The 70,528-nt window shown below is 46.8% G+C and overlaps 2 protein-coding genes and 1 pseudogene across 6 annotated transcripts; 1 reads left to right on the top strand and 2 right to left on the bottom strand.

Annotated features, from left to right (window-relative positions):
• Positions 1–1,384: 1,384 nt before the first annotated feature.
• On the bottom strand, positions 1,385–2,819 carry LOC109495791 (annotated as a pseudogene).
• A 4,980-nt stretch (positions 2,820–7,799) lies between these two features.
• Positions 7,800–35,624, top strand: LY9 (lymphocyte antigen 9). 4 transcript variants are annotated; one of them, XM_006943032.3, is made up of 10 exons: positions 7,800–7,964; positions 11,532–11,858; positions 24,482–24,757; positions 25,251–25,556; positions 26,671–26,940; positions 28,199–28,366; positions 29,195–29,248; positions 31,511–31,764; positions 32,139–32,210; positions 35,189–35,624. In XM_006943032.3, exons 1-10 carry the CDS (start codon positions 7,841–7,843, stop codon positions 35,252–35,254), a joined length of 1,917 nt encoding a protein of 638 aa, XP_006943094.2. In that variant the 5' UTR covers positions 7,800–7,840; the 3' UTR covers positions 35,255–35,624. The 4 variants fall into 4 exon arrangements, with proteins under 4 accessions (XP_006943094.2, XP_006943095.2, XP_044904776.1 ...); XM_006943033.3 differs by having other exon boundaries at positions 7,801–7,964; positions 28,199–28,306; XM_045048841.1 differs by lacking the exon at positions 26,671–26,940 and having other exon boundaries at positions 7,801–7,964.
• Positions 35,625–38,379: 2,755 nt separating this feature from the next.
• CD244 (CD244 molecule) lies at positions 38,380–69,396 on the bottom strand. Of its 2 annotated transcripts, XM_006943031.5 has the most exons (9): positions 68,481–69,390; positions 49,749–50,081; positions 49,390–49,659; positions 47,427–47,534; positions 46,897–46,964; positions 44,190–44,249; positions 41,937–41,999; positions 40,654–40,710; positions 38,380–39,574 (listed from the first exon to the last, which is right to left on the bottom strand). In XM_006943031.5, exons 1-9 carry the CDS (start codon positions 68,536–68,538, stop codon positions 39,494–39,496), a joined length of 1,098 nt encoding a protein of 365 aa, XP_006943093.1. In that variant the 5' UTR covers positions 68,539–69,390; the 3' UTR covers positions 38,380–39,493. The 2 variants fall into 2 exon arrangements, with proteins under 2 accessions (XP_006943093.1, XP_019677868.1); XM_019822309.3 differs by lacking the exon at positions 47,427–47,534 and having other exon boundaries at positions 68,481–69,396.
• Between the last annotated feature and the right edge of the window lie 1,132 nt (positions 69,397–70,528).

The raw sequence follows: 70,528 nt of genomic DNA, 5'->3' as shown, positions 1-70,528 counted from the left end.
GAGTTGCAGGAAAGTCCTGATCCGCGGGGAGAGGGGTGAGGGGAGAGCTGGCAGAGGCATGGGCCCCCCTTCCCCCCACCTCTCTACACCAAATAGTCCCGAAGGCTTTGCTGGGCTAGGCAGACCGCTGGCGTCTCCGTGAGGACATAACCGTGACCGGTGTCTCCTGTCGGGCCCCGTACTCCTCAGACTTTGACCAGTGTCTCCTTGGCCTTCAGGGCCTAGAGGTCAGGTGCCCCGGCAAGACTTGAAGAGGATCCGCATTGCTTTTAACAAGGTACGACTGACCTCTCCTCGGCCACGGCCTGCAGACCCTTTGGTCCTCATCTTGTATGACCACCAGTTAAATTTGACAGTGGGACCCTCCTCTCTCCTCTCTTGGACTTCTGGATGCTACTGTCACTGGGTTCTCTTCACTCATTTCTTTGCCATACACATGAGCTCCTGCCGGGCGCCACCAAGGCGCCGTGCAGGGGTCTGGGCGTCCAAAGACGAAAGGAAGTCTCTGCAAGCACATTGTTCACAGGCTAGGGGAAAGAAAATCACGTTGATAGAAAAACTAAGTAATGCGGAATGGTTTAGCCTCAGGGCTGGGTACTGTGGTGTGGAGGCGAAGCTTTCTGATTTGAATCGCACCTCTGCTGCCTACTGATGACCTTAGGAAACGACTTCGCAGGCAATAATACTTCCCCATTATCGTTTATTTCCTAAGACATGGGTTTTGTGCATTAAAAAATTATCCATAGGCAAGGCGCCTGGGTGGCTCAGTCAGTCAGGGGTCCAACTTCGGCTCAGGTCAGGATCTCGCGGTTCGTGAGTTCAAGCCCGGCATCAGGCTCTGTGCTGACCGCTCAGAGCCTGGAGCCTGCTTCGGATTCTGTGTCTCCCTCTCTCTCTGCCCCACCCCTGCATGCGCTCTAGCTCTCTCTGTCTCTCAAAAATGAATAAATGTTAAAAAAAAATTTTTTTAATTATCCATAGGCTATATTGCTTTAAAGAATTCATATTCAGAGCGCCTGGGTGGCTCAGTTGGTTAAGGGTCCCACTTCAGCTCAGGTTGTGATCTCATGGTTTGTGGGTTCAAGCCCCGCATCGGGCTCAGTGCTGACAGCTCAGAGCCTGGAGCCTGCTTCGGATTCTGTGTCTTCCTCCCTCTCTACCCCCTCCCCTGCTCGTGCTCTGTCTCTGTCTCTCAAAAGTAAACTTAAAAAAAATTTTTTTAAAAGAATTCATATTCAATTTACTAAAAAACGAAATTCAATTTACTAAAAAAAAGACCAGTCTTAAGGGCAGTTCAGCTCACAAATCATATTCTATTTACAAATCTGGCAACCCTTAACCCCCTTCTTGGGGGCTATTGATAATATTTGACTCACTTTACAAATGTAGGAATCGATTCCTTTAAAGACTTTAAATCCCACTGTTGAATGTAATATGTTTAGTTTCCTTTTAAAGTGTTTTCTTTTTTTTTCAAGGTTGAAAACTGATTTTATGATATAGATCTTCTGCTTGCTTTTCCTTGCTTAAGACACAAGATATAAATATTTTTTATTTTTTTATTCCAGTAGAGTTACCCTACAGGGTTATGATGCTGTGCACGGCAGGGGCACACCTTCATCCGCACCACCGGTGTCCCCCATCCCCCCAGCACCTTGGATGAAATATTTGAACCAACAAATAAGATTCCCCAAATACTTAAAGAAGGCTTGTAAATCGGGGCACCCGGGTGGCTCAGTGGGTTAAGCGTCTCAGGTCATGATCTCACAGTTCTTGAGATCCAGCTCCGAGTCAAGCCCTGCACTAACAGCACTGTCTGCTTAGGATTCTCTCTCTTTCTCTCTCTCTCTCTCTCTGAAAATAAATAAATAAACTTAAAAAGAAAAAGAAGGCTTGTAAATCTAGTACATTGAGCTTCTAAGTACGGTCATTCTTAAATTGCCTTAAAGTATTGCAAGCTTCATGTAAACTTACTCATACGTTTTTGGTTTTGTTTCTAGGTTCTGTTTTTTTTATTCTCCCACTCGTCATATTTTCAGAGGACACGATGCAAAACAGGCCTTTCAACTCTAAGACACACACACATGCTAGTGACAAATATTCTCGCTTTATAGATGAAAATGTTCAAGGTACGTCGTGGGCCAAGGCCTCTAAGTGCTGGTGCTGTCTCTTGCACGCTTTCTGAGGTGAGTTGGCAGGGGAGCCTGGGCCCTCATACCCTTACTCCTGGAAGCTGTTAGGTGGCTTTCCAATGCACAGAGAGAGAGAGAGAGGTAGGGGTGCAAGAGAGCTCGTGCTCAGACCGGAAGAGAAAAGCATTAGGTAGTATTTAATGGACCTCCCTCCACGTGGCTTCAAGCCAACAGGACACAGGCTCCGCCCACACCCTTGATCTTCTCCTCGGCTCTTCTCCTGAAGAACATGGCCTTCACGATGACAGGCTCTGCCAAGGTTGACAGTTGGGCAGAAGCTCTGGTTCCTCCTTAAGTGCTAATGCCTCGTGCCAACTTTTCCGAAGTAACCTGGATGATTCTCGTCAGAGTTGATCCCGTGGTGATGCATGCCACCAGCATTACCCCAGTCTCTTGGGCGCTTCTGGTGCTTGTCGATGTGGCCATGGCCATGGCTCACGTGGCCCGGAAGTTTCCTGCATGTCGGCAGCCCAGAGGAAAGAGCTGGTTTTTGGGTTTTTTCATATAATTTATTGTCAAATGGGCTAAACATACACTGGGGAGAGTGTGCTCCTGCTTTGGGGGGTAGATTCCCGTGGTTCATCACTTACATTCAACACCCAGTGCTCATCCCAACAAGTGCCCTCCTCAATGCCCATCACCCATTTTCCCCTCTCCCGCCCCCCGCCCCGCCCCATCGACCCTCAGTTTTTTCTCTGTATTTAAGAGTCTCTTATCATTTGCCTCCCTCCTTCCCTCTCTGTTTGTAACTATTTTTTCCCCTTTCCCTCCCCCATGGTCTTCTGTGAAGTTTCTCAAGTTCCACATATGAGTGAAAACATGATATCTGTCCTTCTCTGACTGACTTATTTCACTCAGCCTAATACCTTCCAGTTCCGGGGCACCTGGGTGGCTCAGTTGGTTGAACGTCTGACTTTGGCTCAGGTCATGATCTCGAGGTCTGGTCCAGGAGTTCGAGCCCCATGTCAGGCTCTGTGCTGACAGCTCAGAGCCTGGAGCCTACTTTGGATTCTGTGTCCCCCTCTCCCTCTGCTTCAACTCCGCTCACACTATCTCTGTCTCTCAAAAATGAATAAACGTTAAAAAAAAATTAAAAATACTACCTTCCAGTTCCATCCGTGTTGTTGCAAATGGCATGATTTCATTCTTTCTCACTGCCAAGTAGTGTTCCATTGTATATATAAACCAGATCCTCTTTATCCATTCATCAGTTGATAGACATTTGAGCTCTTTCCATAATTTGGCTATTTGTTGATAGTGCTGCTATAAACATTGGGGCACACGTGCCCCTATGCATCAGCACTCCTGTATCCTTTGGATAAATTCCTAGTAGTGTCATTCCTGGGTTGTAGGGGAGTTCTATTTTTAATTTTTCGAGGAACCTCCACCAGTTTGCAGAGCGGCTGCCCCTGTTTGCATTCCCACCAACAGTGCAAGAGGGTTCCCATTTCTCCGCATCCTCGCCAACATCTGCAGTTTCCCGAGTGTTAATTTTAGCCACTCTGACCTGTGCGAGGTGGTATCTCAGTGTGGTTTTGACTTGTAAACTTGCTCACAAGGTTAAGGCATTATACTTCATATAAACTTGGGTTCAACTGTAACACCGCTAAGTGGTGACAGATGTCAGCCACACGTGTGGTGAGCACAGCATGCTGTATAGACTTGTCAAGTCACCATGTTGTACGCCTGAAACTCATGTAACATTGTGTGTCGACCCTACTTCAATAAAAATTAATTAATTAAAAAAAACAAAATCGCAAATGCAAATCAATTACTCAGTTACATAGTTCAGATCAGAACCACAAAGTTACCCATTACTTTAAAAGGCTAGATGTCTCAAATAATACATATGTGTGAGCAAAAAATACTGATACCTTGAGCACGCCTACTCTGAATTCCTTCTCTCTCCAGGATTGAAAACGTAGCCACCAAGGACCCAGTTACGTCATCTCAATTCCAGCTGTTTTCTAGGGCACCTTCTCCACCAGCTAAGGTTGTTTAGGGACCAGAAACATCACTGAGACGTTAACTGCTTGTCCCTACCCAGGTCCCTTCACCTGCTTTTGTCGACGTCCTCTAAAAGGCTGGTCTCATAGCCCATGTCCCTAGATTCGACTTGCCTAAGTGATATCGCCTAAGTCTTCCCTTTACTGTAACCCTAACACTTGCTTTGATGTTGCGTTGCTTTTCGCTCTTAAGACCTTTAAGTGTCTTTCTGTTTGGGTGTAAAGAGTTTTAGCCTTATTGAAATTCTGTATTCTTTTCATATTCTTCGAATTTGCAGGAGTAAAAACATGTTAAAACCCCATATAATATCCAAAGTGAAGTCAAAAAATATAATCATGTAAAACGCAGGGTCACCTTCGTTGCACAGTTAATGAAGGGTTGGTTGGGGGCTGGCAGTGAGCCTGTGCAGCAGAACGTGGGACAGTGGCTACAGGATCCAAATTGCAGCCCACACTGGGGTTTGATGCTCTCTGGGGGCAATGCCCAGGAGATGGGCAATTCCGGCACCCATGGCCAGCTGGACTCTTGGGACAGGAGCAGGGATTCCAGAAATGTTCCAGTCTCTTGTCCACATTTGCTGGCCTGGCCCAAGGACACTGAGAAACTGGAGGTACCAAAGCCAACCTGCCTCTTCCCTGATTCCCAACACGAGGTGCCTTTGTGTCCACAGCTCAGGGAGAAGATTCGCCTTCCCTCTGTGCAGATAGGGACTGGGTGAGTACAGGACCTTTGTCAACTGCATTATATCAAAATTCACATTCTTTTAGGTTTTACGGTTCTTAAATGCTAACACTTCAGTTGGATTCTACGTGTCACAAGACCGTGTCCACCTGTGTCCACACTACAAAGAAGGTTATTCCAGTGACCTTTCCCTTGCTAAACCTCAGTTTTTTCAACTCTAAAGTGAGGATAATAAGAGTACCAAGTAAGGGCGCCTGGGTGCCTCAGTCGGTTAAGTGTCCTACTCTTGATTTCAGCTCAGGTCATGATCTCACAGTTCATGGGATTGAGCCTCCAAGTCAGGCTCTGGGCTGACAGCACAACCACATAGGGTTGATTTGAGGAGCAAAAAAAATATATGTAAAGCACAAAGCGTCACTCATCGTTGCTATTCAATACAGGTTAGTGATGAGTCTTATTATTATCAGTATCTTGGAACCCTCTCCCACCTTTGCCCTCTCCTCTGCCCTCCCCTCCCACTCAGACTGGATGCCCTCTTGCTCATACCCAGGCTCCTTACTAGCCCCCTACCTGTGCTTTCACTGCAGTCCCTCCCTTCCATGCCCTCCCCCCGCTGCTGGAGCAAGTTTCCAAAAGGTCTTTGAATAACCCTGCACACCTGCTTAAAAATACCTGTTGGATGCTCTTTGCCTTTAGTCTGACGTCCTGCTCCATTCAGGCTGCTCTTAACAATAACACCATAGACTGTGTGGCTTATAAACAGCTGAACTTTTCTTCCGACAGTTCCCAGAGGCTGGGAAGTTGAGGGACCAAGGCACCAGCAGATTCGGTATCTGGTGAGGACCCACTTCCTGCTTCAGAGACGGCCATCTTTCCCATTGCCACGTCGCATGGAGGGAGGGGTGAGGGCGAGCTCTGGGGCCACTTCCACAAGGACACTAATTCTGTTCACTAGGGTTCTACCCTCATGACCTAGTCACCTCCCAAAGGTCCTGCCTCCTAATATCATTTCGTTGAGATAAGACTTCAACATATAAATTTGGGGGGGAGGAGGGGACACAAACATTGAGTCCATGACACCTGGGTTATAAGACCCTTTATCCGGGCTTCTTGTGGAAACATCTGGCCACATGCCCTGCAGTTCTCTCTGGACAATCATGCTGTAGCCACAGGGCCAGGACTAGAGTGAGGCAAGAGAGGTGCCTGCTACACAGAATTAAGGAGGCCCTGACTCTCAGGCTTGTGCAGCATGAAATTCTGAAGACGCCCTCTGATAGGAGATGCCTGCCATCCGACTTGTCCCCTCTCTCCCCCCTTCCTCCCAGACTTCCTGGGTTCAAGCTCTTACTTAACTATAAAACTCAAAGTAAGCTACTTACCCTCGTTGTACCTCAGTCTCCTCATCTATAAAACGGGGGTGACAAAAAATACCTGTCTCATAAAGCGGTCGTGAGGGCTAAACGGATCCATGCATGTCAAGTCTTACGAGAGGGTCTCACACCTGACAGGTACTCACTGGATGTCACCGGAAACGACCCGTGCCCGCTTCCTGAAGTTTTCTTTCCAGGTCCTCTCATGCTACGGCCTTGTGGCAGCTGTCAGCGCAGAGCCTGCTGGGGATTCTCTCGTTCTCTCTCTGCCCCTCCCCGACCCGCTCTTTCTGTCTCTCTTTCAACATAAATAAATGAATAAACAAACTTGAAAGAGGACATGTTTTAAAAATCAACAGGGATATAAGGGAACTCAAAACAGAATACAAACAGTAAAAAAATCAAATTTCAGGGGCGTCTGGGTGGCTCAGTCGGTTAAGCCACCAACTCTTGATTTCAGCTCAGGTCTCGAGCTCCCAGTCTGTGAGCTGGAGCCCTGCATCGACAGTGCCGTGCCCGCCCTGGATTCTCTTCTGTCTCCAGTTTCCCTCCAGTCTCTCCCCCCCCCCGCCCCTCCCTCTCCATCAATGTACTTAAAAAAATTAAAAGTCTCTCCGTTGTATGTGACTTGAAGCCAATGCAAACTGGCTTACGCAAAACCGTGAATTCATTGGACCATATTTGTTATCGACTGTTGTGTAACAAACTACAGAACTCAGCAGCTGAAAATAAGCATCTTGTATCTCACAATTTCTGTGGATCGGTAATCCGGGCACGGCTTAGCTGGTGCCTCCGGCTCGGGATCCCTCACTGGTCAAGGTGTCCTCCTGGGGCCAGTACCACCCGCCTCACCCCTGTAGCTCTCGGCAGCCTCGAGTCCCCATGATCTGTTCGCAAAGACATCACTTCCTCGTTGGGTTTTGGCTGGTGGTCTCCCTGGCTCCTTGTCTCGAAGTCTTTCGCTCACAGCATAGTACCCGGCTCCTCATAAAGAGCTGGGAGTGGGAAAGAGAGAGGGAGACGGAGGGAGAGAAAGACCGAGATGAAAACGCAACCTTCCAGAACCTAATCTCAGAAATGACAGCTGATTACTGCTCACGAGCAGTAAGCCACTCCACCCAGCCCACGCTCAAGAAGACGTGATTACAGGGCACCTGGCTGGCTCAGTCAGTAGAACATGCGACCCTTGATCTCGTGGTTATGAGTCGAGCCCCACAGTGGGTGTAGAGATGACTTAAAATCTTAAAATAAAAAAAGAAAGAGGTGATTACACACGGGCACGAATACCAGGAGGTGGAGATATTGAGGGGCCACCTTTAGGGCCGAGTTTAGAACCCAAGTTTCCTGATGCTGAAGAAGGTGATTGCCCCCATGGATTTGCAAATCCTATGAAGGCCCTGAAAAGACGTGGGACCCCCTACCCCAGCCTGAGCATGTGGGAGGAGTCTGTGGTACCAGATATAAACAACCCTCCCTGGGACACACACACACACACACACACACGTGCGCGCGCGCGCGCGCGCACGAGTGCACAAGCAGGAAAGCTGTGGTAAGCACTTCCTCTTTCAGCCTGAGGTCTGAGAGAAGATCATCATGGCGGGTCCAAAGAAACACCCAGATGACTGGGTGCTACGGTCCTTCTCCAGGAAACCACAGAAGAGTCAGCCGCACGTATTCTCTCCCTTACTGTGGACACATCTCCTCTTCCTGCTCGTGGGTAAGTCCACATTGCGGCCACCGCCGCTTGCTCGTGGTGTCCCTCTGGGGCCGGTCACATTCTTTGCTGGTAAACTCAGGAAACTCTTCTCTTCGTGGTCATTCTGCGGGTTCCACCTCATTCCCAGCTGTGTCTCCGTGTGTGAGTGCGTGCACAGTCACTCACCATGAGTAGACGGCATCCTAGCCCCAGTCTCAAACAAGTCTGGGCTCAGACTGTGTTCCTCTCGCCCTCACATTTTCCTGCTGAGAAATGCTGAGTGGTGAGTTTGCTCCCCACACAGTGTGGACAGAATGCACAGAGAGATACGGAAGTTTCCCCTGATGACTAGCCACCCCCCTTTCTTCGGGACACATAGAACTCCTGGAACTTCTTTCTACGTCCTGCTATGTTTATCTTCTATCCCAAACTTCAGGCTTCCCTGGGGATCTGGAGATGGTCTGGTGGCACTGGGCTAGGTGGCTGCTCTCTGAGTGTCCTTTTCTCCTCACATCCTACCTCCCCATCAAGGCCCAAGTCCTGCAAGTTTCTGGGAAACGTCTTTCAGCAGCATGGCCAGCAGGCAGAGCTGACCCACTACCCCAGGGAAAGTCTCAGCCACCCGGTGTGGTGGCATCTACTGTCCCCTGGTAATCCTACTTTCCCCAGGGCCTTGGAGCACGGTACAGTAGCATAGGGACCTGAAAAGTAGTGGGAGTAGGAGGGGAAGGCAGTGAGGGGAGTTCTAGAAGAATTCCCAGATGCATATATGGAGGAGAAGGGCCTAGATTCCAGGGCTGGGGTCAAGTCTGAACTCTCCTCATCTTCCATTTTCATCATTGCTCACCATAAAAATATTAGAAGCATCACGGCTCTTTATATCCACACCCAACTCTTGGGGTGCTCCTTGGTTGTGTTGGATAAACCCGAAATTAGCCAATGCAATGTCACCCAAGCCTCAGGTGACCAACAGGTCAATTTCCAGGCAGAGAGGCATCTCCCTCTGTCTAGCTCCACCAGACGGGATAACCTCAAACTTCCCTGTTTTGGTCTAGCAGGGAGTTACCTTGATGCTTCTGTGGATCCAAGGAGTGGTTTCAGGAACTTAGGAGACAGTAGGGTGAAAAGTCCTTCCGTTTTAGTGTGTCAGGGAGCAGAACGTCCTGTCCCCTGTTTGGAGAGTAAGGATTCCTGTCCCCTTCAAGGTCCTTCCAGCTGGACTAAGAATCCAATTGACATGAGACAGATTAACAGGAGAAAATACAACTTAATAGTGTATGTATGGGGAATCCACACAGACACGGAATTTCAAAGACAGGCAAAATGAGGTCTGTATGTCATCCCAAACTAAGGAGAAGGGGGCAGGGGTCTGGGACTTCCGAGGGGAGGCGAGTAGTTCACAAAGTAGTAGGCGACAAAGAGAACAGATGTTTGGTAATCAGATGTTCGCCGTGCCCTACAGATGGGTCACGCAGATCTGATTTATCTCTGCTCATAGCCCTTATCCTGGGAAAGACCCCAACTTAGAGTCTTCTATGTAGTGAAGGGAGGGGCAAAGTTTCTCTTGAGCCCACACGGTCTCGATCGCCTTCAGCTCAGAATAACCTTCATGCCAAGGTGGCTTACCTTGGGCCAGTCGGAAACATTTGAAATTAAATCCTTGTTCTGTTACTTCCTAGCTGTGTGAGTCTCTGCGTCTTAAGTAGAGAATGTGATTCATAAATTGAATCATGCAAGACTCTCTTAATAGATTAAAAATGATACATGTCAGGGCTCGGTGCCTAGTTGGTAGAAGCTAATTGTTATAATGATCACTAAGTGGCTTATTTGGAAACTAGTAAAGGCAGAGAAGCCAAATTCAGTTATCACGACCGTTGAATGCCGTTTGACGATTTGCCACAATAGTTCAAATAGTTCGAAATAAGGTGGCTGATAACTGTTATGTAGCATTGTTTGCTTCACCAGGTAACAGGGTTTGACCGACACGAACCGCCTCCCGTTCCCCTTGCTGACAGTCTGGGACCTTTGCTGATCTTTGATGTGAAGAGAGAGCTGACCGACCCTGTTGTCTCAAGCAAATAGTTAAAACGCTTGAAATTTTAGCTCCTCACCTGTGAACAAAAAGGTGGGGGGGGGGTGGCTAGTCACCAGGTAATTTTGAGGATTGAATGAGGTGATTTCTCCATGACGTAGCAATCGCCAGCATCTTCCAGATGAGAAGAGCTCTCTGTAAGGCAACTTCAAGCCAGCATCGAAACCAACCAAGTTTCTCCCTTCTGACTACCCCCCAGAATTCACCTGAAGTGACCTAGCCTAGCTTGTCCAAGGTCCCTAGCTCTGCGTCCTTCCTAGCTGCCTCTCCACAAGGTCCAAGTGCTTGGATGATGATGGATAGAGACCCCTCCACACACACACCTGATCTACACCAGTCTGGGTGTCTCTTCTCGATATCTGCATAATTCTGTACCCTCTGGGTATTCAGAGCATGCCTCAGCCTTTTTCCATCAGTCCAGGCTGTACCTGGGCCTTTCCCCTCTCTCTCTCTCTTTCTCTAACATTTTTTACTTATTTTTCCGCCCAGATTCCTGGAGTAATCTGGGTCCTGAACCCATCTGATCTAGTCCGGAGTTTTCAGAGGACTCTCCAGAGCCTCAGAAGTCCTTGAATCTGGGGATCCAGGTTGGGGTCACCCAGCCGACATTCCCAGGGCCCCTACAAGGAAATGAGCTACCTCGGACAGATGCCAGGCCTCTGGAAGCCGTGGTAACAATGTTTACCGGGGATCTTAGTCTCTCCTGAGATGAGGCAATTAGGAGAGGATTCGACGCTACTTACTATCCCGAACCCCAAACCTTGTTCCTAAGGACAGACCAGATTTCTCTGGCCAAGGCAAAGCCAGTCTGAGATCCCCTGGGCCATGAGGGAAAGGAAGAGTGAGACAGATGCTCTGTTTGTTGCTAACATCTTATGAAAATTCTTGAGCCCAGAGAAAGCTTGAAAGAATTTTACACTAACACTCAGATGCTTCCCACCCTGGATCTGCCATCACTTGGATTTCATTCGCCTTCTCACACACCTGTCCATCTATCCACGCTGTTAGGCATCCATCTCGCCATCGAATTTTTAAAAAGGTGCTCCTTTTTTTTTTTTTTTTTACCTCTTTTGTTCTTTATGATTTACAGCAACGTGATTTTATTCCAACCCTACCATCTCTGTTCATTCACACCCATAACGAACATTTCTGTCCTATAGATGAATAAACTGATTCTCAAAGAAATTCAAAAATTCACCCAAAGTCACAAGGCTAGTTTCCCTGCTGGGACAGAAACCTAGAATGTCTGTTTCACTCATTATTGTAGATGCATTCATGGGAGAAAGTGAATGAAAGTTAATTTGGGGAATGAATGAATGATTTTGTTAGGCAACAAGCCTAGAGGAAGGAGGACTGGCATTTTATTTCATTTCTCATCATCTGGGATTTATTCCCACTATGTTTTTATTGAATGAGTGAACGAATGAATGAATGAATGAATGAAGGCTGACTTGAAGAGTCCAGCTGCTCCTCCACTCCCTCTTCTGTCGTTGTAGGACTAGAAGCCTCTGGAAAGGACTCACCCCCAACAGTGGTGCCAGGGATTCTAGGGGGTTCAGTGACTTTCTCCCTGAACATTTCAGTGGACACAGAGATTGAGCACGTCACCTGGAATGGTCCCCAAAAGGCTCTTGCTTTAGCAGTCACAGAAACACAAGTTATCATTATGGACAAAAGCTACCAGAACCGACTGAACATCAGCTGGAACTACTCCTTGTCTATCAGCAACCTGACTTTGAAAGACGCAGGATCCTACAAAGCCCAGATAAACCGCAAGAATTCTGAAGTCACCATTGATGAGGAATTCATCCTGCGTGTCTATGGTGAGTTCTAGAGGGCTTCTGTGGGTTTTGATCTTTTGGGATTTTTTTTTATGTTTATTTCTTTATTTTTGACAGAGAGGGTAGCAGAGAGAGAGAGGGAGAGGGAGAGAGAATCCCAAGCAGGCTCCACGCTGTCAGCACAGAGCCTGACGCTGGGCTCGAACTCACAAACTGCGAGTGAGATCATGAACTGAGCCAAAATCAAGAGTCAGGCACTCAACCGACTGAGCCACTCAGGTGCCCCTAATCTTTTATTTTTGAAAGCAGATTTTTTTTTTCTCTCCAGCAGTTTATCCCTCAAGGACAGATAGGACTATCTTGTTGGTCACTTTCATCCGGTTCCATAAATATAGATGTCAGAGTGAAAACACAGACAAAATAGGTTTAAAAGCCGTTTGTATTCTCTTTTCTGTAACCCTGTTATAATACCCTTTACCCATCTATACTAGTTTGCTAGGGCTGACATAACCAAATACCACAGACGGGGTGGTTTGTTTTTTTTTTTTTTTTCAACGTTTATTTATTTTTGGGACGGAGAGAGACAGAGCATGAACGGGGGAGGGGCAGAGAGAGAGGGAGACACAGAATCGGAAACAGGCTCCAGGCTCCGAGCCATCAGCCCAGAGCCCGACGAGGGGCTCGAACTCACGGACCGCGAGATCGTGACCTGGCTGAAGTCGGACGCTTAACCGACTGCGCCACCCAGGCGCCCCAAGGGAGGGGGGGTGGTTTAAACAAGGGAAACTTATTTTCTCACGGTTCTGGAGGCTGGAAGTTCAAACTCAAGATATCAGCAGGTTGGGTTTCTCCTGCGGCCTGGCTTCCAGGCTTGCCAATAACTACCCTCTCGACACGTCCTCACACGGTCCTATCAAGAAAAGAGAAGTTAAAAAGTGTCCTTTTAAATAAATTGTTTACTGGTTAATGTATAATCCATGTAAGTCATTCTTTATTTTTAGGTTTTTTATTTTAATTCCAGTATAGTTAACATACAGTGTTCTATTAGTTTCAGGGTACAATATAGTGATTCAACACTTCTGTACGTTACTCAGTGTTCACCAATATGAGTGTCACCTGTTCCCTTTGTCCCCTTCACCTGTTTCACCCATTCCCCCACCACGCCTCCCTTCTGGTGACTAGCAATTTGTCCTGGAGGGCTGAGAGTCTGTTCCTTGGTTCCTAATTTCAACTTAATTCCCTCTTTATATTTTTTTAAGTCTGTTTATGTATTTTGAGAGAGAGCGCGCGCTAGATGGGTGGGGGAGGGGCAGACAGAGGAAGAGAGAGGGGAGAGAGAGAGGGAGAGAGAGGAAATCCCAAGCAGGCTCCACCCTGTCAGTGCAGAGCTCAGTCCCACGAACTATCAGATCATGACCCGAGCAGAAATGAAGGGTAGGACACCCAACTGACTGAGCCACCCAGGCGCCCCCCCCCCTTAATTATCTCTTGAAAGGCTCTGTCTCCGAATTCAGTCACATTCTGAGGTACCGGGGATCAGGACTTCAACATACGAATTTTGAAGGGACACGATTCAGTTCATAACAGTCTGCCCTCTGGTCCCCCCAAAACTCACTTCCTTCTCATATGCGAAATACATTCATTCCATCTCAGCAGACACCCCACTATCAATTCTAAGTCGAAAGCTTATCTAGATATCATCTAAAGCATTATGGGTGAGACTTGAGATGTAATTTGTCTTGAGGCAAAATTCCCCCCCCCCCCCCCCGGGCTGTGAAGCTGTAAAACCAGACAAGTTATCTGTCTCCATACTGGGATGGTAGGATAGACATTCCTATTCCAAAAGGGAGCAATAGAAAAGAAGAGAGCGGCCATGGATCCCAAGGAAGTCTGCGATCTAGCAGGTCAAATTCCATTAAATTTTAACCTTTAAGAACAATCTTATTTGGCCCTATGCTCTATCCTCTGGGCCCCCTGGGTGGCCGCGCCCCCCCCCCCCTCCTTGGCCCTGGGCAGCAACCCTGACCCCTGGAACCAAGAAGGAAATCACCCCACCAACTGCCCCTGGGCCTGGGCCCTCTAGGCCAGGGGGGGCAAAGGCAGTGGCAGCCCTATCCACCTCTGAACTGCTCTTGGGCATATTCTTCCCTCTTCTCGAAGGATAAGGCATGATCTCAACTGTGTAGCTCTATTGGCCCATCCTGTAGAATCCCACAAGTGTGACAGCGTTTCTTAATTTTGTCCCACCTCTGTCCCTTCAGTGCAGGCTGGAAACACTTCTGCTGATAGAGTTGACTAAATCCATGAGTTACACTGTAATCTCTTCAGCAAATGTTGTCTAGCTACACCTTATAGGCTGAGAATTTTCTAAATCTTCAAGTTCTGGTTCCTTCTTTCTCAACACTTCCTCCTTCAATTTATGGCCCTCCTCTAAAATTTTACGACAAGCAGAAAGGAAAAACCACATAGTGCCCTCAATACTTTGCTTAGAGATCTCTTTAGCGAAATACTCAAATTTATCATTTAAATGTGCCACTTTCCTTTTTTAAAGTTTGTTTCTTAAATTTTTTTTAAGTTTATTTCTTTCGAGAGAGAGAGAGAGTGTGCATGTGTGAGCAGGGGAGGGGCAGAGAGAGAGAAAGGGAGAGAGAGAATCCCAAGCAGGCTCTGCACCGTCAACGCAGAGCCCGACCCAGGGCTCAAACCCACAAATCATGACATCATGACCTGAGCTGAAATCAAGAGTTGGACGCTCAACCAACGGAGCCACCCAGGCACCCCTGAATCTGCTACTTTCTACAAAACACTGGAACGCAATTTTTCTAAATTCTTCACCACTCTGTGACGAGTGGGTCACTTCCTCTAGTGTCCAATAACATGTTCCTCAGTTACATCTCATACCTCGCCAGAAACACCTGTAGGGTTCATATTTCTACCAATATTCTGCTCATGATAATACCCTGTGTGACTCTAGGATAATGGAAGCTTCCTCTTCAGCTCTCCTCTCTTCTTTCTGAGCCCTTACCAGAACCAACTTTAACATCCACATTTCTACAGTCTCTTGAGGACAGTCTAGGCTTTTTCTAACACATGCTTCAAAACCCTCTAGACCTGTATCCATTAGCCGAGTCCAAAGCCACTTCCACATTTTTCGGTGTTTGTTACAGCAGCAACCCATTTCTGGTACCAAAATCCATACTGGTTTGCTAAGGCTGCCATAACCAAGTACCACAGACAGTAACTTTAACAATAGAAGTTTACTTTCTTGCAGCTCTGGAGACCAGTCAAGATGTCGGCAGGTTGGGTTTCCTTCAAAGCCTCTCCCTTTGGCTTGCAAATAGCCACCTTCTCTCTCTGGGTTCTCACACAGTTGTCATTCTGTCCGTGTTGTCTGTGTCCCAGTCTCCTCTTCTTAAAAATTTGTTAATGTTTTTATTTTATTTCTGAGAGAGAGAGAGAGAGAGAGAGAGAGACAGAGAGCGAGCGGGGGAGGGGCAGAGAGAGAGGGGGACACAGAATCGGAAGCAGGCTCCAGGCTCTGAGCCATCAGCACAGAGCCTGACGCGGGGCTCGAACTCACGGACCATGAGATGGTGACCTGAGCCGAAGTCAGACGCTTAAGTGACTGAGCCACTCAGGTGCCCCCTCTTCATGTAAGGACACCAGTCATATTGGGTTAGGGACCATTCTAATGACCTCATTTTAATTTAATGACTTCTCTCTCCAAACACAGTCCTATATCCAAATAAAAACATATTCTTAGGTACTTGGAGTCAGGGCTTTAACATCTGAACTTTGGGAAGACACAATTCAGCCTATGACACCATCTTTCTATCAGGTACGTTTTTTTAATTGATTTCTAGAGGGCTCCGCATATTAAGAAATAGAATTCTATGCTGCGAATAGAAATAGACTGAATCAACTCTATCGAATCAATGATCGATTCTATAATGAATCAATGTGCACCGACATACAATCCCCAAGATATAGTGTTAATTTTTTTTTTAAATTCCAGCATAGTTAGCATCCACTGTTATATTAGTTTCAGGCATACAGTATAGTGATTCAGCAGTGATTCAACACTTCATACAGCACCCAGTGCTCATCACACGTGTAGTCTTTTTTAAATGTTCGTTTATTTACTTATTTTTGAGAGAGAGAGCACACATGAGTGGAGGAATGGACGGGAGAAAGGGGGTCAGAGGTTCTGAAGGGGGCTCTGCACTGAGAGCGGTGAGCCTGATGTGCGCTCGAACTCACAAACCATGAGATCATGACCTGAGCCAGTCAGATGATCAACTGACTGAGCCACCCAGACACCCTCATCATAAGTGTACTCTTAATCCCCTTCACTTAGTTCATCCATCTCCTACCCACCTCCCCTCTGGCCAGCCATCAGTGTGTTCTCTGTAGTTAAGCATCTTTTATTTTTTTTTTTGTTGGTTTTTCTTCTTTGTTCATTCTGTTTCTTAATTTCCACATATGAGTGAGATCATATAGTATTTGTTTTTCTCTGACTGACTTATTTCACTTAGCTAAATACTCTCTAGAGCCATCTATTGTTACAAATGGCAAGATTTCATCTGTTCTTATGGCTGAATAATACTCACTTATATATACCATATCTTCTTTATCCATTCATCTACCGATGGACACTTGGGCTGTTTCTGTAATTTGGCTACTGTAGATAATGCTGCAACAAACGTAGAGGTGCATATATCTTTTCAAATTAGTGTTTTCATATTCTTTGGGTAAATACCCAGTTGTGGAATTACTGGATCATATGTTAGTTCTATTTTTAATTTTCTGAGGAACCTCCATACTGTTTTCCGCAGTGGCTGCACAAGTCTGCATTCCCACCAACAGTGCACAAGGTTCCTTTTTCTCCACATCCTTACCAACACTTGTTGTTTCTTGTGTTTTTTTGTTTTAGCTATTCTGGCAAGTATGATATGATGTCTCATTGTAGTTTTGATTTGCATTTCCCTGATGATTAGTGTGATGACCAACTTTTCTTTTCTGAGAAAGACAGAGAGAGAGACAGAGAAAGAGAGAATGAGCAGGGGAGGGGAAGAGGAGGAAGAGAGAGAATCCCAAACAGGCTCTGCATGGTCAGCAGAGCCATAAGATCATGAGGGTCAAAATCAAGAGTCGGTCGCTTAAACAGCTGAGCCACCCAGACGCCCCAAACATCTTTTCATGTGTCTGTTGGTATCTGGATGTCTTCTTTGGAGAAATGTCCGTTCATGTCTTCTGTCCATTTTTTAATTGGATTATTTGTTTTTTGGGTGTTTAGTTGTATAAATTCTTTATATATTTTGGACACTAATCCTTTATCGAATACGTCATTTGCAAATATCTTCTCCCGTTCAATAGGTTGTCTTTTCGTTTCGTTGATTGTTTCTTTTGATGTGCAGAAGCTTTTTATTTTGATGTAGTCCCAATAGTTGATGTTTGCTTTTGTTGCCCTTGCCTCAGAAAACATATCTACAAAAATGTTGGTATGGCCAATGTTAGAGAAATCACTACCTGGGCTCTCTTCTAGGATCTTTATGACTTAAAGTGTCACATTTAGGTCCTTAATCCGTTTTGAGTTTACATTTGTATATGGTATAAGCAGGTGGCTCAGTTTCTTTCTTTTGTATGTAGCTGTTCAGTTTTCCCAACACTATTTATTGAAGAGATCGTCTTTTTCCCATTGAATATTCTTGCCTCCTTTGTCGAAGGCTAATTGATATATAATCATGGGTTTATTTCTGGGCTCTCTATTCTGTTCCATGCATCTCTGTGTCCATTTCTGTGCCAGTGCCATACTGCTTTGATTACTAAAGTTCTGTAGTATATCTTGAAATCTCGTATCATGATACTTCCAAGTTTGTTCTTCTTTTTCAAGATGGCTTTGGCTATTCGGGTTCTTGTGTGATTCCATACAAATTTTAGCATTGTTTGTTCTAGTTCTGTGAAAAATGCTGTTGGTATTTTGGCAGGGATTGCATTAAATCTGTATATTGCTTTGACTAACCTGGAAATTTAGTAATATTTGTTCTTCCAATCCATGAGCACGGAATATCTTTCCATTTATTTGTGTCTTCTTCAGTTTCTTTCATCAGTGTTTTACAGTTTTCAGAGTACAGATCTTTCACCTCCTTGGTAAAGTTTATTCCTGAGTATTTTATTAATTTTGGTGCAATTGTAAATGAGATTGTTTTCTTAATTTCTCTTTCTGCTGCTTCATTATTAGTGTATAGAAATGCGATGGACTTCTGTATATTGATTTTGTACCCTGCAGCCTTACTGAATTCATTTATCAGTTCTAGTGGCTTTTTTTTTTTTTTTGGTGGAATCTTTAGGGTTTTCTATACATAGTATCATGTCATCTGCAAATAGTGAAAGTCTTACTTTTTTGTTACCAATTCAGATACATTTTATTTCTTTTTGTTGTCTAATTGCTATGGCTAGCACATACAGTACTAGTTTGAATAAAAGTGGTGAGAGTAGACATCCTTTCTTGTTCCTGACCTTAGCAGAAAAGCTCTCAGTTTTTCACTATTAAGTATAACGTTAGCTGTGGGATTTTTTATATATGGGCTTTATTTTGTTGAGGTGTGTTGCCTCTAAACCTACCTTGTTGAGGATTTTTATCATGAATGGATGTTGTTCTTTGTCAAATGCCTTTTTTGTATCTATTGAAATGATCAGATGCTTTTTTATCCTTTCTGTGTTTATGGGATGTATCATGTCATTTGATTTGTGAATATTGAACCACCCTTGCATTCCAGGAACAAATCCCACTTGATCATGGTGAGTGATTTTTTTTAATGTATTGCTGGATTTGGTTTGCTAATTTTTTGTTGAGGATTTTGGTATCTATGTTCATCAGAAATATTGACCTGTAGTTCTCTCTCTCTCTCTCTCTCTCTCTCTCTCTCTCTTTGGTAGTGTCTTTATCTGGTTTGGAATCAGGGTAATGCTAGCCTCATAGAATGAATTTAGAAGTTTCCTTCCTCTTCTATTTTTTAGAATGGTTTGAGAATAATAGGCATTAACTCTTCTTTAAATGTTTGGTAGAATTCATCTATAAATATGTCAAGTCCTGGATTTTTGTGTTTTGCGAGTTTTTTGATTATTGATTCAATTTCATGGATGGTAATCAGTCTGTTCAAATTTTCTGTTTCTTCCTGATTCCGTTTTGGGAGGTTATATTTTCTAGGCATTTATCCATTTCTTCTAGATTGTGCAATTTATTGACATATAATTTTTCATAATATTCTCTTATAATCCTTTGTACTTTTGTGTGTCAGTTATTTATCCTCTTTCATTTCGGATTTTGTTTACTTGAGTTTTCTCTCTCTCTCTCTCTCTCTCTCTCTCTATCTGTCTGAGTCTAGCTAAAGGCCTATCAATTTTATCGATCTTTTCAAAGAAACAGCTCCTGGTTTCATTGATCTGTTCTATTGTTTGTTTGTCTGTTTTTTTTTTGTTTTTTTTTTTTAATTTTTTTTTTCAATGTTTATTTATTTTTGAGACAGAGAGAGACAGAGCATGAACGGGCGAGGGGCAGAGAGAGAGGGAGACACAGAATCGGAAACAGGCTCCAGGCTCTGAGCCATCAGCCCAGAGCCCGACGCGGGGCTCGAACTCACGGACCGCGAGATCGTGACCTGGCTGAAGTCGGACGCTTAACCGACTGCGCCACCCAGGCGCCCCTTGTTTGTCTGTTTTGAAGTTTTGATTTCATTTATTTCTGCTCTCATCTTGATTATTTCTTTCCTTCGACTGGTTTGGGGTTTTGTTTGTTCTTCTTTTGTAGCTCCTTTAGGTGTAAAATTAGGTTGTTTATGTCAGATTTTTCTTGCTCCTTGATGTAGGCCTATATTGCTATAAACTTCCTTCTTAGAACAACTTTTGCTGCATCCCAAAGATTTTGGACTGTTGTGTTTTCATTTTCATTTTCTACGTGTATTTTTTTTTATTTCCTCTGATTTCTTGGTTGACTCATTCATTGTTTAATAGCGTGTTATTTAACCTCCATGTGTGTGTATTTTTTCCAAATTTTTTCTTGTCATTCATTTCTAGTTTCATAGTGTTGTGGTCAGAAAAGATGCAGATATGACTTTGATTTTTTTAAGTTTGTTGAGACTGGTTTGGTGGCCAAGTATGTGACCTATTGTGGAGAATGCTGATGAGCACTTGAAAAGAATGTGTATTCTGCTGTTTTAGGATGAAATGTTGTGAATATATCTATAGATCCATCTGTCCCAATATGTCATTCAAAGCCATTTGTTTCCTTGTTGATTTTCTGTTTGGATGGTCTATCTATTGATGTAAGTGGGGTGTTAAAGGCCCCTACTAGTATTGTATTACTATCGATTACTTCCTTTTCTTTATGTTTGTTATTAGCTGCTTTATGTATTTGGGTACTTCTATGTTGGGTTCATTAATATTTACAATTGTTATATATTCTCATTGGATTGTACCCTTTATGATTACACAGTGTCTTTTTTCTCTTGTCACACTCTTTGTTTTAAAGCCCATTTTGTCAATTATGTAAGTATTGCTTTGCCAGCTTTTTTTTTCATTTCCATTCACATAATCAATGATTTTCCATCACTTCACTTTTAATCTGCATGTGTCTTTAGGTTTGAAATGAGTCTCTCATAGGCAGCATATAAATAGATCTTGCTTTTTTTTATCCATTCTGCCATGCTATGTCTTTTGACTGGAGCTTTCAGTCCACTCACATTCAAAATAATTATTGACAGGTATGTACTTACTGCCATTTTGTTGTTTGTTTTACGGTTGTTTTTGTAGTTCTCTTTCTTCTCTGGCTCTCTTCTCTCACCATTTGTTGGCTTTCTTAGTGATATACTTGGATTCTTTTCTGTTTATTTCTTTGCATATCTATCACTGATTTTTGATTTGTGGTTACCATTAGGTCTATACACAACATCTGTTTCATATAGCAGCCTATATTAATTTAATGGTCATTTAATTTTGAACCTATTCTCTACTCATCTCCCTCCCACATGTTAGGCATATGGTGCCATACTTTACATCTTTTTATTTTGTGAATCCTTTGACTAATTTCTACAGATAAATTTATTTTTATTGCTTTTGTGCTTCCTACTTCTCTCACTCCTACTTATGATCTGTCCTTTCCAAAGAGTCTCCTTTAACATTTCTTGTGGGGCTGGTTTAGTAGTCATGGATTCCCTTAACACTTGTCTGGGAAACTCCTTGTGTCTCCTTCTATTCTGAATAATAGCTTTGCCTGATAGAGTATTCTTGGTTGCAGGTTTTTTCCTTTCAGCACTTTGAATATATCACGCCACTCCCTTTTGTCCTGCAAAGTTTCTACTGAAAAATTAGCTCATAGCCTTATGAGATTCTCCCTTGCACGTAACTGTTTTCTTTTCTCTTGGTGTTCTTAAATTATTCTCTTTATCACTACTTTTTGCCATTTTAATTCCTATGTGTTTTGGTGTGGACGTCCACGGGACATTTTGGGGGGCTCTCTGTGTCTCCTGGATCTGGATTTCTGTTTCAGAAATCAGATTCAGCAAGTTTTTGCTATTATTTCTTCAAATTCTCTTCTCCTTCTGGGATCCTTATAATGCTATTATTACACTTGATGGTGTTGCTGAGCTCCTGGTCTATTTTCTTTTTTTCTAATTATTTTTTTCCTCTGTTCAGCTTGATTGTTTTCCATTACTTTATCTTCCATGTCACTGATCTGTTCTGCTTTCTCTGGTCTTTTTATTCCATCTGTGTATTTTTAATTTCAGTTGTTGGGTTCTTCTTCTCTGTGTGGTTCTTTTTATGTTTTCTATCTCTTTTTTAAAGAGAGGACTTCCACTCCACTGAGGTCCTCCACTCCTCTCAAGTCCAGTGAGTATGTTTATGACCATTACTCTAAATTCTTTATCAGACATACTACTTATCTCCATTTCTTTTATTTCTGTTGCCATGATTTTGTCTTGTTCTCTCATTTGGGACATAGTCTTCTGTTTCCTCATTTTATCTAACTCTCTGTATCTGTTTATATGTGGTAGGAAAGTCAGTTTCATCTCCTGCTCTTCAAAGTAGTGGCTTGGGGTGCCTGGGTGGCTCAGTCAGTTAAGCATCCACCTTCAGCTCAGGTCATGATCTTACAGCTCATGAGTTCAAGCCCCATGTCAGGCTCTGTGCTGACAGCTCAGAGCCTGGAGACTGCTTCAGATTCTGTCTCCCTCTCTCCCTGCCCCTCCCCTGCTTGTGCTCTGTCTCTCTGTACATAAAATACAAATAAACATTTGGAAAAAGTAGTGGCTTTATGAAGAAGAGGACCTAGAGTGCCCTGCAGTGCAGTGTCTCTTGTTCACCAGAACTTGGAGCTTCAGGGGTGTCTCCTACGTGTGTTGTGTATGCCCTGCTGTTGTGGCTGAGCCACTTTTGCCTTCAGTCCAGTCATCTGCAATGGCTGTCCTTTCCTGTTGTGGGCAGGGTTTGGTCCTTGTGTTGTTAGTGGGCCAATCTGGGGCCCTGGCCTTGAGTCAATTCAGACCAAGCATTTGCCAGAGATGCAGTAGCACTGAACTGCAGGGTGCTTTCCTTGTTTTGTTTCCAGAAAAGCTTTCATTGGTGGGCCAGGCCTGTAGTCAGACCAGATGTCTGTCCCCGGCCCATTGCTGGCCCCTGCTGGCACTGCTTGCACACTGCCAGGCTTGTGGCCTCACTTTGGATGGGCTCCACCCAAGAGTGCACTGGAGGGGGCAGGGCCACAAGAGAAAGCAGGGGCAGCTTGGCAGCATTATCAAGGTTTGCGCTGGTTGGTTGCAGAACGGGACCTGTAGCCAATGGGAACCAGGCAGGCTGGGTTGGAGGGGACAGATCTGCAAAAGCGGTGGGGCCGGAGGAGGAGGGATTAGTGTGGAGGACAAGGTGTCTGATGTTAGCAAGGTTTGTTCAGGTCTGCCGTGGGAGGGAACCTAGAACAGAGGCATAACTGGAGAGGGCATATCTATGGGAGAATGCAGGGGTGGAGTGTGTGGCTAGCAAGTTAGGTATTAAGTGTTGGCCCTACACTGGTTCCCACAGGTGTCCATGTGTCTGGGCTGGCGGGCCAGGGAGGGATGTGATTTCCACCAGCTCCCTCGTTCCTGGAGAAGCTCTCAACAATCTCTGCCCCTACAGCACACACTCTGAGATTAGTAAACAAATGTCTTTCCCATATATTACAGGAGTTTCAAACTGCTGCTTCTATGTTGTATCTCCAGAGCCGTTTGTGGTGCTGCCTTTTAAGGGCAGGTACTCAGTTTCCTCTCCCCCTCCCAGAGCTGAGCCCACTGACTTTTAAAGTTTCAGGTGTTAGGGCACCTGGGTGGCTCAGTCAGTTGAGCATCCGACTTCAGCTCAGGTCATGATCTCACAGTTCGTGGGTTTGAGCCCCAAGTCAGGCTCTGTGCTGACAGCTCGGAGCCTGGAGCCTGCTTCAGATTCTATGTCTTCCTCTCTCTCTGCCCCTCCCCCACTCATGCTCTGTCTCTCTCTTTCTCAAAATTAGACATTAAAAAATAATGTTTAAGTTCCAGGTGTTAAGCCCCACTGATTGTAAGAACTCATGAAATTAGGCCCCACTGTTTTTCAAAACTAAATGTGTTGAGGACTCATCTTCCCTGTATGAGAGTCTGTTTCTGTCCCCTCTTGCACCTTCCCTCCCTTGGACAGTCCTGTGTGTCCATTTAGCTCCCAACTGCATCTCTGCCCTCCCCACCCTCTTTGATGTGACCTCTTCTATATATTTAGCTGCGGAGAGTTTGTTCTGCTAGTCTTCAGGTCATTTTCTGGGTTATTTACGTTGATGTGGGTGCTGCCTGGTTGTATCCATGGGACAAAGTGAGCTTGGGGTCCTCTTACTTGGGGTCCATCTTCCCCAGAAATCCAATATGTTGTTAGATTTTTAAAGGGTTCAGAACAGTATATATAGTACGCTATCCTGTATGCATCTATACCTAGGATATTTCTAGAAAGATCAACAAGAAATGCCTCGGAATAATTCCTGGGGAGAGGAAATAGGTGTCTGGGACAAGATAGCTTGCTTTTTAAATTATATACTCTTTCGTGTATCTTTTCAATTTTATGTATTACTAATTCCCCAAAAAAGCAAACTTAAACACACACCTGTACACACACACACACACACACACACACACACAGTGGATAGGGGAAATGGAACAAACGGGAAGGAAAGGACTAGGAAGGAGTTCTGGAAGCACAATGGGTCATAAATTCAGATCAAAAGACAAAAGGAACTCAAAAATCTAAAGGCAGAGCTCCCTACTCCACAGTGTTTGGGGCTGACTCATTTATCCATTTATTCACCAAACATTCAAGAGTGACTTTCATGGGCCGAGCCTGTGTTAGACGTCCAGGCACAGGCATTGGCCCTGTCCTCAAGTACTTCAGATACTGATGGGGAGGGGAGTAATCAGTCATGTTGAGTCACGGAAATAACACCTGTCGAGGATCTATGGAAATGTAGAAAAGAGGCAGTCTAGCCTGAAAACTTCCCCTTGAAAGATGCTGACTTCTTCCTTCTCTGCCTAGCTCTTCTGTCATCATCACCTTCTTAGCCTTGTCCTGCTGCAGAAGGAATGTGAGTAGTCTCATTGCTGTTGTCCATACAGAGCAGGTGCAGGTGCCTCAAGTTGTCATGAAGTCCGTGAACATGTCTGATGGTGCCTCCTGCAACATTACCTTGATTTGCTCTGTGGAGAGGGCAGGGACAAGTGTTCTGTACAGCTGGACCCCAAAGAACACCCATGCTTCTGAATCCCATGGGGCCTCCACCATCACCATCTACTGGATGCCATGTGACCCAGACCTGCCATACACCTGCACAGCCAGGAACCCAGTCAGCCAGAGCACCTCCGGCCCCATCCATGTCCGGCAGTTCTGTACAGGTACAGGTTCCACTTGGGCCCTCCTGGCGATTCTAGAAAGTCTGAGTAGCTATGGAACCCTGCCAGGGTTCTGGCAGGACACAGGTGGAATAGGGAAGCAAGAAGATAGGCTTGAAGACCCCTTGTACTCATAATCTGAGGCCTGAGAGAGACTGACGGGGCATGTAGGAACTACCAGGGAACTGAAACTCTAAAGGTAGAACAAGGGAAGGGAAGAGAGTTTGGATGAAGAGATCCAGTTTGTTCTTTGCTTGGGTGGGGGTATCCCCTGGGGTCTCCTCAGAAGGTCAGGAAGGGCAAGAGAGGACTGGGTATGTGAAAGGCAGAGCCAGGTGCATATCTGTCTGTGACAAGTGTTCCGCAGGGATGCCTCGTGATAGGAAGGGAAAGGGGGTGTGGGCAGGAGAGCATGTGGGACTTCAGTCTCCTTCAGGCAGGCTGAGGGTTAATAGGGACAGTAACTAAAGTCACAATGTCTCATCTCTGATTGCAGCTCCGGGAGCCTCCAGAGGAGGATCAATGGGGGAGACAGTGGTGGGGATCCTCGGGGAGTCAGTCACCCTCCCCCTAACACTCTCGGCCAGTCACTACGTGAACAACATTGTCTGGATGTTTAACACATCTATTATCACCAAAAAGCAGGAAGTGAAGCCCAAGATTCCTGACAAGAACTCTGGCCAAGACTACTCCCTGAGGATTGGCCAGCTAAAGATGGAGAATGCTGGCCACTACTATGCCTATGTGTGTTCAAAGGCCTCCAGAGTCATCAGCAGAAAACATTTCACCCTGCTCATCCACCGTGAGTTTCTGAGCAGAGCGCTAAGCATTAGATTCCTTCCCTGAAATGTTTCTCCTCTTTGCTGCTTTCCCTGCTTCCTGCTTCCCTCAAGCCTCTCCTCCTACCAAAATGCCTCAGGCCACCTGAACAACTATTGGGTCCACACCAGTCAACTCACAGGAGGAAAAATTTTTAACCAGCAGCTGGGCAAAATCCACCTTCCAATGTCCCCCTTCTAGACTTCCAGTTAGGTCTCCACCATCCAACTTTCAATACTCACCACTGTTTTCCTGCATCGCTTAGCGTTTGTTTGTTTGTTTTTATAGAATATTATCATTTTTGAATAAGAGAACAGCTGGCTGGAGTGGAATTGGAGAAGACTGAGGAGAAAGCCTTTAGTGTCCAAAGACCCTCTGACACACACCCCCCCCCCCCCCCCCCACGAGGGCTGCTTGGCTCTCCTGTCATCACATCCCCTGCCTGGGTTTGTGGATGTCTAAGTAGCTGAAAAGAGTCACTGTCCATGGTTCTGCTAAAGTATGCTGGAAGTCAGCTAGTCCACGTCGATAGCAGCTGTGACTCAAATCTAATTTTTTTTTTAAGCAAGAAGATTTAGTAAAAATAATAATGCATTGGGAACAACTGATGCCCATCTTACATTTCTGTTAAAATTGCTAACATTTATTGGGCACTAACTCTGTGTCAGTGCTGCACTCACCTCTCTACACTTTATCTCCTGAATAAAAAAAACTTAGACGATGGCACCTCAACACATAAACCTTGAAGAGTCTTTGGAGCGCATGGAATGTTGTGCTTACTTGTGTGGAAGGGTTTGCTCGTCCTTCACAGGGTACTCCATAGAATGATGTGGTATCTTTGTTTTTCTACTTTTTATTAACTCCTTTAACATCCGAGCATCCAAGCATCCAAGAGTTAAACTGATATGTCTGAGATTTCATGGCCACTAAGGGAAAGGCCAAGTGCACTCCAAAATGTCTGTGACTCCTGGAGGCACTTTCTCAGCCCTAAGGCAGTTCCAACACACAATTTCATGAGCATATTCTGAATGAGTAAAGACGTGGTGACTGCCCAGTGGGTGGGCCTGACTCTACATTAGGTCTTTCTCCCCACACAGGGAGGCTGAAGAAGCCAAAAGTTACCGGGAGCCTTGAGCTCACTGAGGATGGCATCTGCAGGGTCAGCCTGACATGTTCAGTGGAGGACAGTGGACACAATGTGACATACTTATGGACCTTCCTACAGAAAGGAACTGTCATGTCCCAAGGGGGATCTCACCTCAATATCTCTTGGAGAAGTGATGAAAATCATCCCAACTTCACATGTACCACCAGGAACCCTGTCAGCAAGAGCTCCCAGTCATTTCTTCCCGGTGACATCTGCCCAGGTTGCCTTGGATCCAAGAGTCTGCATTCTGAGTGGTTCTTTATGAAGTGCAGCGAAGGAGTGTGGGCGAGAGTACTTTAGAGTAGCACATTCCAATAAAAATATAATGGAAACCACACATGGAATTTACCTTTTCTAATAGTCACATTAGATAAAGCAAAAAGCAACAAGTAACATTAACTTCAGTAATATATTTTGTTTAACCTGCTATATCCAAATATCATCATTTCAATATGTAGCCAATATGCAATTATCCTTGAGATAATTTACATTTCATGGTGTGCTAAATCTTTGAAATCTGGTACGTTTTTACACTAACAGCACATCTCAATTCAGATGCCAAATTTTCATGGGAAGTACTTGATCTGTATTCAGATTTCACAAAACTTAGAGTTGAAAAGCTAGGTTTACATATCCAAGTTGCTCCAAACCTACTTATCAGGTTTTTCAATAAGAAACTGAATAGCCATACTTCAATTTCAATTTTTAAAAATTAAATAAAGTAAGCAATTCAGCTCCAGAGTCAACCTGGCCACATTCCAATGGCTCCTGCCATGGCTCGTGGCCACTATACTTGAGAGTAGAAGCAGGAAATGAAGCCCTGGTGGCTCTTACTAGATGCCAGGCACTAGTCTAGGTCCTTGTGAGTTTTAACACAGTCAGCTTTACAATAATCTTATGTGGCAAATATTCTTATCATTCTCCATTACATGAAGAAACCGAGACTCAGAAAGTATAAGGGACTTGAGCAAGGCCACACAACAAAAGCATGATTGAAACCCTGAGCTCTGTGCTCTGTTCTGCTCTAGAAGGAAGTAGAAAAAAGGAAGGTTTACCTAGAATGTGGCAAGGCTAGGTCAGGCTATCAGATGGATTTAGAGCCCAATTAAGTGGGAATTTTGACTCTGTCTTGAGCCTGGAACTGCCCTTATATCATTGACAGAAAGGAGCAGTGTAGTGTGATGGATAAGGGTGTTTAAGAATCAGGCAGCCTACGTTCAAATCCTGTTCAGGATGAACTCTGCGACACTGGGCAAGGGGCTCTACCTAGAGACAGTGTCTGTCATAAGACAGACTATAGCTTCTTGTCCAGAACAATACCTGCTCAATGAATAGTTGTAGAATGAATGAAAAGGAATATGCTCTGCAATAGCATGAAATTTTAAGAGGCAGGTAGGATGGTCATTATGCTGTGTCCACTGATTGTTCCAACCTCTCTACCATTATTTATACTAATACCATTCATTTCCTCTCCAAAGGGCACGAGAGAAACATGAAGCTCTACATTGGACTCTCCTTGATGTCTCTTATTCTTCTGTGCTTTGGGATCTCCATCTGGTGGTGCATGTGGAAGCAAAAAGGACGGCGTGGGTTTCTGAGATCAATGGCATCTGCCCTAGACCATATCCTGGGACCTTTGCAGGCTTGTCTGTCCTCTCATGATCCCCCCTCCCCCACACTCCTTTCCACACCCACCCCCACCCCTCCTCCGTCTATCCGAAGACCTCATTTCTTCTCAGAGTGATGGGGAGGAGGGGTGCTCGTTGTGGGGAAGGCAGGGAAGGAACTGGCCTTAGGGACAAACATTACCAGAGACTCAAAAATGACCAGAGCTCTCCATTTCTCACCCCTACTTTGTCCTTCGAGCCAGCTTAGTTCTTTCCTACTGACCCCAGCTGATGGGTGGGGTGGAGTGTACCACAACACAGCAATTGCTCTCTCCAGACGCACACCTACTAGGAGATAATGCCACCGGGAAGAGAAAAAAGAGGTTTCCCTCCAACTCTCATTTGAAAGATCTCTGATTGGCCTGGCCTCGGGTCATGTGACCATGGCTTGGCCCAATCACGGTGGCCAAGGGGATTAGCTATTATGATTGGCAGCTCCCTCGGAATCTCATATTGCAGTGAGTTCCCAGTGAGTTCTAGTTCCCAGAAAGAACCTATTGGTTAGAACACGTGGGATCCCTGGAATAACTGATGCGAGCCAACAAACCAATCTGAGGAGTGGCTACCACAGATGGGGCAGAGGGATGGCAGGAGGCTCCAGGGCCGCCTTCTCAGCTGAAGATGACCTTAGACTCTGGTCGCCCTTTCACGTAGGTTCCTGCTCACATCAGGGTTCACCTCCTCCCTAAAGCCTTTTCCTTGGCCGTGTCCCCAGAAATCTCTCCCCGTCTGTTTCGACGCTCACGAAATCAGACGCCTCTCTCCTCACAGCCCTACTGATAAATCTTCTCTACTTTGGTTTCTCAGACTCAGTCCCAGACTCCAGCTCCAACCAAGCTGAAACCCCAGCGGATGCGCCAGGTAATATCACCAATGACACAGGCTATGGGGTCCCTGGGCCCGATGGAAGCTCCAAGGCCTGGCTATTTATTCTATGTGGTCTGCCAACCAGCGACATGAGTATCACCCAGGAGCTTGTTAGAAACGCAAATCTTGGGCCCCACCCCAGAATACTGAGCTCTAGTCCGCATCTTTACAAGGTGAATCATATACCTGTTAAAGTCTGAGAAATAATGTGGTTTGGAGAAGGAAGGCGGTTTGGGGTACAGAAACTACAATGAGGTTGGACTCCAGAAAGAAGGTGACCAAAGCTAGGAGAGGCAGCCTGCCCTCTGGGGTCTCTAGAGCTCCTCAGGCTTTGATCACTATCACTTGAACTTAGCCTCTGATGAGGGTGGAGTCATTTTCCTCATTCTGAGAATGGAGACACAAAGGCCAGATAGAACGGCAAATCTGCGGCAGAAGCCAAACTAAAACCCAATGAAAATTAAACCCGTGAGACCGTCTAGACACCTATGACCCAAGAGCATCACTGAGGAAGTAGTTTCCCAATTTCTGAAAAAGCTAAGGCATGCTTTCTTCAAACAAAATACTGCGCAACACCCCAACAGCACAAAGTGTGTGAAGGTGGGCCTGTCCTGACAGGTGTTGGGGTGGTGAGCTGAGATGCCTGCGTCTTACCTTCCCACCCCCGTTCCCATCCCTTGGTGTCCTCAATTACCACCTTGAACTCTAAGCTCTGGAGTTCTAAGGAATCCCCAGACTCCACCCACTCAAACAAAGCCTGCTTTTAAAAACCCCTGGTAACCCCTCCTGGAGGAGATCCCCCATGGAGATGTACTAAGAGGAGGGACTGGGTGGGAGGCCAGGGGCTCAAATAATCCAACAGTGCAGGCTTCTCTGAAGAAAAGTATAACCAAGAGAAAGGGGCCAAGAAACAGGACTGAGGCTAAGGGTGGAGCTTCCCACCAGCTACCTCCTCACAGCTGGCAGGGCAGACCCTGGTCTCCCCCAGCCTGTGCCCTCATTCCTTGGCACCCTGGGCACAGTAGGAGGAGTAAGGTAGTACTGGGGACACCACTGTCACCCTCCCCAGCGCACCTTTCCTCCACTCCCATGGTCTGCTTCTTTAACCTCTCCACCATCTCTCCAAAGCCTCTCCATCTTCTGTCACTGCCTAGGTTCATGCTGTCACCATTTTTTTTGTTTTATTGAATAGGATTTTTTTTTAATTGAAAACTCATATAGTCACATGGTATACAATGAAATCTCCCTCCAAATCCCAATCTCCTAGTCTCTCCAGCGGCCTTCATTGTTGGGATGTATTTCTAAATCCTTTCAGAGCCTTTTAATGCATTTACAGGCGTCAGATACATTTGTGCGTGCGTGCATGTACGTGTGTGTGGTGGGTGTGTGGGTGGGTGCCCTTCATTTAATTACACATATGGAAGCAATCTGTAACATTTTTCTGAAACTTGCTTTTTGAATTTAACAGAATATCCTAGTAATGCTAATATATGTATATGAAGACTGTCTCCCATTTATTCCATCCTACGGATGTGCCTTAATTTATTTCACCAGCCCTCATCACTAGACATTCCCATTCCTTGTTACTTCTTCCCTAAAATAGCGTACTAGTTTCCTAACTGGCCATGCCTTCTCCTTTCTATCCCTCCTCCTTCAAGAGCAGGTCTGGGGCACCTGGGTGGCTCAGTTGGTTAGGCATCTGACTCTTGATTTCAGCTCAGTTCATGATCTCACAGTTGTGAGATGGAGCCCCACGTCAGGCTCCTGGTTGGGCAAGGAGCCTGCTTAAGATCCTTTCTCCCCTCTCTCCCTTTGCCTCTCCCCCGCTCACTCACATGCCCATGTGCATTCTCTCTCTCTCTCTCTCTCTCTCTCTCTCTCTAGAAAAAATAAAAATAAATAAAAAAATAAAGAAAAGCAGGCATAATGACCTTTGTGTTTTCCCGGAGTACCCATCATGGCACTTATGATGGTTCACCCAATGGGGCCACTTCTGCTCCCTGAGAGTTGCTAAGTCGTCACACGTGAATGCTTGAAGGGAAGGAGGAAGGGAGAGTGGGATGGAACCCCCTAAGGGAAGACTGGAGAACAACCTCTCCTCCAGTTCTTAAGGCCTCACCCGGGGTAGAAGTCAGAGTAGCTTGGCTCCTTCCACAAAACAAGAAAGAGGCGGGGGCGGCCATACTTTCTACCGACCCTGCACAATGTGTTCAAAACTCACCGCTGGCCACACACTGTGCAACATGCTCTCCCAAGGGTATGAGAAGCTGGACACTCTTCTCAAGACTGCCAAGCAACGGTCTAGGCCCCCCTCTGCCAGCAGCTCTGACAGCAGTGGAACAACCGAGGAGACGACAGACATGGTCAAGGCTGGAAGATACCAGGAGGACGCTGGACCTGACTCAGCTTCTGAGAGGCAAGCAGAGTACGATCTTGTCATGCTGAGGAATGCACCTGCACCTACGGCCCAAGACAACACGGTGTATGCGCAAGTATTCCTCAACTTGCAGGTGAGCCCTTTTGACCAGTACACCTTCCCTCCTCCTCCAGTTCTAACACCATCCAATATCCTGGATGACTTAGTCCCCCCACACGGGGAGCCAGGACCAGCAGCACACGAGCAGACAAGTGTGGCTCTGCTCATGTTAACCAAACCTTGGGATCCCTTGGAGTGAAGGAGCTCGTCCTTGGCTCCCAATCTTGGGCCATTAATAAGGGAGATGTCAAACAACCAGAAGCACTGTACCCACCGCACTAAGACAGCCACCGCCCTCTGTGTGAAATCTAAACCTGGTGGCTGTCCCCTCTCCTTAGGGGCTGAGAGTGACACCCTGAAAAGCTCTCATCTGGTGAGTACAGATAGTCTGATGTTGATCTGTTACAGGGAAAGACCCTAGTTCCTCAACAGAAAGAGGGTTCGGCCACAATCTACAGCTGTATCCAGACACCCCAGAAGGTGAGAACAATTTTCTCTGTATCCCGAGGCTCTTAAAGTAAGGAATTATTGTGCAGACCATTTTAACTGAAAGTCCTAGATTCCCATGGCAAAGGAGCTTAAGTCCTACCCACTGTCCCCCCCCCCCCCCCAGACACACTCCGTGGTCAATAGAGATGCTTACACAAATGTTTCCGATTTATATCTGTTTGGCCAAAGGCTGAACATTTCTAATTGAATTAATAATATTTTATACTGATTATTCTTACCACTAACTAGCATAAGGGGCTGCAAACACAAATAGTGTATAATCTATGTATATTTCTAAATCTATTTCTTTTCTTTTTCCTTTTTCTATAGCTAATCTTTATTGCTTACGTTGTGCCAGGAATTGTGCTAAATGCTTCACAAGTTGTTGTTGTTGTTGTTTTTAATGTTTACTTATTTTCGAGAGGAGGAGAGAGAGAGAAAGAGAGAGAGCAAGCAGGAGAGGGATAAAGAGAGAGGGAGACAGAATCTGAAGCAGCTCCAGGCTCTAAGCTGTCAGCACAGAGCCCGAGGTGGGGCTCGAACTCACGAACCGTGAGATCATGATCTGAGCTGAAGTCGCATGCTTCACCAACTAAGCCACCCACATGCCTCGTAAATCTATTTCTAACCCATCTCAATCCACCAAAATGGCAATTTCCCCAAATAATTAGAAATTAGCCAAGAATCCAATGCCAAGATGTTTTGGAGAATGTGCCATTAACTACAACACATTGGTTTTATTGTGGTGTTAAAAGATCCCTTAATGGTAGAACTTACCATTAAATAATAATAATAACCCACTTTAACACGAAATTTTACAGTTTACAAAACATTGATATTCTCGCGTGATCCTTAGGACAGCTCTATAAATGTGCTGTCATCCCGAAGCCGAGATCCGGAGAAGTTAAATTTGCCTAAAGTCATACAGATAGTAGTTGGACTTTAAGTGTTAAAAACCACAAGGAGCTTTAAAATAATCCTGAGTAATCTTAAACAATTAACCTTGGCTTGAATCTAGCTGCCTGCTTCACTTTCACTTCCCTGAGAACATTGGGTTCATATATACTTTTGCTTTCAAATCTCCAGAATTCCCTCCCTGTTTTCCTCCTTGTTTTAACATGTCCAAACAAGATTTTTTAAATGAGTATTTTATTTATTTTGAGAGAGAGAGAACATGCAAGCAGGGGAGAAGCAGAGAGAGGGGAAAGAGAGAACCCCAAGCAGGCTCCAAGCTCAGCGTGGAGCCCAACATGGGCTCGATCTCACGACCCTGAGATCATGACCCGAGTCAAAACCAGGAGTCGGATGCCCCACTACCTGAGCTGCCCAGGTACCCCCAAAACAAGACTTTAAAAAAGAAGAACCCTCAAAGCTTTTCAGTTATGCTACTACCCTGTGATTGATGAATCAATCAGTAGACATTTATTGAACACCTTTGGTTTGCCCAGAACTGGGCTGAGGGCTCTGGGGATTCAGATGTGTTTAAGGCACCATCCTAAACCTTGAAGACCTGTTGTCTTATTGGCTTTTGGTGGAGGAGTGGAGCCACTTCAGTCACCTGCAGGGGCAAGGAAAACACTCTACATTAGTTGGGCAGTTCCCAAGCGTTTTCCAGATGTTGGAAGTGGAAGATACCACTGCACTGAGGTAGACAGGAAAGACTCCACGAAAAAATTAATTTGAATTAGACCTTAAAAGATGGAGAGAGGGGCGCCTGGGTGGCTCAGTCCGTTAAACATCCTACTTCAGCTCTGGTCATGATCTCGTGGTTCGTGGGTTTGAGCCCCAAATCGCGCTCTGTGCTGATAGTGCAGAACCTGCTTGGGATTCTCCCTCCCTCTCTCTCTCTACCCCTCCCCCACTTGGGTACCCACATTTACACTCTCTCTCTCTCTCTCTCTCTCTCTCTCAAATAAACTTGAAAAACTGGACAGAATTTGCTCAGTAAAAGTTTGTGCAGATGTGTAGCTCAGTTCAACCATCATTGGCCTCCTGTCCTGTCTTGTGGGAACGTGGCCTATGCTGAGCCAGTAAGGGATGTCACCTATGGCCTTGAGGCCACACCTGTACTTTTCGCTGGATTCTCTCTGACCTGGCCCCCTGTGTTTGGGCCAACACTGGTCAATCTTAAAGTCAGGGATGTCAGTCCCTGCTCTGAGTTTCAGAATGGCCTGGAGTCCCCACGTGTCCGGTCAGTGGTACGTGGGTCCCACCCCAGGGACTCCAGACCCCTGCAGCCACCCTCATCCACAGCCTAAGTGGAAAGCAATGCATTTCCCCAGCCAAGGTCTTAACAGGATTTATCCCTTGCCTTCAGAATTTTGAGGACCCGTCCTGATTCCGGGTCCCCTAAGGCTGTCGTTGCCCACTCGGGCAGGAAATTCTCAAACTTATTTTCTGACCCAAGTCCCGGCACGACATCTCGAAGGTTTATGCCACCGTCAAGCTATTGCCGGCCCCCCGCCTCCCCTGCTCCCTGCATCTGCTCACATCTCAACTGTTCCTCAGAGCCCTCCCTGAACAGTCTCTGACAAGGAGTCCTCAGAACCCTGGGACCACGAAGGCCTACTGGTCTGGGCCATGACTTTGATCCATGATCTCTGCCACCCGAAATAGCTTGACATCTTTACATTCTCCAGCTGGGGCAGAGGCTGAGTTCATGAGACCATGGCTTCTTGAGAGCGAGGCCTTTTATTGTCATTTTTGTAGCCCCTCACCTTGCAGCGCTAAACTGTCCTCTCTCTCCCTCACGGAGAACCTAGCCAACTTCCCATTAGGAGAGTCCCATAAATGCCTGCCGTCAGCTCGATGGATTGTTCCATTGCTGGGCCAGTCCATAGGATCCGCCTTCTACACCATGGACCAATCTTAGCCTGGCCTCACCTCCCTCTCTCGCCGGCACAGGGGCGAGGAGACCAGCGCCTCCCAGGCTTTATTAACCATATTCTTGCGTGTCTTTTGGCTCACAGGTGGTGCCACCACCACAGAATGATCAGGAGTCTCCTGAAACCCCTACCTATGAAAATTTGGACTGAAAAGAAAAGCAGCTGCTGCTTCTCTCCCTGTGGTCGGAGAGGGTTCTGGACTGTGTAGGGCCTGGCGCTCTTACAGACAGAGCACTTCAGAACTGCCTTCAGCATCTCAAAGGTGCCTGGATTTGACCCTCGCCCTTCCTTTCACCGTTGTAACTTCCCAAGTCCATGAACAGATCAGACACAGGCTCCTTCTTGGAGTCCCTGACCTTCAAGATGCCCCTGCTCCATCCATCTCCACGCAGGCTCAGTTTCCCCCCTCAGTTCAGATGCACCACCTTAGAGCTTTGCCAAGGCTGGCCACATGTGGCTGAAAGGGCTCTGGACCTTCACACCATCTTCTAAACAGGTGATAAAATGGATCCAACAGATATTCTCACTCATGGGCACGAAGATCTGTGTAAAATTATGTCCACTGCAGTATCTTTTAAAATAGAAGGACAGGGGCGCCTGGGTGGCGCAGTCGGTTAAGCGTCCGACTTCAGCCAGGTCACGATCTCGCGGTCTGGGAGTTCGAGCCCCGCGTCAGGCTCTGAGCTGATGGCTCAGAGCCTGGAGCCTGTTTCCGATTCTGTGTCTCCCTCTCTCTGCCCCTCCCCCGTTCATGCTCTGTCTCTCCCTGTCCCAAAAATAAATAAACGTTGAAAAAAAAAAAATAGAAGGACAGAGGGTCACCTGCGTGGCTCAGTCGATTAAGTGGCCGACTTTGCTCAGGTCTCGCTGTTCGTGAGTTCAAGCCCCACGTCAGGCTATCTGTGCTGACAGCTCAGAGCCTGGAGCCTGCTTCCGATTCTGTGTCTCCCGCTCTCTCAGCCCCTCCTCCATTCATGCTCTGTCTCTGTCTGTCAAAAATAAACTTTAAAAAAGGGGCGCCTGGGTGGCTCAGTCGGTTGAGCGTCCGACTTCAGCTCAGGTCACGATCTCACAGTTTGTGGGTTCAAGCCCCGCATCGGGCTCTGTGCTGACAGCTCAGAGCCTGGAGCCTGCTCGGGATTCTGTGTCTCCTGCTCTCTCTGCCCCTCCCCCACTTGTGCTCAGTCTCTCTCTGTCTCTCAAAAATAAATAATAATGTAAAAAAAATTTTTTAATAAAAAAGTAAATAAACTTAAAAAATTGAATGAAAGAACAGAAATAGCCTAAATGTCCATTTAGGAAGAATCTGGCTAAATGCCCAATGGCATATCCAGGCAACAGCAAGCCCTGCCACTTTTGTAAAGACCAGTGTGTGCTAATAAGGAATGAGCTCTAAGAACGGAAAGAACAGGGTCCAACACAGTACGTGTCACTTGCTACCAGTTGGATAAAGAAGAAATGTGTATCGGGGCACCGGGGTGGCTCAGTCGGTTAAGCAGTCGACTCTTGATTACGGCTCAGGTCATGATCTCATGGTTCGTGGGTTCGAGCCCCACATCGGGCTCTACTCTGGCACCACAGTCTGTTTGGGATCCTCTCTCTCCCTCTCTCCCGCTCTCGCTCTCTCAAAAATAAATACGTGTTAAAAAAAAATAAAAACGAAGAAATGTAGATCTGTATGCTTATGTAGTTATGCAAAAGCTCTGAACTAACAAAAAAACTTATCAGTGTATCATTCTTTGGATATCTTTTTTAAGGGCTTAAAATGCCCCTTCCACATAAACTTCCCATATTTACCCAAAGGAACTTCCCTCCTTATTGTCAGGTCCGGCTGTAGAACAGTCATAGTATGTCTCCTCTCCCCCAGACTGTAGCACAGCCTTATCCCCGTGAGTTGTTCTACCCTTGACTTATATTCATGATACTATAGTGTACGTTTGTGTCACATGCACCTCGAAGCCCATTTTTTTTTTAATTTTTTTTTAACGTTTTATTATTTATTTTTGAGACAGAGAGAGACACAGCATGAACGGGGGAGGGGCAGAGAGAGAGGGAGACACAGAATCGGAAGCAGGCTCCAGGCTCTGAGCCATCAGGCCAGAGCCCGACGCGGGGCTTGAACTCGCGGACCTCGAGATCGTGACCTGAGCTGAAGTCGGACGCTCAACCGACTGAGCCACCCAGGCGCCCCCCATTTTTTTTTTTAATATAAGTTTCTTTATTTTTGAGAGAGAGCGAGCGAGCACGAGCAGGGGAGGGGCAGAGAGAGAGAGGGAGACGCAGAATCTGAAGCAGGCTCAGGCTCTGAGCTGTCAGCACAGAGACCAACGCAGGTCTCGAACCCACCAACCATGAGATCGTGACCTGAGCTGAAGTCGGATGCTTAACTGACAGCCACCCAGGAACCTCAAAGCCCATTTATGTCCTTTAACGTTGGAATTCTGCTGTCATACTCTCCTGCATGTGGCCGTGGAGTCAGTAAATCTTCTGTGTCCTACACTGGGTACCCCCCGGGGGCCAAGCAGTGCTGCATACACAGCAGGAGCTTAATTACTGCTTGTTCGCTGGCTGGTCGTTGCATGGATAATTATCCTTGTAAGGCATTATTTCAGAAGCTCAATGAAGACACATAATATGATGATGCTGTACATTATTACACCCCAGAATACAGCATCCCCAAAAGCCCTGGGCCCCTAGGGTCTCTTCTGCTGCTTAGACAAATCTGGCCAGCTCAATATCTACACGACTCAGGATGCATGAAAGGCCAAGTCAATGGCGAATGTCTTTGGTGTTCATCTGAACTGTTCCAACACCCATCATTTCCTGCTCCTTCTGCTTCCAAACTCCTGACCCTACAACTCAGCTCCCAGTACATGCCCCGGAACCCCCAGACTCCTTTTGCATATGTTTTCCTCGTTTTTAGCCCTGACATCTCCTCCAAAATGTGGTCTGTCCACATCTGTCTCCAGGAGGAAGCCAGCCAACCGGCCACACAGCCCCCAGGGGACAGGGACCAGGCAGGACATGAGCAAGTGTGTACTGTGTGGCTCTCCCCCACGAGACCGAGTGGCCCCAGATCTGGGAATTCCGGGATCGTCTGCTCCAGTGTGAACAAGGCTGGGAGACCCTGATAGATTGCAAGGAGTCCAGACCCCTCTCCGTAGGAATCAAACAGACATGTGTTTAGTGATGGGCGCAACTGCCCTTTGGCTACGACAGAGGGGAAAAGTACAGAATACGGAGGGGACGCATTCAGAAAAGAAATTTACATTGCCTCCGAATAACAGCATAGTCTTCTGTTAAATTCATATGTTAAATACAGAGCGGGGTAATTGAAGAACCAGGCTCCACATGCTGCCTTAGGGCGTCTGGTCTCTGAGTCGGACCGCTTCCCGTTCACCCTCACCCATCTCCTGGGCTCAGCCAGAGTCTCAGGCCTGGGCCCCACAGCCTGGTGGAAGAGTCTGGCCCGAGGACTCTGGGAGCCCAGCAGAGTGCCTAGTTCGCAGCTGCTCGGCTGGCTGAGCCCTCCCTCCAGCATGCGCCGTGGAGAGCGCTCATCGGCACTCAGAACTTGAACAGAATATGGTCTCTAATTGTGAAGAAGCTAAGACAGATTTCTGAATATGTGTTTTTAATCAATAACGGGTTAATAATCACACATCCTACCGCAGACAAAACTGGTCCCACGGCCCAGTTATTGGGACAGCGTGGACTCACGGTGATTTTTCCACTCTGAGATGGGTTTACTTTGTACCATCTACTCTCACTCCTGCCCTCTCCCTTGTGACCAAGCGGCCAGAGGTAAAGGTTTACTATGTGGTGGGGGAGTTTTTCCTCTGTTTTTGAGGACAGCCTAAGTCCGGTCCCTTGGAGAACCTGCCGGCAGCTTACAGCTACTTAGTTCATCCTCGTGGGGTGGAGCTGTTTCTCTCCCCGAGTCACCATGGTCTTTCCTTCCCCTTTGGAAGAGGGGCCTGGGGCAGGGGAGGGTCTAGAAATGTGGCCATCTCAGATTAAAGAAGAGGAGAGATGAGGAACACATTAGAAATCCAGGGGAAGGGATCTTGATGCTAATAATACAACACTCTGCATTTGCATAGCATTTGAGAGACTCGTGGCGCGCCTGCCCGCCCGTGGACCTGCTTTGCAGTCTTTCGAGAACTACCCAACCTCTCCGCCCAGTCTTGTCCAGTCTGTAAGTTGAGAGATATTATTTAACAGTCTTGGCTGAGAGAAATCATGTTAAGAACAAGATATAGACCCTGAACGAACTCCCGTATCCTCTCCAGACCAGGCACCATTCTGTAGACTCATGTGGTATCGTCCACTGGGCTGAGTCCCAAAGCAGATACTGGGATGTGAGAGAAGGGAGACCAGCGGCAGCAACTAGGAATACACAGAAAAGTTCTCCAGTTCCCTGCGGCTCAGTCGAGCTGGGTTCTGGGCCTTGAGCTGTCTCTTTCCAACCTGCGGGAGAGAAGAAGAACTTCAGACCCTCCCACAGGAGAGCCTCACAACACCCTTGTGAGGTATGAATTGTTGCCCCATTTTACAGATTAAGAAGGTGAAACTTGGAGTGGTACCACAAATAACCCAGGCTCAGCAACGAATATGAAGTAATGGAGGGGCTTGAATCCAGTTCCTCTGGCTCCAATCCTAGTGTTTTTTTTTTTTTTAACCACACCACCGTTCTTCATGACCCCATCCTAGATTTCATTGGCCCACTCAGTGTCCCCTACAACACTGGGCTGTCCAGTTGGCGTTAATGTGGGGCTACAGCTGAAGTGCCAGGAATCCCAGCAGACACCCATCCGCCTTCTCCCTCATGACCACTGGCAACATCTTTCTTGGACCACAGGTGGAAGCTCTGGTGTACCATGAGTCTAGTGGGTGGGAGTGCGCTCCATGCCTTCGTGTCTCTGATTATAAGTGGGAAGTACAATTATCTCTACCCCCATAGCATTCTGTGAAGATTAAATGAGATAACTGACTTGAAACCACTGTCGGGCTACAATATACCTGACACACCTCCGATATACCCTCAACTGTTGAGTCTCTATTTTCCAGTCCTTAAATGGCCTGATGGGAATCCATTCAACCACGAGGATCAATGGTCACTTTACAGTGTCCGCCCCCAGCAGCAGCTTAAGATGACCTGTGTCCTAGAATGGTTCCCAATTACTTGCTAACTTTAGAATATCGTTTAGATTTACTTATCCTCCCTTCTCCACACTCCTGCCCTACACACCCTTGGAAAGGAGAGACGTCCAATGTGCAGCCCACAACTGGGGACTAGCCAGAGGACAGCCCTAATTTAAAACCCAAGCTCCCCAGTGGGAGTCCAACACCAACACATGATACAACCTTGAATTAGACAACCTTTCCTTCGACTTCAGATTCTTTGTCTCTAAAATGAAAATTTGGATTAGGGGATCCCTAAAACCTCTATGATTCTGAGACCCTATGCATGAATTTTTCACAAACGTACAACTTCCAGGCCATCCTGTGGGCACCAGACCCCTCCGGAAGGAGCTCTAGAATCTTACCTCTTCATAGATAGTATTATTGAGGGAAGGGCCGTGGTTCTTCTTCTTGGATTCAGCCTGGAAATTCAGACAGTAAAGAGTACTTAACTTCAAGTTGGGAAATGTCCCACTCCTAACTGATGTGAGGCTCCAGAACAGACCTCTGAACCCACTTCCCACACCCACATACCCCTCAGGCCCGCACGTATACACATTCCCAGCACATACACACGTGTCTTCAGACAGACCTGATACAAATACCACCTGTGACCATGCATCTCATCAACACGTAATAGACACACCCCCGCAGCGTAAGCAGTTCTAGAACACACGTGAGAACTAACCGTAACACATGCCCTGACCCTGACCACGGTGAAACACTGGAAACGCTGGAATTCAGAAGCACTTTCAGTAATATGTAGTCTCCCAAACAACACCAAGCATGGGACTCTGGTGCCTGTGACCATCCATATGTCCTTGTATTACAGCACAGAACTTAAATACAAATATCCCTTGAGGTGGAAGCCAAGTTGATTGAACGGCTTATTGGAAGGAGAGTGAATAAAAAATCCTGAAAACCTGTTTGAAACCTCTCCCCCCATTTGACCCTGACCTGCATGTACTCAACACTTCCACAGTTTGGCACATTCCCAACTTCCCATACTCTCATCTTAAGTTTATGTCTTCATACTGTGACTCCAACCTTGGAAATACCATTCTTCCAACCCCTCTCCCACCCAAGGTGAAAACATGACCATGGGCACCAGGTACACATAAGACCTGTGAGCTCAGCTTGGAGCAGGGTTCGAGAGGACCATGACGGGTTGCCTCAGCCTAGAGCCCTCCATCAGCTGATGACTGGCCAGAACCCTTTTCTGGTTCCCTGAAAGTCACCATTGCGTCTCTCTAGGTCCTGGCTACTCCTCTGGCTCTGGGCTATATTCTCCCACCTCGGTAACCCCTCTGGTGTCTCTCTCCGCCATAGCCTCAGCTGACCTGCTAAGGACTCCATGGTCCCTGTGCACAAAGCACTGCCCTTCTGTCTCTGATTGTGCGTGTCTCACAGAAACTCCTAGAGACACTCCTTTAATCCACTGTTCTCTTAGACTCCGACCTGTTCTTTTTCTCCAAATAGACTTCTAGTTAGCCCGTTAACATTTAAGTAGAGCCCTTGAACCCGAGCTGCTCGGATACACACACAGCAGAAGACAACTCACAGGGAAGCACACACACCACACTCGGCAAACGCGCACCTGGCTGTGCACACGCAAAATACACAGCACCCCCTGCGGGAAAAGACTCACCTTCCGGGAAGGCTGTACCAATGCATACAAGGTGTTTGCTTCTTGTGATGTGGAAGCAGAAGGCTAATGAGAAGACAAGTAAAAGTATTTCAGAAGCATAGATCCAGGACAATCCTAGGGAGGGAGGTCACCTCTTCCACGCCTCCCCCCGGTTCTGCCCGGGCAGAGCTGAAAATACTATTCAAAGGAGCCCTGGACTCCAAGAGGTCAGACAGCCTGGATGCTGGTCCTGCTGTGTCAGTAAACATAGCTGCTATCCGTTCAGCACTTACTGTGTACTGTAGGGTCCCCCCACCCTTATAATACACCCCTGTGATAGGAACGATCACCATTTGCCCCATTCGACAGATGAGGTTCCTAAAGGGAAAATGGCCCAAGTCAGACAGTATGTTCGCAGGAGAAGCAGAATTTAAACCCCAGACCCTCCACAGCGCTGTCCTCAGCCCCTCAAGTGCCTCCCTTTGGCAACATGCCTTCCTTCTTCCGCACCTGAACCAGGTGTCCTCAGAGGCAGGTAACCGTCTTCCTTCTAGAACTCCAGAAGAGGCTCCTTCTCACTCACTCAACCTCTCAGTCTGGGATGAGCTCTTCCCTGCATATATTCAGACTCCTTTCGTGGGAATCCAATGTGGCCGAAGCCAGAAAAGTGGCAGATATCTTATATCTCTCTTTAAGGCGCTTTGACTTGGACCCACTATCAGTGAATCACATTATCTTCTGGGGAGCAGGACGAGGAAACGCCCAGCTTGGGAATTCCAAAGTGGCCATGAGGGTTGAGCACCTCTCTCCCTCCTCCCCTCCCCTCCTTCTTCCTCCGCTCCCCTCTTCCTTCATTGTCCTCCCTTCCTCTCTACCCCATTCACTTTCTCTCTTCCTCCTCTCTTGATCTTTCTCTGGAGCCTGTCACCATCCCCCAAGGATTTTCTCTGCCCCACAGCTTAGCCACCAAATTGGAGAGGTTGCTCCTTCCGGACTTAATTCTTTAAAAAATAAAAAATTAACGGCTCTGGAGTGACTCAGTCGGTTAAGCCTCTGACCCTTGATTTAGGCCCATGTCACGATCTCACGGTTTGTGGGGTTGTGCCCCGTATCGGGCTCCGTGCTGACAGTGGGAAGCCTGCTTGGGGTTTCCTCTCTCCCTCTCTCTCTCTGCCTCTCCCCTGCTCGTGCTCTCTCTCCCTCTTTCCCTCTCAAAATTAAAGAAACATTGTTTACAAAAAAGAGTTGCTTTTCATTTTTTTTAATTTTTAAAAATGAAAACTTAAAAATCTTTAAGCCATTTTTACCAGGGACTTTTCATCACTGACACCTAGAGGCAGTGTTACCCTTGAAGGAGATACCCTGGCCTAGGTTGTAATGTCGTTTTAGTTGTCGAAATTAGAGGATGTTTCTCCAGTTTAGGGGCGAATGTCTGTAATCCCAGCATGTTAGAGGTGGGGAGGGGCAGGTGGAGTGGAGGCTCAGAAGCCCTTTAGCTCAGCTTTGCCACCACCCAAGTCTGTGGCCTGGGGCACATGAGTTAACCTGTGTCTGTTTCCTCATCTGAGAAATGGAGGTTGTGTGAGACCTACTTCGTGAGGCTGCTTTGTGAGACTCATTAAGGAAATAGACGTGGGGGCGTCTGGGTAGCTCAGTCGGTCAAGCGTCTGACTCTTGAGCTCTGGTCACGATCTCACTGTTCACGAGTTCGAGCCCCATGTAAGGCTCTGCCCTCACAGTGCAGAGTCTGCTTGGGATTCTCTCTCTCTCCCTCCCTCTGCCCATCCTGGGCTCTCTCTCTGTCTCTCTCTCGAACTAAATAAAATAAACTTTAAAGGAGTGAAAATAGACATAGTAAGGACTTAATAAATGTTATCATGAAGTCATAATAAAAGAGAACAATCCAGATCCATTCCTGAAAACACATATAATAAAGAGCAGAGATTTTCTTAAAAACTATAAGGGCCCCAAGTATTGGCAGTAGCAGGGAGGGAGAACAGAAGCTGGGTCCCCTGACGAGCTCCCTCTTCCTGCTGACTATCTGGGCCACACCTGCTGCCAGGCATGAAGAGAGAAAGAATGCCTGCACCGGTCTTCCCCGCTCTGTTCAGCTCTGCCAAGGTACTTCAGAACCACATGGATCTTTCCACCAACTTAACGCAGACTCTGGGAGCACCAGGCTCTTATTTTGCCGTTCAAGAGTGCGAGCTTCCGAAAGGCATCAGGAAGCCCCATGGACAGGTATGGAATGGATTCGAGAAAACAGAACCGTACCTGGGACTGGATCATGGAGTAGATGGTGCTCCCTTCTCCAGGGGGATTCGGCTTCTGCTCCTGCACAAGAAATTGTAAAAGGGGGGTGGGGGAAGGGCCTGGGTAGCTCTGTCTATTGAGCATCTGACTTCCGATTTTGGCTCGGGTCATCATTTCACAGTTCGTGAGATCGAGCCCAGTGTCAGGCTCCACACTGATGGCACAGAGCCTGCTGTGAATTCTCTCTCTCCCTCTCTTTCTGCCCCTCCCCCGCCTGCTCGCTCCCTCTCTCTCTCTCTCAAAATAAGTAAACATTAAAAAAAAGAAAAAAAGAAAAGAGCCCCTGGGTGGCTCAGTCAGTTAAGTGTCCGACTTCGGCTCAGGTCATGATCTCACGGCTCATGGGTTCAAGACCTGCGTCGGGCTCTGTGCTGACAGCTCGGAGCCTGGAGCCTGCTTCCGATTCTGGGTCTCCCTCTCCCTCTGCCTCTCCCCCCCATCTCTCTCTCAAAACTAAACAAACATTACAAAAAAATTTTTTTTAAGAGGGTCTCCTGGAAGGAGGTGGTCATTAATCACCCCAGGATGGGGAAAAACAGTAGAAAAAGCAACTCACGCTGGAGTCATTAAGTGTCACATGCAAGGAACCACCCAGGTGTGAAGGGATCCCACCGAGTGACCCTGTCCAAGGGGTCTCCTGCCACTTCCTTCACTTTGGTAACCTAGAAACTTGCGTTTGCCACATAACCATTGATAACGGGCTGAGCTCTGAGTAGGGCTGAGATCTGAGCCTTACGTCAGGGCCTTCACATTCAGAGGTTTTCACTGTTTCAAAGCCCCCTCTCTAGATCCAGCCTTAGCAGCTAGTCTGCCCTTGGCCTCCAGCCAGCGCCTGGGCAGCTACAGAGCTGGATGAAGTCCTGGACACAAGGCCAAAGGCACGTGCCTTTCCTGTTCTCTTCCTGCCCACAGGAGACGGGGCTGAAGGTGTTTTGTGCTGCCCACTCCTGACTACATATTTCCAGTTGGGCTCTGATGAGGAAGTGAGAGGAGGCCAGCAGGGCTCGTTGGACAAGGAAGAAGCTAAGAGCCAAAAAACAGCAGCCGTCTTGGAGGGCTAAAGAGTTGTGGGCATCTGGCAAGAAACAGGAGCTTCCTCTTTTCCTTTTCTGCCCAGACCTGAGGAAAGTGTCTGCAGAGAGGTCAGAAGCAAGCCCCAGAGGAAGATCACATGAGCTTGAGATTTAGGCCTGCAGACGGAACCCTGGAGCCAGGAGGGAAACGCCAGCAAGGGAGCAGGTCCCAGAGCGAGGCGCTCCTGACTCAGAAGCAGGGAAACAAGCCTGAGTCCCCCAGGAGGTTTCTTATGCTCTAAATAGATTTCCTCTGGGGGCGCCTGGGTGGCTCTGTTGGTTGAGTGTCCGAGTTCGGCTCAGGTCATGATCTTGCGGGTCTGTGAGTTCGAGCCCCATGTCGGGCTCCGTGCTGACAGCTTGGAGCCTGGAACCTGCTTCGGATTCTGGGTCTCCCTCTCTCTCTGACCCTCCCCTGCTCACGCTCTATCTCTGTCTCTCTGTCAAAAATAAATAAAACGTTAAAACAAATTGTTTTAAATAGATTTCCTCTGTTCTCCTTCATAGACCTAACTGAAAGGAGAGGCAATTTGTCATGAGCATGGGCTTCAGTGACTGCAGTCAGATACACTTGCCCTCAGGAATTTGTCCCAGCAAATGGTGGTGATGGGGGGAAAAAGACCCTTTGTGTTCCTTACCCCGTTATTGCACTGCTGAGCAAGGGAACGGGGGTGGGGGTAGCTGCCCCGATTCGTGGTTCCCCCCAAACCCAGACCTGAGGGAAGTGGCTTCTCTGTTCTACAAGGCCTCACGCAGAGGGGCCCAGCCCCTGTGACTTCCTGCCTTGCCCTCTCAGGCCGAGCTCCAGGATTGGGATAGGAAGAGGGCCTTCCTCCCCCCCGCCCACCCTGCCCACTGGGCAGTTGGGTTAGGCACTGCCTTTCCCCCAGGTCTGTCACCACTTCCTGCCCTGTCCAGGGGCAGAGCGGTGGGGGGCACCCTGCACCGTTCTGCAGTTCCCTTCTCCGCTGCACCCGCCCCCCCCCCCACCCCCCGGGGACCAGGCGGAGTTGGCCCCAGCCTGCCGAGGCTGGCTGGAGAGGTTCCCAAGGAGGCCACGCCGGCTTCGCGGCTTCGTGCTAACCTAGCTCCCTTCTCCAGCACCTCAGCCGGACTCAGGCCTCTTCCCAAAATGCCGTGAACGCAGACCGCGGGGCCAGCTACAACGCTCTTACGCTTTGGCTGGTCGGCCTGGCATCCTCCGCAGCCTGGGCGACAGCCAAGGGACCCAGAAAAGCAAACTTGGACTTGCGAGGCACGAGAATCTGTGGCCAGGCGCAAAATACGAGCCAGCTGGACTCTTCCCAGGGCTTAGCCCAGCTGGAGAGGCCGGGCAGAAAGGGCAGCGTGTGGCCAGGCAAGAGCAGTGCCCCGCCGTCTGCTGGGGATTTGTCGGGCTCCGTCCTTCTCAGCAGGTTTTCTCGTGATTTCTGCTTTTCCTCCACAGCCAGAGCTAGCAGGCGGGTGGGGAAGACGGACGGAAAGGCCACGGGTCACTTGGAAAAGACACTGGTGTCCCTGCTCCGGATGGCCATCCGCCCGAGAAGCATCTCCCAGGCTAGTGAAGAGAGACCCCGGGCCCTAGGGTACCGCACCTGATTCCTCTTGATTTGCACGTTGTTGACATCTTCATAAACCGTCAGAAACTCCTCCGTGCCGTCCTCTGTGAGAGAGAAGCAGCAGAGACAGAGATGCAGAGACCTCCCGAGGGCGTCCTGTCCAAGCTTCTGCGTTGCACGCTCCCACCTCCAGCCCAGGTGGCCAAGACCTCGAGAAAGGTTCTAGAAAGGAGGCAGACGGGTGCTCTCCCCAGAAGGCCAGCACAGGACCAGCAACCACCCGACACACCTACTCCGTCAGGCCCCGGGCAGCACCCCAGCAAGCCGGCCGCCGGCAGGTAAATCTGCACGTTGGGCTGTATACACCTCGAGGAACCCCGGAAGGCGTGAGCTGGGAGAAAGGCCCCCTACACACACACACACACACACACACACACACACACACACGCACGTGCACGCACACACGTCCCAACGCTCTAGAAGAGAAGGAGGTGCTGTGCTCCCAGGCGGATGCGTTGGGGGATGGCAGGTCAGGCAACAGCACGTCCTGGGGACCCTCCACTTACGTGACTGCTTCATCTTCCTCCTCCACACACAGAAGCCGGTGAGGGCGCCCAGGAACAGCGTGATTAGAAGGACCACGATGATCACCAACAAGTGCAGAGACTTGTCCTCTGGGGACATGGACGCGTGAGGCCTGAGCACTCAGCCTTCTCTCTCCTCCCTTCCCGTCTGACACGGGACTTGCCTGAGACCCACACTCCTCTCTCAGGCCCCGCTAAGCTCGTCAGCAAGGCTGGCTCTCTGTGCAGTGGGGTGACCTCCCCCGAGTGATGCTACCAGTGTGGATCCTACTGTCTCCCAGGCCTGGCTCCGTACCTTTGGTCAACTCCCTTAACTTCGCTGAGCCTCCATTTTCTCACTTACAAAAGGAGACAATGTTGGGGCACTTGGGGCTCAGTCAGTTAAGCATCTGACTCGACTTCAGCTCAGGTCATGACCTCACGGTTCGTGGGATCCAGCCCCACGTTGGGCTCCTTACTTCCGGTGCAGACACTGCTTGGGATTCTCTCTCTCTCTCTCTCTCTCTCTCTCTCTCCCTCTCCCTCTCCCTCTCTCCTCTCTCTCTGCCTCTCCCCCACTTGTGCTCTTGCTTCCTTCTCAAGATAAATAAATAAACTTTTTTTTTTTTTTTTTTTTTTTTTTTTTTTTAAAGAAAGGAGAGGGGCAGGGCGCCTGGGTGGCTCAGTCAGTTAAGCGTCTGACTTCGGCTCAGGTCGTGATCTCGCGGTTCGTGGGTTCGAGCCCCACCATCGGGCTCTGTGCTGACAGCTCAGAGCCTGGAGCCTGCTTCGGATTCTGTGTCTCCCTCTCTCTCTCTCTCTGCCCCTCCCCCGCTGACATTCTCTCCCTCTCTCAAAAATAAACAAACACTTTTTTGAAAAGGAGATAATGTCATCTACATAAGGGGGTTGACCACATGATCTGATATGTGCACGGCATATGTTACATCTGTCCATTCTTTTGTTAACTCAACAGAACGTATTGCACCTCACTATGTGCCGCGAAATTCTCCCATTTCCCCTTCCTGCCCCTCCTGCCTCCGCTGCTCTTCCTCATTCGAACTTCCACATTTAACATCAGTGTCGCACATGCAGCCTTTTGTATCAGCCCGCCCGCAAGGGGAGAAGGGAAAGGAATTACGTGCTCTTCACAAGCGTTACCTCATCTAATCTTACCAGCAGTCCCGCCAGGTACCTGTTATCGTCCCCCATTACCCGGCAGAAAAACTGAGGCTCAGAGAGGTTGGGGAAACTGCCTGAGATCACGGAGCTAGTGAATCATGAAACCACAGCTGACATGACCCAAAAGCCAGTGTCCCTGTGACTCCAAATCACTCCGGCTTGCTCGTTTCTTTTTTGCCCAGGAATGCCTAGTTTTGTGGCCCCTGCTGGGCTGTAAGCTCTTTAAGGACAGAGACAGCAGGTAGGTTTTTACCTGCTGCGCCCGTGCTGATGGAACACTAAGTCTTTATTTATCTGATAAAAATCGGTGCAAACTTAACTCAGGGTAACTCTTAGGATGTGCACAAGCAATAAACCAAGAACTCTTCCAGGAACCCCTGTGGCCATCCTGATGTTCCCGTGCCCCAGGACACTGCTGTTACCTCTTGGGGAACTACATGGCCTGGGGGAGTTATCACTTGGGAGGAGGAAACAGGTTCCCCATCAGTCTCTCCCAGGAAGGGATAATCAGCAGCCATAGTAGGGCTGTGACTCATCAAACAGACCAGCATTCTCTAAAATGAAGGAAAAACTCGAATCTTCTGGGAGATGCTTGATGGGGATGAAACTCATCCCGACTAAGATAGGCCTGGTTTATGGGAACTGTGTGCCCAGAGACCAGGACTGCCCCAAGGAGATGCTGCAAGGCAGCCAAGGGATCTCATGCCCAGGTATCTCGGGCATGAGCCTGGTTATGGGGTCCAACACTTTCAGCCCCTGTTAGAGCCCAAAGTGCTCCACTTACTCTGGGAGTCACCCGGACAGTGCAGGATGAAGGTGCGGTTTGTCCAGCTGACCAAGTTGCTGACATTGCAGGTATATATGTGCGAGCTGTTGGCATCGATCTGGTCCTCCAGCGTGTTGTGATTCCTTGCTGTCTCGATCAGCACGCTCCCTCTATACCAATCATAGCTCACGTTATCACCGCTGGGGACCGAGCAGGACAGAGTCACTTGGCACCTCCCTCCCTCCAGGACCTTCGAGTCCTGTAGTACTCGGGGCTCCCCTACGTGATCTGGAAGCAGAGATTCTGATCAGAAAGGCACTGGAAATAAAAGTCCTACAGGAGTCCGAGGGGCAGGCTGCGCTGTTCTAGGGACTCACCAAACACAGAAACCTGGAACGTGTAGTCCTTAACTTTTCCATGTTCATCAGTCGCCTCAAAGATGTAGAAGCCGCTGTCCTGCTGCTGAGCTGCCTGGATGGTGAGACTTAAGTTCTGGGTTATAAAACCGAATCTTTTGTTGAGGTGATTCAAAGTCCAATTTTTATCGTTGCAATAATCAGACTCACACTTCCATGTCAGTATCACAGAAGATTCTGAAGGTGAGGGCCCCGGCCTCTTCCATTGAACAGATTCTATGTTCTTCGCCAGTGTCTTGGGAGGGCATAACCGGAGACATGTTCCTGAGAGTCCAACCACACGTTTAGCAGAATCTAGGGATTCCAGAGAAGAGAACTCAGGCTGGAGGAGGTAGGAAGGGCATCAGCCCTGAACATTGTGGGCAATCGGATGGGACTTCCCTTGTGGCAAGAAGATGGGGACACCTATGAGGAGACCAGAGGCTAAGAGAGCCTAGAAGTGTACTTCCCTTTCCTGCCTCCCCTCTCCCCAGGCTCTGTGCCACTTGTCTAGAGGAGCCCACCGGCCAGTAATAATAGTTAAACTCTCTCGACTTCTTACTGTGGGCAGCAGATTTTAAACACTTCATGTGCTTTAACTATATTTAACTACATGTTTTAACAGTGACCTTATGAGAGTTTTATCCCCATTTGACAGGTGAAAAAAAAAAAAAAACTGAGTTAGAAAGAACTTAAAAGTAACTAGCCCAAGCTACACGGTAAGAACAGTGAGCTTGAAATCCACTCCATTTGCTTCTACAGGACGGGCTCTTAACCACAATGTTACAAACACCATATCCGACGTGACTCCCTCCCTGCGGTGCTGAGGCAGCCACTCCTGGCCAGCGGTGACTGCTGGAAATTCTGAAGGGCCACACCCAGAAAGCCTGGCCTTCCAAGCTGAATCCATAGCTCGCTCCGCTGTCCTCCCACAGAGCGAGGTTCATAACCCTCTCTTGTAGCAGCACTTAGCACATCAAACTGCGGTCATTACTTATTAATGTTTGCCAAGTTTCTAGTCCCTAGAAAGTCTCCACGGGGATTGATCCCTAAAGAATAATTAGAGAAAGGGGCGCCTGGGTGGCTCAGTTGGTTGAGCGTCCGACTCCGGCCCGGGTCGTGATCCCGCGCTTCCTGGGTTCAAGCCCCACATCGGGCTCTGTGCTGACGGCTCGGAGCCTGGAGCCTGCTTCGGATTGTGTGTGTGTGTCTCTCTCTCTGCCCCTCTCCTACTCTGTCTCTCTGTCTCCCCAAAATAAATAAACATTAAAAAAATTTTTTTTAAGAAAAAAAGAAGAATTAGAGAAAACTAAAAGCACACTGCCTTGGTATATCCCAGCACTTGTCCTCCACAGGGATCGAGATGTATGCTAATTAACGGGTGTGACAGAGCTGCTTGCCGTTGCCTGACCTAGGAAAGCCTAGTGCTGTCAGTGAAGAAAAACAGAAGGTCCAGTGGCCATTTTTGGCAGGGGAGCTATGTGGCATGGCCCCGTGGATGCAGGAAATGAAAAGGTCAGCCAGAGAGGGTCAGAAATAATTTGGAAGAGAGAATAAGAGATGGGGATTGTTGTACAAACAAATCTGTTAACATAGAGGACGTTGAGGGGAAAGCAGGGGAGAAGGAGATTTTTAGATGTCTTACATGCATTATAAATGCCCTCACTCCCAACCACACCTTCACCTTGGCATTTCCTCAGGAGCCGGAGTAAATAATCAAAGAAAGTTTAATTACTATTTGGTTGATAGACTGTGTTTCTTTGATCTTGACACTCCTAAGAATAAAACACATAGGGTTCCAGGGCACCTGGTTGGCTCGGTCAGTAGAGCATGCGACTCGTGATCTCAGGGTTGTAAGTTTGAGCCCCATGTTGGGTGCAGATACTACTTTTTTTAAAAAAAGAATCTTTAAAAAAACACAAAAACAAAGAAAACACATGGGATTCCTATGCATAGTCTCATGATTTGAACTGGCTCAGCCCATTGCCAAACTTGAAACAGACATTGTGCCTTTGTCTCCTATGGTCCTATGTATGAGAACGGGCCAACCTATCAAATATTGCACAGAGATCCTGAGAACAATCCCCACTGGTTACAATCCCCAGTGTGACCAGGGCCCTGAAGAGGTGGGGCCTCTTTGTGTTTAAGACATGCTTCCTGACTCCAGAGGGTTTGTGATCTGAGAGCAGAACATACTTTTATTTCACAGCGTACACTGAAGAGTTAAGAAAATCATCTAAAGAATTCTTTTTTATTTTTTAATGTTTATTCATTTTTGAGAGAGAGACAGCATGAGGGAGTGAGAGGCAGAGAGAGAGAGGGAGACACAGAACTCGAAGCATGCTCCAACATGCTGTGCTGACAGCTCAGAGCCTGACACGGGGCTCGAACACACAAACCGTGAGATCATGACCTGAGCCAAAGTCAGACGCTCAACCGACTGAGCCACCTAGGTGCCCCTAAAGCATTCTAATTCTAATAATGGAAGACCACATTAATACATGCTAACCAACCCTCCCACAAAGAAAAACTAGAAAAAAAAAAAAAACGAGCAAAATATAAAAGCATGTTGCTAAAGGCATCAGGGAGCTAATAAAACAGTGAAATATTATGGAGCCAAGATCTAGAAGAAGGAAACTCAGAGAGGTAAGACCAGCATTTTTTACTTCTATCCCCGGAGGTTTGCAATAAACTCAAGGAACTAAAAGAACATGGGGTTCAGGGACCTCGTGTTAAGAAGTGGGTATACCTAAAATCCATCAGATTTGGTGGTAGTACCATGAAGAGCTACACTCTGAGAGTAAGAGCGAACAAGAAGTAGACAAGATCTCACAGGAACTGAAGCCTAGTTTTGAATGATCTCAACTCTGAACTGGATTAAAGTGATCTAGAATTTCCAGTATTTCTGACCTGGCTGTCTACTAGAGGCAAATGTAAGTTATTCCTGGAGGAAAATAACATCGACACGGGCATTAAGTTATTTCTAATGCATAGTGTCCAAAATGAAATTAAAAAACAAGCCAGCATAAGAAGAGGAAGCGTGTCCAAAACCCAAAAGAAAATATAGGCAATAGAAACAGGCTCAAGGGGCATCTAGATAACAGAAGTATCGGTCATAAACTTTAAGGTAATTATGTTTAATGTTTCAAGGAATTAAAATTTAAAGTTTGAAATTTTCAGCAGAAAATCAGTGTGATAGAATGCAAATCTGGCCATGCCCCTTGCAATGTGACTTTGTAGCTCCTCCCCTCGTCAAAAGATGGGGTTCCTTTCCCTATCTCCTGTAACTGGGCTGGCCTTTGCAATACACTGCAGCAAGAATGAGGTTGTGCCGATTCTAAGCCTATGTCTGAAGAGGCATCGCCCATTTCTACTTGTTCTCTGGGAGCCTTGTGTAGCTGACGTGTTAACAAGTCTAAGATAGCCTGCTGGAAGATAAGAGATCACACAGAGCGAAGGGAAACAACCACAACTGAGGCCACCCTAGATCTGCTGCCATCTCCAGCCAACCTGACAGCTGACCATATATGCATGAGTGACGCAAGCAGAAACCAAAAGAACGGTCCAGTGAGCCCAGCCACAATCGCAAGCTAGCACATTCGCTGTTGTTCTAAACTACTAAGTTTTGGGGTCGTTCATTATGCAGCAACAGTTATCAGAGAAACTGGATTTTTTTAAGAACCAAAGGACAATTGTAAAAATGAAACATAAAATAACTGAAAAATTGGAACTGAACTCATTGGAAAGATATAAAAGCCACTTATGCTACTGAAAAGAGAATCAGAAAACTGGAAGATAAGGCAGAACAAAATATCCAGATTGAATTACAGAAAAACAAAAGTGGGGCACCTGGCTGGCTCAGTCAGTAGAGCACGTGACTCTTGATCTCAGGGTCGTGAGTTCAAGCCCCATGTCGGGTGTGGAGTTTACTTAATAAAAAACATATATTTCAAAAATGAGGGTGCCTGGGTGGCTCAGTGGGTTAAGCATTCAACTCCTGATGTCAGCTCAGGTTGTGATCTTGCGGTCGTGAGGTTGAGCCCCACATGGGGCTCTACGCTGGGCAGGGCCTTCTTGGGATTCTCTCTCTCCCTCTGTCTCTGCCCCTCTGCCACTTACTTGCACGCATGCACTTTCTCTCTTTCTCAAAATAAATAAACTTAAAAAAAAAAAAAGAAAAGGATGGAAATATACAAAAAAAAAGTGTAAGAAACGTCTGAGATACGGTGAAAAAATCTAACCAAAGCGTAATTGGAGAGCCAGGAGAGGAGAGGGAGGTAAATTCAAAAGAAATAATGGATGAGAATTTTCTAAAACCGACAGCCATCAAAACAGATTTGTAAGAAGCAGACTCATAAATATAGAGAACAAACTGGTGGCTGCCAGAAGGAGGGGCGATGGGAGGATGGACAAAGATAGGTCAAGAGCATTAAGAGATAAAACTTCCACTTACAAAATAAGTCAGAGAGATGAAAGATGGATGAAAAGTACAACATAGAGAATATAGTCAATAATATTGTAGTGACCAGGGCGCCTGGGTGGCTCGGTCCGTTGAGCATCCGACTCTTGGTTTCGGCTCAGGTCATGATCTCACTGTTTGTGAGTTTGAGCCCCATATCAGGCTTCACACTGATAGTGCAGAGCCTGCCTGGGATTCTCTCTCTCTCTCCCTCTCTCTCTGCCCCTCCCCCATTCACTGTCTCCCCCTCTCTCTCTCTCTATCTCAAAATAAATAAATTTAAATAATAATAATAATAATAATAATAATAATAATAATAATAATATTGTAGTGGCCTTGCATTTGACCAACGGCAACTATACTTATCATGGTCAGCACTGTGTAATGTATAGAATTGTCAAATCACTACTTTGCACACCTAAAACTAATATAACATTGTATATCCACTGTAGTTCAATAATAAGAAAACTAAATAATAAAAATAAATAAATATAAATAAAATGAGGAAACTGATAATAAGCTAGAGCACAAAAAAAAAAAAATTCTCTAAGACAGATGTATAGAATGTACTACAAATACCAGGAGCACCTGGGTGGCTCAGTTGGTTGAGCATCTGATGCTTGATCTCAGCTCAGGCCTTGGTTTCAGAGTCATGAGTTCAAGCCCCATGTTTAACTTGTTAAAAAAAAAATGTGCTACAAATCCCAAGCCATATTAAAACAAAACAAAAAAACCCTAAGCACACTTTTAAAAATTATGCGAACCAAAAGCAAAGAGAAAAATCTTAAAATAGCCAAAGGGGCAAAAAACTAAATGGCGTTCACAAAAGAAACAATTTACCGCTGACATTTAAACATAAAAGATAAAAACCAGAAGATAATGAAACGATATTTTCAAAGTGCTGATAGAACATAACTACCTACCTAGAATTTTATACCAGTGAAAAAAAATACTTCAGAGATGAAGATGAAATAAAGGCATTTTCAGAAAAACAAAAACTGACAGAAATTGTCACAAGTGGATCCGTATTAAAGAAAATGCCAAAGGATACCCTTCAGATACAGAAAATGACCCAAGATGGAAACTCGAAGATAAGAATAAATAAATGAAGAGCAACAGAAACCATAAATACATCGTTACACATAAATGAATGCTGACTGTGTAAACACATAATAATGAGGTCTTGTGGAGTTAAAATATTGAGAGCATTAAAATACAAACAATAATAACACTTAATTTGAAAACAGGGCGAAGAAAATTAAAGTGCCTTGTCCAGAAGTGACAAAAAACTAGTACTTTATATTAACTTTGATAAGCCAATAAGGCATCCTCTAATCTGTAGGCTAATACCTAAATGAAGAGTAAGATGATATGTAATTATGAAGTTAATGCATAGGGTGAAGAAAGAATGAAGAAATAAATGTAATCAATCCAAAAGAAGAAAACAAAGAACAAAAAAGAGGAGTATAGAATAGGTGGAACCGGGGAAGGTAAACGGCAATATGGTGGACTTAAATCCAAAACACTAAGTAATTACATTAAATATAAACAGACTTAATACTCAGATAAAAGACAAAGATGATCAGACGGTATTAAAAGATAAACCCAACTACATGCTTCTTACAAGCACCATTTCAACATTTTTTTTTTAATTTTTAAGGTTTATTTATTTTTGAGAGAGATAGAATGTGAGTGGGTTGGGGCAGAGAGAGAGGGAGACACAGAATCAGAAGCAGGCTCCAGGCTCCGAGCTGTCAGCACAGAGCCCCACGCGGGGCTCGAACCCACAAGCTGTGAGATCATGACCTGAGCCAAAGTTGGACGCTCAACTGACTGAGCCACCCAGGCACCCCACCATTTCAACATTTCTTACAATTGAAAAATACATGGGGCACGTGGGTAGCATGGAGAGTTAGGCATCCAACTCTTGGTTTTTGCTCAGGTCATGATCTCATGGTTCATGGGTTTGAGCCCCACATCAGTCTCCATGCTGACAGTGTGGAGCCTCCTTGGGATTCTCTTTCCTTCTCTCTCTGCCCTCCCCCACTTGCTCTTTCTCAAAAATAAACAAATAAACTTAAAAAAAAATTTTTTAATGAAAAGTATGTTCCAGGGGTGCCTGGCCGGCTCAGTCAGAAAAGCATGCGACTCTTGATCTCAGGGTCATGAGTTTGAGCCCCACACTGGGTGTAAAGATTATTAAAAAATAAATAAATAAACTTTAAGAAAATGAAAAATATGTTTCATACAAACACTAACCATAAGAAGGTTGGTATAGCTATATTAAGATTAGCCTACTCTTACACTTAAAGTTTACTTTGAACTTTAAGGGAAAATGCATTAATTATTAAAGATCAAGAGGGATCACTATGTTGTATACCTAAAACTATCACACTGCATGTCAACTATACTTTAATGTTTATTTATTTTTGAGACACAGTGACAGAGTGCAACCAGGAAAGGGGTAGAGAGACAAGAAGACACAGAATCCAAAGCAAGCTCCAGACTCTGAGCTGTCAGCACAGAACCTGACCAGGGCTCGAACTCACGAACCACGAGATCATGCCTTGAGCCGAAGTCGGACGCTTAATCAACTGAGCCACCCAGGCGCCCCATATGTCAACTATACTTTAATAATAAAACATTTTTAATTAAAAAAGTTTAAAACAGGGGCACCTGGGTGGCTCAGTCGGTTGAGCGTCCGACTTCAGCTCAGGTCAAGATCTCGCAGTTTGTGAGTTTGAGCCCCGTGTCGGGCTCTGTGCTGACAGCTCAGAGCCTGGAGCCTGTTTCAGATTCTGTGCCTCCCTCTCTCTCTCTGCCCCTTCCCTGTTCATGCTCTGTCTCTTTCTCTGTCTCTCAAAGATGAATAAACATTTTTAAAAAAATTTTTTTTAATTTTAAAACAGATAATTAAGTCATTAAAAAATAAAAAAGACAAATAAGAATGCTTAATAAAAACACAAAGTCCAATACACCAGGAAGATGTACAGTAAATTTGTTTGAACAATTTAAAATTGTTTCCGCCTTAAAATTTACAGAAGTAAAAGGAAAAATGGAAAAAAGCCAGTCATAGCAGGAGCTACCAATAATACCCCCAGTAACAGATGGAAAAAGCAGGCCAAAAATAATAATAATAATCAGTAAGGATATAGATTTGAAAAACAAAACTAATTAACAAATTTGACCTAAATAATCTATTTAGGATACTTCACCCAGTAATGCCAAAATTTACATTATTTTCAAGAGTACATCAACATTTTGGGGAGCCTAGCTGGTTCAGTCAGTGGGGCATGCAACTCTTGATCTTGGGGTTGTAAGCACCAGCCCTATGGTGGGTGTAAAGATTACTTAAAAATAAAATCCTACAAAAAAAAAAAAAAAAGAGAGAGTACATAAACTTTTACAAAATTTGAACCATAGGTAGAGCCATAAAATGATTTTAAAACTAGAAATCAACATAAGGAAAGATACCTTACAAAAAATTTCTATTTGTTTGAACTCAAGAGAGAGATAAGAAATCACAACGGAAATTAGGAAATATTATGAACTAATTAATAGTGAAAACACTATATATCAAAATTCATGGGGCAGCTCTTTCTGTCCACAGGCCCTGTCCCTGTGCTTTAATAAAACCATAATTTTGCACCAAAAAAATGAATAAATAAAACCTCATGAGATGCATCTAAAGCCATGATTAAAGGGGAAATTATATATATTATACATATATTTAAAAATACATATAAATACATATATTATAAAAATAACAAGGTTGAAAATCAATTATTTAAGCATCAATCTCAAGAACCCACAAAAGGAACAACAAATTAAGTTCAAAAAAAGAGAAAGGATGCAGAGAAAGAGGAGCTGGAAAATAATTACACAACAGAGGATCAACAGCCTTTTTTTATTTTATAAAAAAAAAATCAAAATATGGTTAATGCATAGATTGATCAAAAGAAATGTGAAAAGGTACAAATAAGCAACATCAGGGTTTTTTAAGTTATCACCACAGTTCCTACAGATATTAAGACCTTAAGAGTTGTAGGGGTGCCTGGGTGGCTCAGTCAGTTAAGCGACTGACTCTTGATTTTGGCTCAGGTAATGATCTCAACAGTTGCATTAGTTCGAGCCCCACGTTGGGCTCCACGCTGACAGCACAGTCTCCTTGGGATTTTCTCTCTCCATCTCTCTCTGCCCCTCCCCTTCTTGTGCTCTCTCTGTCTCTCTCCAAATTAATTAATTAATTAATTAATTAACATGTATATTTTAAAAAAAGATCTTAAGAGTTGTAAACTGCTTTCCATCAATAATTTTTTATAATTGAGATTAAATAGAAAAATTTATTAAGTACATTGAATCTATACTGAAAAACCTTCTCACAAAGTAAACTCCAGACCTAGTTAGCATCCCTAGTTAACTCTAAGAAATATTTTAAAAGAAAGAACTCCAATCTTACACAAACGCTTTTAGAGATGGGAGATAATATTTCCAAATTTGTTTTATTAGGTTAACATATTTATCAGGTTAACACCAAAATCTTCAAGAATATCACAAGAGAAGAAAATTCAAGGCTCTTTCACTCAGAAACATGGGTGCAAAAATCCTAAGCAAAAACTAGCAAACTAAATAGATCAAAATATATAAAAGAACAAGAAAGCACGGCCTATTTATAAGGGGGAGGGGGGAAGAAAGTAACAGAAACTACTTGTGAAGAAGCACAGACATTGGACTTAATAGGTTCTCTTAAATATGTTCAAAGGGCCAAAGGAAACAAAGAACTGACAAAGAACTGAAGGAAGCCAGAGGAATGATGTCTCAACAAATAAAATATCAATAAACAGAAATTATAAAAAGGAATCAAATAGAATTTCTGGAGCTGGAAAGTATAACAACTGAAATGAAAGATGCACCAGAGAGTTTCAACAGCACAACTAGAAGCTAGGTCAATGGACATTATTCAGAGTGAGGAACAGAAAGAAAAAAGAATGAAGAAAAATCTGTGAGATGCCCTGTGGGATGCCAGCAAATATACCAACATGTGCATAGCAGGAGTCCCGAAAAGAGAGGAAAGAGACAAAGGGGCAGAAAGAATCTGAAGAAGCAATGGCTCAGAACTTCCCAAATTCAATAAAAGCCATGAATATACACATCCAAGAAACCCAGGGAACTCCGAGTAAGTTAAACGCAAGAGATCCAAACTGAGATAAACACTAAAATGTCAAAAGCCAAGGACAGAATCTTGAAAGCGACAAGAGAGAAACAACTTGTCACACACAAGAGATTCCCCCGTGAGATTAACAACCAATTTCTCTGCGGAAACCATGAGGCTAGAAGGTGGTAAGATGACATGTATAAAGTGCTAAAAGAACAAAGCTACCAACCAAGAATTCTATATCCAACAAAATTATCTTGCATAAAAAATGAAGGACCAATGAAGAAGTTCCCAAACAAAAGCTGGGAACTGTTGCCAACAGATCTGTCCTGCAAGGCATGCTGGAAGGGACAAAGACGTGAGGCAGTAACTCAAAGCCACGTGAAGAAATATAGAACAGCGCTAAAGGGAATTACGTAGATAACGATAACAGCCAGTATTATTGCATTCTGGGTTTGTAACTCTTCTTTTCCTATCTGATGTGAAAAAAAATACTCAAAACAACAATTATAAATCTATGTTAATAGGCACACAACGTATAAGGATGCAACTTGTGACAACATGAAGTGGGGAAGAGAGAGCTGTACAGGAGGGTTTGTATTCTCTTAAAGCTGAGTTGGTATTAATTCAAACTAGCCCCACCCCCTATCCCCCAGAGGGCAGACAGGACTGGAAGGAGAGTTAATAACTGATCACGTCTGTGTGAGAAAACCTCCATAAAATCCCAATAGCACAGGGGCGCCTGGGTGGCTCAGACGGTTAAGCATCCAACTCTCGACTTCGGCTCAGGCTATGATCTCACGGTTCATGAGTTTGAGCCCCACATAGGGCTCCGCCGCACTGACAGTGCAAAGCTTGCTTGGGATTCTCTCTGTCTCTGCCCCTCCCCTATTCTCACACACCTGTGCTCTCTCACTCTCTCTTTCTCTCTCAAAATAAATAAATACACTTTTTTAAAAAATCCTTGTTAAAAAAAAAAAAAATCCCAATAGCACAGGTCTGGGAAATTTCCAGGTAGGTGAACACGTCCACATCGGGAGGATGACACACACCCCAACTCCATGGAGACCGAAGGTCCCGCACTCAGGACCCCCCACCCCAGACTTTGCCTTATGTGTCTCTTCATCTGGCTGCTCATCGGTATCCTTCGTCATCTCCCTTAATAAACTGGTAAACATAAGTGTTTCCCTGCTCCAGCAAATTAATCAAACCAGAAGAGGGGGGTGGTCCTTGGAACCTTTGGTCTCTAACCAGTTGTTCAGAAGCACGGGTGACAACCTGGGTTTGTGACTGACACGTAGTCTTGTGGGACTGAGCCCTTAGCCTGTGGGATCTGACGCTATCTCTGGGTAGACAGCATCAGAATTGAGTTGAATTATAAGACGGATACCAAGCTGGAGTCACAGAGAATGGGTTGGGAAAACTCCCACACAGGTGGTGACTAGGAGTGTCAGAAGCAAAGCGTTCTGTGTGAGTAGGAACGGAGACACACGGGAAAGGAAGACAAGAGGGGGAAACTGGGTGGTGTTCCAACACAGTTTTTTTGAAATGTGAGGGGAATGAATGGGGAGCGGAAAGCCAGCAGAAACGGAGCAGTTGAAGGTCAGAGATGTCATCAGGGGTCAAGCAGGTCTTGGACGGGCTCGTGGATGAAGTGGTGATGCCCAGAGCACGCGGAAAAACACCGGCCACGGAAAGGCAGAGGTGGATGGGGTTGCTCGTGGGGGTAAACGAGGTGCTTGACATTGGGGACCCCTCACCGGCATCTCTGACACTGGGGAATGGTCGGCGGGTTGCTGGAATCCCTCCCTGGCATCCGCTTTCTTGCAGAAGGAGGGGGTAGGCTCATGAATGAAGCCTGTGCCAGTGGCACAGACCCTGGGTGAGATGCAGAAAGTCTGGAATCAGCTTTCTGGGGAATAGGAGGAGCTGAGGGCCAGAAACAAGGATTCCCAAGACACCTGTTGCTCCGCTGAGGTTGGAGGCTCCGAATCGGTGGTTGCTCTTTGGTGCTGAATTACCCTCTGCAGCCCTCACCAGCCTGGTGTTGCGGGGGAGGCAGGAGGTCGGAACTGGCCCGGGCTGGAAGGGGATGCAGGCGGGGTGTCGTGGGGAAGGTACAGTGGAAAAGTGAGCAAGCAAGGTACTGTATACTGGGTGCTGTGACTCAGTCCCTGTCCTGGGGGGCTTATACGCCAAATGGAGACCCAAGAAATGCCAGTGTGAAAACAGAACCTTCGCACAAGGTCAGCCCTGCTGAGTGAGAGATGGAGAAGGTCTGACAGGGAGGGCTGGCTTGTTCAGAGGGGAGAAGCCACAGCAAATTCCGGTGGTCAGGGGAGGCCCCCGGGGCCACCACCACTGCTGTTGCTACTGCTTAGCAGCTCTGGGGCCCCTCTTCCGGTGGTTAAGAGCGAATGGAGTAAAACAGTAGCTCTGCAGAGGGAGGGCAGAGGACAGGTGATCAACTCCACTGCCAACTTGGGATGAAATGGGCAGCCCCCATGGAGGGCGGTCAAGGACTCCAGGGAGTCGCTCAGCCCGGAGCCCCGGTGCCGAAGCTGCAGCCTCTAAAGCCGTGCAGCGTCTGCAGTCGGCTCCCTCTGCCTTGGACCTGCTGGTGGAGGAGGGGTGCGGCCTGAGAGCCTGGGAGGCAGGCGGGGGAGAGGCTCGGAGCAGTTTGCTTCCACCAGCCAACAAAAGGATGTTGAGGTTTTCTCAGCTCAGGGTTGTGCCACCAGGCTCGGGGTGAAGGCGACGCAGAGGGCAGCCGCTGGGGACTTAGTGAACAGAGCTCAGTGAGATCCCAAAAGTGCTGGGGCAGGGCCGGCTCCAGTCAAAGCAAAATCATAAAGTAGATATGTGGCCCACGTCCCACATTCCCTCCTGTCTTCCTTTTGACTTAGCCCCACCCTTGGGGCGCTTCACTGGCTATATCGACTCCTCTGCTCAGACAAGGCAACCCCCTAACCTCTGTCGACCTTACTCAGCCCGTGCCCTGCTCCCCAACTCCTTGTATCAGTTAACTGGACCAGCTCATTTCTGCTATCTTTCTCCAAGGTAACAGGTGCACTTGCTTTTTGTTTCCCGTTCAAACCCTGTGTTTTCCCTACATCCGTTCAGCTGTCCCTCTGCTCACAGTATCTTTCTACCTTGTCCCCAACTCCTAAGCAATTCTTCATCCTTTAAGGCCACCCCCAGGCTCCCCTCTCCCACCAGAAGCAATCTCCATTTTCTCAGCTCCCACCGTGCTCTAAGTGAATCTTGCCCATCAGTGACACTGAGCGTTTTCTGTCTTCCCTTATCATCGCTGCTGTGCAAGCCTGCTTTCCTCCGTCTGAAAGATTCTGAAGGATACAATCAACAGGTTCCACCTGTGCTTCACCCACAGAATCTCTCGAAGTTCTTGGAACACAGTAAAGGCTTAGTGCGGTTGTTTATTTAATCAATTAAATTCAAGAATGCATCTCGGCTAACTGCCGGAAAGGACTCTACTGTAGGGATTTCCAAAGAGAGGTGGTTCCCTGGGCTGTGACCTTTGCCTTCCAGGCTCCCCACCCTCGAGCCTTCACTTCCCATTTGTAGGGCCTCAAAACAAAAGCCAGCAGCCCTGAAGCATCATGGGACTCTCATATACTGCTTGGTTCAACCATTTTGGCCAATGGTTTGCCAGCATCTGCTGTAAGAGTACACACATACCCCCACGAGTCTAGACATATACTCAACAGATGCATGTAAACAAAAAGCATGTACAATAGGCTCCCAGCAGCATTATTCTAATAGGGGAAGGACCCCAAAAACAAACCAAAGATTCATCAGTAGCATAATGGACGAATAAGCTCGTACATATAGTCATACATTGAAATGTCGCAGAGTCATATCATACCAGCTACAAGTAATAACACGGATAAATCTCATCAGATGTTGAGCCAAAAAAGCCACACACAGGGCACATAGCACATGATTCTGTTTATATAAAGATCAAACCAACCTATAATGTCAGAAGTCAGAATAATAGTTGTATTTGGTGTTTTGTTTTGTTTTGCTAGTTTATTTATTTGTTTTGAGAGAGACAGAGCACGAGCAAGGGAGGGGCAGACAGAGAGGGAGACACAGAATCCGAAGCAGGTTCCAGGCTCTGAGCTGTCAGCACAGAGCCCGACGCGGAGCTCGAACCCACGGACCACGAGAGCATGACCTGAGCCGAAGTCGGACGCTTCACCGACTGAGCCACCCAGGAGCCACTAATGGTTGTATTTGTGAAAGAGAGAAGAGCTAACAAGTGGAGAGAATGTGTGGTAGATACGCAAGCGTGTTCATTTCACAGTAACACACTGAGACGTACGTTTCTCATTTTGCACGCTGTGCTGTACATGTGTCACACTTTAATAAAAATGTCTGTTTACGAAGACAATGGCTCAGCTATCCCTAGAGTGATGTCTATGGAACCAGTTCCCTCCGGGATGGTGCTGCAGCCCCGAGCTCTCTGAGTCCCAGTCCACCCCCTCTGCCCGATGACTTCACCGTTCACTTTGCTTCACGGGAGGTGCAATGAGGGAGAGATAAATAAAAGGAACGGCAGCCGTCTTAGAACTTGCCTGGATCCCAGCCGAGGGGTCGGAATCAGAGGCTCCTTCCTAAGAAGTGAAAATTCAACACAATCTGTAAGAGCAGCCAGCAAGCAAGCCTTAGAGTCTAGAATCCATGAAATGCTGCCCCGCCCTTTTGCTTTGTCCACGGCCCCTGGGCATTCACAGTCTAGCATGTCCTTTGGGGTTCGCTCAGTTCACGGCTGTGATTATAGACCGAGTCCTGTGACAGATGTCAGCTCCGTGAACAAGGCATCCATGTAACGATTCACCATTGAATCCTCAACACCTAAGCCCAGGGCCTGGCCCAGAGGTGCTCGGGCACATCAGGGAAGGAGTAGGAATCAAGAGTGTGGAAACAATTAGAATGTTTTACAATACAACATAATAATAGCACTGAATGTCTTGAATGCGTGTTCTTGTGTGTTAAAAATGTTGCCTTCTCTGGGGCACCTGGGTGGTTTTGTCAGCTGAGCATCTGACTCTTGATCTCGGGTCAGGTCACTATCTCACGGTTCATAGGGTCGAGCCCTGCGTCAGGCTCTGCTCTGACAGTGTGGAAGCTGCTTAGGACTCTCTCCGCACCACCACCACACACCCCCCCCCCCACCTCTCTCTATCTCTCTCTCTCAAAAATAAATAAATAAACTTTAAAAAATGTTGCATTCTCCCAAAGATCGTGGTTATGACGGTGAAAAAACGCTCAGAAAAGGGTCCCTCGTTAAAACTTACCATCTCATGCAGAATTCTCTAATTCACTTTTGACTCAATGAATTAGCCAGCAAATTAGTCTCTCCTCTTGAGTCTGATCACCAAACTAAGTGAAACATAGTCCCTGCCTCCAAAGAACTGAGTAACACGAGGGATCATTTTGGGGGGCTCGGTATAAGAACACCTTTCTAAGCACGTTATATACCGTACCTTCCCTAATGCTCACACATCGCAATAGAGCAGCCACCACTGTTGACTTCACCTTGTGGATGAAACACTGAGAAACCAGAGGTTAGTTAACTTCCTCAACGCCACGGCGTAGTCTGTAGCCTAAAATCTAGGACAGCTTTTCCCAGTGAAACTCTCCGGTAGACAAATAAACTCTCACTTTATTCTACGGATTCTTTAAAGTAGTCACCCATCTATTCAACCAATAAGGATACATTGAGACTCCAATTGTGCCAAATCCTGTTCTAGAGGCTGAAGATACAGCCATGAACGAAACAGAGGAAAGCCCTGGCCTCGAGGATCTTATGTTCCAGTGAGGTAAAGAGGTGCCTGGGAGACGGAAAATAAAGAAGACAACAGTAGAGCCCACACAAGGGAGATGAGAACTGTGGAGAAAAATAAGCGGAGAGGGAGGTAAGGCGTTGCAGGGTGGCAGGTTGGCACTCTTAGTGGGAGGCCATCACTGAGACAGTGGTATTTGAGCAGAGTCCTGAGGGGCTGCGGGAGCAGGCCAGGCGGCCAGCAGGGAAGCGGCGTCCCAGGAGAGAAAACAGAGTGCAAAGCCATGGCACGCGTTTCGTGCATGTATCGTAGCAGGTCGGGGAGGCTGAATGCGGTGCTATGGGAGAGAGGAAGGGGTCGGGGGTCAGGGAGGCCAGATCTCATAGGCCACTGTGACATGTGTGGCTTTGACTGAGCCTGGAGAAGCCATTGGAAAAAGCTTTGCAAAGCTCGAGAACGGTAGAAACTTCTTGCATATATATTATGCATATCAAATTCTTCAGTAAGCCAAGTTTTGTTGTTTTTTTAAAGGGTTTCACTGCCATCATATGTCCTGATGGGATGCTCTGAAACAGAGCATCACTGGTGTGGTATTCCTGCCCAAAATGCATAGCCTGGATCACACAAAGGAGCCTCAGACAAACTCAGATTCAGGAGCCTTTCACCAAAACAATGTCTGGTACTCCAAAAATGTCAAAGTCGTGAAAGAAGAAAAAAGGCTAAGGAACAGTTGTAGATTAAAAGACATAACAGGGACAGCTGGGTGGCTCAGTCGGTTAAGTGTCCAACTGTTGATTTCGGCTCAGGTCATAATCCTGGGGTGGTGGGATCGAGCCCCTTATCAGGGCTCACGCTCAGCTTGGAGCCTGCTTAGGATTCTCTCCCTCCCTCTCCCTCTCCCTCTGCCCCCCCCCCAAAAAGACAGAACAAAAGAAGGAACACCTGGCTGGTTCAATCGGTAGAGCATTTGACTCTTGATCTCGGTGTTGTAAGTTGTGGGTGCAGAAGCCTACTTAAAAAAATTTTTTTAATAAAAAAACAAAAGACATAACAAAAAAAATACGTAACTGAATGTAATATATGATCTTGATGGGATTCCGCACCCGGGAAGAAGGAATGCCATTAAGCACGTTTTGGAGACAACTGGTAATATGTAAATATGGTGTCTTTGATGGTATCTGTGTTAAATTTACTAAGTTTGATAACTGTGCTGACATAATATAAGAACGCCCTTGTTCTTAGAAGATACACGCTACAAAATTTAGGAGTAACAGGGCACAATGTCTACAACTCAGTCTCAAATGGCTCAGCAAAAATTATTATTATTATATTATAATATAATATAGAATATTATAATACAATATATATTATATAATATAATATATAATATAATATATATTATATATTTATATATATTATATTAAATTATTATTGTTATACATTTATACGCACACATATATATATGGAGAGAAAGAAAGCAGATGTGATGAAAGGTTAACAACTGGTGAGTCTCGGTGAAAGAAACACCAGAATCCTTTGTACTATGCTTGCAACTTCTCTGGAACTCTGAGCTTATTATTTTAAACTTTTTAAGGGTTTAAAAATGACAGCAAATAAACAGGACAGCAGCTTCAATCAGCTTACACCAGGCCAGCCCCACAGACGTGGGGCACAGCACGAAGAGAAAGAAGTTCCTTGAGACCAAAGCCCAGGGGCCCCAGAGCCCGGCTCCTGCTCTCCCTGCAGTGGGTGGGCTCAGCCGTGCCCAGAGACCGTGCCACGGCCCCGGGTGTGGGCACGGGGCCGCCCCTTTCTCCGGTCACACAGGCTCACCATCTCAACCGCCTCCACTTCTGCCACTCCCATCCCCAAAGCCAGGCACCAAATCCCGTCAGTCCTGTCTCGGCTGTCCCAGCCGCTTCCAAGGCTCCTAAGACGGGGTTCCAACCCCCCTCTCCTGCCGAGGGTCCTGGGTCACCGGGTCCCACAAGGGCGCACACGGGAGCCCAGGCTCCAAAGCTCCCTTCTGCAACCTGTTCCCAGCACCCTCTGCCCTGCTCTGCCTGTATTTGTTATAGATTTGTAAATACAAAGGCATTTGTGTTCATATTTACAGCCCCCACCCCCCAGTCCTCCAGAACCTAGACTGTGTCTTTAAGGACGCAGGAGTGCCTGAGATGGGTCTTGAACGGGCTTCTAACAGGCCCTGCACAAACACCATCCAATGCCCCACGCTCTGCCCTTTGCACCCAGAGGGGGGCCTCCTCTTACTTTCTCAGCCATGATGCCCCTCGAAGAGCCACTGATCTAGAATGCAGGCTCCCATCTCAGAGCACCCTGGACTCCACATCGGAGAAGGGGGGGGGGGCAGCCCTCAGCTCTGGAACTTTCCGTATACCATCTCCTTCTTCCCCCCCTTCCCGACCGCCTGACCCAAGCCAACATTCCTCAAATAATTCTCAGGTCCCTAGGAGCGCCTGAGGGGCTCAGTCGGTTAAGCGAAGGACTTCAGCTCAGGTCATGATCTCATAGTTTGTAGGTTCGAGCCCCACATCGGGCTCTGTGCTGACAGCTCAGGGCCTGGGAGCCTGCTTCGGATTCTGTGTCTCCCTCTCTCTCTGCCCCTCCCCTACTCACACTCTGTCTCTCTCTCTCTCTCTCTCTCTCTCTCTCTCTCTCAAAAATAAACATTAAAAACATTTTTAATAAATAAATAAATAATAATAATGCTCAGGTCCCTATAGCCTCTGGGCTGCTGGAGGCTGCCGAGGCCTAAGGGACCAGGCCATTCATGCAAAGTGGCTGTTGGCCACTCCCTTCCCCTCCATGCTGTTTCCCTGCCTCGGGGAGCAATCTATCAGTCTCCGCTTTCCAGAACCACCCAACTTCCTTAGAGAAACCCAAGCCCAGGGGTCACTTCTCTCTGTTGGTAATCGTACCAAATTAGAGCAGATTTCCTTTGTCCTTCTTACAGCCAGCAAAGAGGACGCTTTCTCCCCACTATACAGAAAAGTCAATGGAAGCCAGTGGAAAGGAATCTCCTTGCCCCGGGCTGCCCGGATTGCCGAAGGCATGGCCAGACAGACAGGCTTCTCAGGGGCCTCCCACACCAGGGCCAGCCCGTTCCGTCCTAACCAGCCCGCCCGGAGCTGTCAGGAGCCACCCAGACTCACGCTTGCAGGTGACCACGTAAGTGGGCATGATCCAGAGGCTCAGGGTTCCACTGCCCCTGCGGGCCCCAGTCCCAAGTCCAGCCTCTCCCCCACCCACACCAGGCTGGGCCTCCTTACCTTGGCCCTGAAGCCCCTTGAGGAACAAAAGTGTGAGGACGAGAGCCAGCCCCAACATCCCCAGAGGACAGACGGGTCAGCCGGCTCCTCTCCCGCCAGACACGCTGCTGGGCACGGGCTCAGCTGCAGCCAGCCAGCGGCAGAGTGACTGACAGGGGAGCAGAACTGCCTTGCTGTTTGTCCGGCCACAATTTCCTCAACTCAAGGCTGTTCTCAGCGGCTGAGAGCTAACAAGGCCACTGAGAAAGTCCCAGTACCTGGACCTGGTCCGACAGTTCATACAAGCTGAGCTTTCAAAGTTGGCCTCAAGTGGGCGGGTGCTGAGAGTTCACAGTGACTCACAAAACCAGCTTCCAAATCCTGTCCATCGCTCTGCCCCAGCAAGGCTTCCTCGTTCAAAGAGCAGACTCCCAGGACACGTTCCGGTTCTCTCCCACCTCCTGGCAGCGTGCAGAAGGCTGCATGGGGACCCAAGAGCCATTATCCCACACTGCCCCCATTCCAACAGGCACTGTGAAGGTGGGAGGGCTGGGGGCGCGTGGGCTGAGAAGTGGAGCCCTGCCTAAGGGGGTGAAATGTGGCAGGAAAGGAGCAGGGGACCCCAGGGAGGTCGAAGAGCTGGGTAAGCTCCCCAAGTTGATACCCGGGTCTAAGCACAAGCCAACTGCAGCGTCCCTGCCTAGACTTGCTTTTGCTTGTTTCCTATCTGTGCTTCTATATCCCCTCCTTTCCTCTTTTTCTACTTTCCCACAGCGTCCTCTCTGCCTCTCTTGCCTTCTGTCACCCAGACAGGACACAGACCTGCCTTTGCTGTGCCTCCCCGCCCACACTTCAGTTCCACCCTCCGGGAAGGCCAGGCAACTTTGATCCTTCTTATGCCCCCATGGAGGGGCACAGGCGGTGGTCCCACCTTCCCCAGAAAGCATTTGCTTTGAGGCCTTCCCCCGGAGGCCCCCTGCCTTTTTCTTTCTTCTGATTCCCCCTTCGCAGCAAATACTTTCAGTTCCCTTTAGGTCAGTCCCGTTCTTTTTTCATCCTTTGATCCATTTCCAATCACCCCAGCTGAAGCTGGGCTGAAGGGAGGCAGACTAGAGCCTTGGCTACCGAGGAAGGAAGCAGAGTGTTCCGAACAGAGCGCAGAATTGGAGGCAAAGACATAGTATACTTGAGTGTCAGGTCAGCAACTTAACAGCCTGTGTGATCCTGGCCAAGTTACCTTCCAAGCCTGTGGGGTCGGTCCTTGGCTCGGGTTCCTCGCAGGCTAGTTTTCAGGATCAAATCAAAAACTGTAGCTGAGAATATGCATGAAAAAAACTCTGGACACAGGTAAGGTTCCATGTTTTTTTTTTCTTTTATTTTAGAGAGAGAGAAAGAGGGAGCCCGTGAGCACGAGTAGGGGAGGGGCTGGGGGAGGGAGGGAGGGAGGGAGAGAGAGAGAGAGAGAGAGAGAGAGAGAGAGAGAGAGAGAGAGAAGAGAGAGAATCCCAAGCAGGCTCCATGTTCAGGGCAGAGCCCCACACGAGTCTCGATTCCACAACCCTGGGATCATGCCCTGAGCTGAAATCAAGAGTCAGACACTCAACTGACTGAGCCACCCAGGCGCCCCCCTTTTATTATTTTTTGTTGCATTTTATTTTTCTTAATGTAGCCCTGCGTGACTTATTCCAGCTGGTGCCATGGCTGTCAACTGTGCTGTTCTATGTCTCCTCCCAAGGGGCAGCCCCCACCCTTAGATGAGGCCAGAGCCCATCTAGCCATGCCCTTGACCTTGAGAAGGGGTGCTCAAGACTGATGCAATAAGAGTAAATTTCCTGCCACAAAAGATGGGGGACAAAAGCCAACCGTTCAAAGCAACTAACCAGCAACATTTACGAACCGGCTTCACCGATCCCGACCCCAACACCAGCTCCATCCTGTCTCCATCAGTTGCGTGGATGCCCCACCAACCCCTGGAAATGAACTGGGACCAGACATACCACTTGGGTCTTGTGGTCTTGTCAGCTAGAATGCAACGGGAAGTTACTCAAATCAGAGAGCTGAAAGCTATC

This window comes from Felis catus, chromosome F1 (assembly GCF_018350175.1).
Source record: "Felis catus isolate Fca126 chromosome F1, F.catus_Fca126_mat1.0, whole genome shotgun sequence".
In the NCBI taxonomy this organism is placed as follows: Eukaryota; Metazoa; Chordata; class Mammalia; order Carnivora; family Felidae; genus Felis; species Felis catus.
This window is presented reverse-complemented; position numbering and strand designations above follow the sequence as displayed.

Bases quoted from the DNA above. Each gene is read 5' to 3' on its own strand.
- CD244 (XM_006943031.5), bottom strand. From the start codon at position 68,538: ATGTTGGGGCTGGCTCTCGTCCTCACACTTTTGTTCCTCAAGGGGCTT. The intron at 44,250-46,896 runs GTGCGGTACCCT...TTTCTTGTGCAG, and splicing joins TGCAAATCAAGAGGAATCAG to GAGCAGAAGCCGAATCCCCC. The intron at 39,575-40,653 runs GTAAGATTCTAG...TCTCTCCCGCAG, and splicing joins ATAATACTATCTATGAAGAG to GTTGGAAAGAGACAGCTCAA.
- LY9 (XM_006943032.3), top strand. From the start codon at position 7,841: ATGGCGGGTCCAAAGAAACACCCAGATGACTGGGTGCTACGGTCCTTC. The intron at 7,965-11,531 runs GTAAGTCCACAT...CTGTCGTTGTAG, and splicing joins TCTCCTCTTCCTGCTCGTGG to GACTAGAAGCCTCTGGAAAG. The intron at 29,249-31,510 runs GTAATATCACCA...TGCTCTCCCAAG, and splicing joins AACCCCAGCGGATGCGCCAG to GGTATGAGAAGCTGGACACT.